The sequence below is a fragment of the Ahaetulla prasina genome, chromosome 4 (assembly GCF_028640845.1).
Source record: "Ahaetulla prasina isolate Xishuangbanna chromosome 4, ASM2864084v1, whole genome shotgun sequence".
Classification (NCBI taxonomy): domain Eukaryota; kingdom Metazoa; phylum Chordata; class Lepidosauria; order Squamata; family Colubridae; genus Ahaetulla; species Ahaetulla prasina.
Window position 1 is genome coordinate 40,528,828 of NC_080542.1, and position 72,089 is coordinate 40,600,916.

Here is a 72,089-nt window from a genome sequence, read left to right on the forward strand (position 1 = left end):
ATGTATCTTGAATTTAAATTAGAATCATAACTTGGCCCTTCAACTTCTAGTAGAAAATCTCAACTCGGGCAGCACTTCCTTCTGTCATTTCTACTACAGGGGATCAGTGAGATTATGAGCTCATCCATAAATAGCTCTGTTAAATGATGGAAGAGACCCGCTTGTTTACATGCCCGCTTGCTTGCCATAAAAAAGGGAAAGGAAGACAATCCCTTTTTCTTTTGTTTTCATTCTGTTGTTGAATCAAACTTTTACTCCTGAAAAACTTCAGAAATGCTTATGGAAAAGTCTTCATTTTTGTGACGTTATTTGTGAACCAGCTCTTGTGGCTTGTTAAAAAAACCAGTTAAATTAAACATGGCTCAGGACAATGTGTAATTTCGTACCTTTTTTTTTCTGATCCCATCCTCTGAAGTAAAAGAACGAGACAGTCTAATCATATATTTAAAAAATCGTATTGTGTCATCTGTAACCTACCCTTCCCAAACTAGACATAATTGGTTCTTTCAATATTTCTGGATAGGACTGGATTTCCCATCTTCTCGTACTCTAGTTACCAATTCTACACATATTCCAGTTTGTCAGTATGTGGTCCTCAAAAAGTGGTACTTCAAATAAGACATATTTAAATGTGGCTTTACTTCATCCTGGTAAGTGTACACAGCGTAACATCCAAAAGTGATTATGAGTTTGGTTCCAATAGAAAAAAAATATTTATTCTTGGCTGTCATTTGATTATATAAAGTTCCTTCTCTTCTCTAGGCCAATTTCATTATTGTGCATACCAATCATTTGATTTTCTTTGGGTCATAAGCCATTTATCGATGGACAAAATATTGACTCCAACAGAGAAATAAAGTGGCAGAATTTATTTATGAGAAAGCTGAAGCTTGTAGAACCAACAATAAAATATACAAAGAAATTAAAATGGCTATGTTCTTCAAGTGCTACAGCAAAAACAAAACAAAACAAATGGTGCAAAAACAACTTGATTAGGAAAGACGACAGCAGCTTAGCACTGGAACAAATCTAGTTCAGCATGAGTGGAGATCATTATTCTCTTCCTAAAAGACTGCTGTGGCTGCGAAGTGGAGAAGAAGCCTAGGCAGGATTACAACTGTCTTTATCCAGACTGTGGTTATAACACACTGCAGCTTGCCTAACCAGCTGCAGGGGAAAAAGTATAGTTTGGACTAGAAAATCTTCTGTCTCTTTATCTAGCAAGTGGCTGAATTCAAACAATACACTAATTATGTTTGGATTTGGCTTTCACAGTCATAGCAGCTTATTCAGCAGACCACAAAGCAATCAATGATTCAATTTTCTGTATGACTGTTGCAAATCAATGCCTCTGAATCAGTCTTCCTTAAATTAATGCTTTCCAGATCAGTTGAACTTTACCACCTTGAACCAGAAAGTTGAAGTCCAGCACATCTGGAAAACATCAGTTTTCAAGTGGTTATTCGAATGACTGGAAACAAACTTCTTTCATCATCTTCTTATATCACCACTTTTCAACTCCACTGAACCACAGTGAGATTAGAGTGGGGTCTTCAGCATTAGAAGCCTCCAATTTCTATAATGGAGAATCTATAATAGCCAAGCAGCAACAAAGTAACATTGGCTCCAGCAGGGGCTAAATTTTAAAAAAAGCTAGATGAGAAGGGGGCCACAAGGAGAGGACCAATAATGCTGACAGAAATGAATGAGCAATAAACAGTTCAAATGTTAAAATATTGCCTTTTAAAAGGATAGTTTTAAACAATATAGCTTATGGAAGGAGAGAAAAAATACCAATAACCATTTCTTTTAACTACTTTAAATACCTGTTGTTGGTTACTAATATAGTATTTGAAATAGGGCACAGAGGCTAAAACACTCGACATCTGTCCTGTAGACCAGATTTAAATTCTACTCAAAGTTGGATGATTATGGGACAGTCACTATTCAACAGCAGGATTCACCTCTTAATTTTGCTCGAGGGAAAACCCATCCTTTCTTTTTAAGAACGAATGCTGTCCTAGGTCCTTTTAGGGCAAAGTAAATAAAAGCGCAATAAATAATAATAAAAATAACGAACTACATGCTGACAACAAATTTGTGATGGAACCTAATACTGAACTATCAGTTCACCTTTGTTCCATTATCTCAATCCAATGCCTTAAATCTATAGACAGTAAATTTTTTTCCTATGATTAAAAGTTTTGGGTGAAAGGAAGTGGAGGGAGAACTGACTTTTCAGTTGAATGACTGGGGTTCAAATACTGTTTCCACTGGGGTTTATGCTGCAATCTTGAGTATTAGCAGTCTATGTAGTTGGAATGTTCTAGTCTTTAATAGGAGCATCAAAGCTCAAGATGCCCAAGTAACCATACTATTGGATATTTTTCTAGCCCTTACCTTGTAGGACTGTTGATGATCAAGTATATTGATCATCACAAAAGGGTTCAAAAGCAAGGAACAGAAAATTCATTGTTTTGGAAAAGAAAAAAAACATACTCATTTCTAAGAAGTGTTCTTTCCTATATCCTTTTCTCTCCCTGGGTTACTTGAACAGACTCCTGCCTGTCAATTTCAACTGCTTTATTTCTGGATAGAACACTTAAGAAGGTAGCATTACAGAAATAGCTTTTTGTGCCATGCAATAAAAATGCGCAGAAGACCAAAAAGCACTGTTATGGAGGAACACTTGGTCTAGTTAAACAATGGAACAAAATCTTCACTCCTTACATTAATAACCAGTATACAAAATGGAAAATATTGCAGTGGGGAAAAAACAGCTAAAGTTAAACAGAATTTCTTCCCTCCAACTGTCTTGAGATCAGGCAAGAAGCTCGAGCAATGGTGCACTTAAAGGAGGACCTTCAATCAAATGTCTCCTGTTGAGGCAGAGCTGAGATGTCTGAGCTTTATGATGCTGTAAGGGGAATAAATGTTTGATGCCAGGAAGCCAAAAATGGTCAGCTGTTTACAAAAGGTGATCACATGGGTGAATTGGCACATTCAGCAGTCATCTCCATGTCGAACACCTGCAAGGACTCTGCAAGAGATACAGGAGAGAAATTCAATCCAATTTCACATTGCAACTATATAGACGCTCGGCAGATTTGGCATTTAAAAGCCAGATGAAATCTACTCTGCCAGATGTTGCATTCAAGAGCTGTTTCCACTGCCTTGTTAAATGAAGTTGCTCTTTGCATTTTATTAATTTTATTCTGGCCAGCCTGCCACTATTTTTTATTCTTGCAAAATGTTCTGCCAGCACCCATATCTATCTTCTTTCTTTGTAGTTTCTCATCTTTCAATATTAAATATCTGTGAGGGCTATGGGCTGCTGTTCTTTCATTATTTCATTAAAATTTCATTGATGTTTCTGTTCCACACATTTCATTTTATCTTCTTTCGCTCATTCATTCTAGAATATGGAAACGTAAGACTCTAGAACAGGGGTCACCAACCGGTGGTCCGTGAGAAAATTTTTGTGGTCCATGGAGAAATCTTCGCAAGGACCGTTTGCTGAAGCAGTGTGGGAAATTTTGGCTGGGCTCCTTGAGAGACAAGAGCTTGCAGGGGCCCGATCTGGTGTCCGCAATAGAGAGCAAAATCCGGCTGTTCCCCTGACCAGTTGCCATTTACAGCTCCGAGTCCCAAGCGGCAGGAGACAAGGGCTGCTTTGCTCCACCGGCTGGCACAAATATACCGAGGCAGAATGCTGATGCCATGCAAAATGAAATAGAGAAAGAGACAGAATGGAAGAGAGAGAATGAGAAAGAGAAAGAGAGAGAGAAAGACTCAGAGAGAGCATGAGAGAGAGAATCAGAGAGTGAGAGAGAGAGAATCAGAATGAGAGAATGAGAGAGAAAGTGAATAAGAGAGAATCAGAGAGAATTAGAGATAGAATGAGAGAGAGACAGAATGAAAGAATCAGAGAGAGAGAATCAGAATCAGAGAATGAGGGAGGGAGAGAGAATGAGAGAGAAAGATAATAAGAGAATCAGAGAAAATTAGAGATAGAATGAGAGAGAGACAGAATGGAAGAGAATGAGAGAGAGACAATGAGAGAATCAGAATGAGAGAGAGAGAGTGAGAGAGAGAGAATGAGAGAGAAACAGTTGGAGAGAGAGAGAAAATCAGAGAGAATCAGAATGAGAGAGAATGAGACAGAGAAAGAGAATAAGAGAGAATCAGAATGTGAGAGAGAGAATCAGAGAGAATTAGAATGAGAGCGAATGAAAATGAGAGAGTGAGAGAGAGCGAATGAGAGAGTGAGGGAGAAAGAGAATGAGAGAGAGGAGAGAGAGGGAGAGAGAAAGAGATGAGAGAGAAAATGAGAGGAGATGGGAGAGAAAGAAAGAATGAGAAAGAGTGGGAGAGAGAAGGAGAGAGAAAGAAAGAGAGAAGAGGTGGAGAGAGAGTGGGAGAGAGAAAGAGATGAGAGAGAGAAAATGAGAGGGAGATGGGGAGAGAGAAAGAAAGAATGAGAAAGAGTGGGAGAGAGAAGGGGAGAGAGAAAGAAAGAGAGAAGAGTGGGAGAGAGAGAGAAAGAAGTGGGAAAGAGAAAGAGATATGACAGAATGTGTGGGAGAGAGACGAAGAGAGAGAATGAGAAAGAGTGGGTGAGAGAGAGAGAGAAAGAGAGTGGGGGAGAGAGAAAGAGAGATGAGAGAGAATGAGAGAGAATCAAAATGACAGAGAGAGGGAGGGAGAGGGAGAAAGAAAGGGGGGGGAAGAGAAAGATGAGAGAATGAGAGAGAATGTGTGGGAGAGAGGGGAGAGAGAGAGAATGAGAGAGAAAGAGTGGGATAAGATAGAAAGAGAGGGGAAGAGAGAAAGAAATGAGAGCGAGAATGACAGGGAGAGAGAGAGAGAGAAAGAGGGGGAGAGAGAGAAAGAATGAGAGAAAAAGAGGGGGAGAGAAAGAAAGACAGATGAGAGAATGAGAGAGAATGAGTGGGAGAGAGAGACAAAGAGAGGGGAGAGAGAGAGAGAATGAGAGAATGAGAGAGAAAGAGTGGGAGAGAGAGACAAAGAGAGGGGAGAAAGAGAGAGAGAAAGAAAGAGAGAGGAGAAAGAGTGCCTGAAGGACCCCATCTCATTAATGGGAGTCCAGGCGCTTCAGCAAGCGGCGCGCTGGATTCGTATTAGTGGTTCGCAAGATTTAAAATTATGAACTTGGTGGTTCTTGAGGTCCAAAAGGTTCAGGACCCCTGCTCTAGAACACATCTATTCCTGACATTTTTTCATGTAATATTTTGTTCTTGCTTTACTTTTAGTCTGTCCTTCCTGCTTCTTCATTAACAGGGTATTTCACTTTGTCACTTGATCCAAACTTTTGATCAAAATTAAGCAAGAGTCCTTTTAATCAATTGAGGGACTTCCATTTAACCCCACCTCAAGCAATATATCGCTTTCCTATCGTTTGAAAAATGATAAACAAGTGTTATGTTTATGTTTGGGCAACTGGAGATAGTTTATTTTATATGTTTATTTACTCATTTCTGTGAATGGACAAACTACATTTAAACAGTCCTTTGAGATTAAACTGAGATTAAATTCTGGTTTGCAAAACTAGCTGGAACATCCTGTTAACAATAATGATTTGTTGAGTGAAATGCAGTAGCAACTAAGTACATAATAAAAGATGTGCAGTATTTAAACTGAAGTTCAAAAATCTGGAAGACACAATGCTGCCTCCTTCTGGTTTAAATGATAGTTGGATAATTAAGAACACCCCAGCCTGCTTCGCATAACTGCCTAACTACAAAAGCAGCAGGAACAAAGTGATCCTACAGACAGTTGAACTCACCAAACTGCCCACTGGCATTTCCATCAGCTCCTTCACCATTACTGCCAAAGTGGATCAGGGATTCAAGTGTGCGAGGAGACATGGGTAGTTCAATAGTGCTACTGCAGGTTGTTCTGAAAAGGTGGGAGGTGGAGAAGAGGAATTAGCAAGAAGACACAAAAGTTTAAGCACTTGTTGGGAGACTTCCCAGGGCTTTGGGAAGCTGAAAAATATACTGGAAGAATGCAGCAGTAATCTGTTTTCGTGTTATATTCCGGAGGTGTCTATGAACACACCAGGAATCAAACTAGACTCAAAGGAAGCTTATTACTTAGCATTCATTACAACAGAGGCAAGAAGAAAATTTTGGAGTCAGCACTAATTGTATCATACACACACAAATGTTTTCCCTTCTCTGTTGCAATTTATTTTATTTGGTGTTTACCAAAAATTTTAAAATACCTATTTTAAAATGGATTGCTGTAGTCTAGCTGAGTGCCACTGGATTTGGCAGCACAATTAGGGGGAAGGGCTACAAAAATGGCTTTATATAGAGACAAGTCGCATACAGCTTAATTAAGAAATTTCTGTGCAATTACATCTCTACACCAGAAGCAAGGAATGTTGCTAGGAGAAGAGGCAATTAACACCAACCCTTCCTTCTGCTATAAGCAGTTCTCAAGTTACCATTTGTTTAGTGGCAGTTTGAGGTTACAAGGGCACTGAAAAAGGTGATTTATGTTTTTCACACTTACGACTGTTGCAGTATCTCTATGGTCATATGATCAAAATTTGGATGTTGGGCAACTGAATTCATAGTTATGATGATTGCAATCTCCTGGGGTCATATGGCTACCTTTTGCAACCTTCTGACACGGAAATCAATGGGGGAGCCAGATTCACTTAACAACTGTGTTACTAACTTAATAATTGCAATAATTCACTTAACAACTGTGGTAAGAAAGGCTGTAAAATGGGGAAAAAATCTCTTAACAACTATCTTGCTTAACAATGGAACTTTTGGGCTCAATTGTAGTCATACGTTATCTATTTAGATAATTATCTAAATAGATAATATATCTATATATTATCTATTTTGGGATAAAAACCATTGATAACTGAAGCACAAATACCAATAAAGGAGAATATTTGCAGCTCAGACTTGAAATGAGGGGTCCTTGGTGCTCTCTCTAGCTTACTTGTTTTCTTGAAGACGTTTCATTACCCTAACTAGGTAACATCATCAGTGCTAGCAAGGAGTGCTGTTTTCTCTCAGTGTCTTGTCTGGCTTTGTGGGTGAGGGTGGTCTTAGAGATTCTTTGATTGGGCTGAAGCACAAATAACTGGGAAGAATGATATAAACAGTTATTATGTAATTGCTTGATAGAATCCATGGGTCCTAGTGAAGAAACCAGACTTACGGGGTTACACAGATGAACTTAGTCTTCAGATACGGAGCAGCGCCTGTTTGTGGAAAAGAGAAAAATATCTGTTAGTTTGTGTATCATAAGATGCAAAAAGGGTCTCCTATTCAGATTGCTTTGTTTGTTTGTTTGTTTCAATAAAAAGATTTGGAGATAGGTATATGAGAAGAAAGCAAATAGAGAATTACCCCAAAATTTAGGTATTGTCAGTTATGTTGTCTTAATTGGCACTCCTTTATTTACCTGTAGGTACTTTTAAACTTTGTTTAATGGAAATGCTAAATTTAGACATTCTTACCTTCACATATAATTGGACTTGCAAAGTAACTTTGGGTGTAACAAAAACAGGCAAAAAGTCTAAAGGTTTATTTTTAAATTGCTTTTTCATCCCCCCATCCCCCAGCTTGTTTTTAACCAATAAACAAGAGCCAATAACAGCACCAGATTAAATTAGAAAAGACTCTGTAGGAAAATTTGCTGGTTTGTATAAGTGGTTGGCAGGGCATTCACTTCTAAATATAGCATGAAGATTTTGCTGAGATATCCTAAATTAAATCAGCTTTTTTTTTTTCAGAGAGAAAAACAAATGTAGTGAGTAGAAAGTCTCCTAGATGGCTTCACGGTAACATATATGGCTGATTTGTTTGAAATGGAAACCAAAGAAAGTCAAGGCCTGTTTAATACTTGTATGAGAGACCATCTGAAAATGCAATGATAAACCTCTTTATCATTTCCTTATGTATCTATAAGAAAATCAGGAGTTAAGTTCATTTTGAAGATTTACTGTAGTGAGTAAAGTGTGACTTGCTTCATAGGTTAAAGAGTCTATCTTCAGGTGTGTGTGTGTATGTGTTGTGTGTGACTACATTCCATTAAAGTTTGTATTGACCATACTGCATGTAAGATTGCATATAGTTCCCCATGAAGATATCCTTCCACCCAAAGCCAAAAAATGCCATTATCACTTAAGAATCTTTCTCCAAGATCCAATTTCCATAATGCCTTTTTGCAAATGTAAGCATCCTTTCAGCAGCTAAGCAGGTACCTATTTAATGCTTTTGGCCACCTGATGGAAGGATAATACAAAGTAGGTAAGGCCATAAGGCACATATAGGGAAGCTCAAAAGTTTTTCTTTTCCCATTGGGTTTTAGGAGGCACTTTTGGAGGCATTCTTCCTCTTTCCCTCTAGACATACTGTATTTTTTGGAGTATAAGACACACTTTTTCCCCCTTAAAAGAGGCTGAAAATTTGGATGCATCTTATACTCTGAATGTAGCTTTTTCAAAGCTTTTTTCCAGTCCTAATGAGGTGCTAATGAGTGAAGCCGATCTCTGCTTTTCTAATTGCTGTTCCCTTTCAGCTGGTGCTTTAGAAGCGTTTTTTTATCCCCAAGCAGGGGATAAAAAGCACTCAAAACCAGCAAACTAATATGCTGAAGCTAATCAGACTAAGGATGCTAACCAGATGAATACCTGGTAAGCAGATTCTGCCCCCCCCATTTTCATCCCCCAAAACTAAACTGTGTCTTATACTCCGAAAAACATGGTAATTTATACATTATTTATGGTGCGCACCAACAATATTTATGTATGACAGGGAAGCTGGAAACTACACCTCCAGTGTTCTACAGCTATGGTTGAAGAGGAATTCAAGAGCCTGCAAAAGAGTTTAGGCCTGCAGCATACCTATGGTAATCTTGGGGGGGGGAGGGGAAACAGCATAGAAAGTCAACAACTACCTGGGTCAGTGGCTTCAGGATGCTCCTGGCTCTCAGGACGGCAGTATTTTCCAAAGGCCTCTTCCTTAGGAATATCAGGATACAAATAAACAAGTGGGGAAACGAGGATGTTGGTGGCATCCATGATCTTGTAACCCATAATAATCTCAGCAAATGACATGTTATTGAGTTGTTGCTTGGTGTATGGCTCCACTGACTGAATTTGTGTTTTTCCTGTAGAAAGAGGATTAAAAAGGACCAATAAACCTCTTGCCCAAGACGGAGGGAAAAGAGGAAGAATCAAACTCACAGCAATAAAAAAAAGTAACCTGAAAAACATCACAAAATTCAAAATAAATCTTGTGCACTGATTAGAAACAAGTCATCACTGACTATGCCCTTAGTAAAAGATGAATTCTTCTGACATTATAGAACATTCATTAAAATATTACACATGGTAACCTCTGTGAGAAATAAAATATCAGCATGCCTTGACGTAGGAGAAATATGTTCGTTGGTTCAATCCTTGCCACTTCCATTTAAAGGATCTTAGCAAGGATGGGAACAGACTTTCCATAGAAACCTATAAAGCCTAAAGAGACAGAAGTTGATGAAATTAAAAAGTTATTTGCAAAATTTAGGAATAAGCAAATTGAATGTCTTATCCTGATCAACCAATGAAATATTGTTTTAAATACAATTTCCCATGATTTTGCAATTTCCCATGATTTTAAAATTTAATATACAGTAACAAAAATGCTATGTCTGCAATGGATTGCTTAATAATGTTGTATTGTAATTACCTTCCTGCTGGAGACTTAGAGTATTAACTCGAATTGTTTATACTAGTCTTATTATTGCTGTATTTTGGATTGAAACAAGATTGTTAATGTGTAGATCAATTGTTAAGTATTAAATATGCATATATTATTTCTGATTATATTCATAGCATCTAAAATTATGACAAGAACTGTGGATTTTTCACAGTTGGGTGGATGGCTAAAAGAACAAGTACACAACATTGGAAAGATATGGATTATTGGGATGTATTGTTTCTCAAGATTTGAAGCAGGAGTTGGCAGAGTTCTAAGAAACAATTGGGTGTAACTTTTAAGCAATAGAATACCATCTGGAGTAACTTGGTTGAATTGGGTGGCTATAGAACTGGGCAATCAAATGAATTGGGGAATTTTGTGTTCCGTTTATATTTTTTCCCCTTTCCTTTTGCATTATAAATATGAATTCTGAGATCACACTATGCTGTTAATACTATTATATGTGGCGTCATTCAATTTGATGTAATTAATATAAATATTAAAAAAAGCAAGGGTAAGGGACAATTTATCTATTTTTAAACAATGGTCTAATTCAGTGATGGTTAACCTTTTTGGTGTCGAGTGCCCAAAGTGCGCCCGAATGCAAGCACATGTACCCAAACTCCCACGCATGCACCCCACATGCATGTGCACGTATCCTCCATGCATGTGAGTACGATCCCCATCCATGCACCCTGGCCTCCATGCGCATGCGCCCCAGCCCCCTCCACTCCCCATTTTGGCTTCCAGATTGGTGCAGGAGGCTTTCCAGGCCCAAAACGGGGCATGGGGGGCATTGCGTGCCCCCATGCCCTGTTTTGGGCCTGGAAACCCTCCTGGACCAACCTGCATCCCCCCCATGCATGCACCCTGCTTCTCCGCGTGCATGCGTTCCGCATGTGCCCCTCTCCCTGCATGTGCAGCAGAGACCCGAAGACCAGCTGGCCGATGGGAGGTACGCATGCATACGCAGTGGATCTGGGCTGGGGCGACAGCTGGTGTGCCATATGTTCGCCATCACGGGTCTAGTTTATACTTCCTGAAGTAACAGGCAGATTGGAACAAAATTTTTTGTTGGATTTCACTCTTACTCATTTGTGGCATTGATTCCAAAATGAGATAAGATGTATATATTAGGGACAGTTGCATATAAATTGCAATAATTGCATCTATTACAGAAAATTGCATGCAAAATATGTATTTTTACACATTTTATGTTCAAACACACAGAAAGCTGACAAGGACCCATAACTTTTATAAAAATGACAGATGCTGAACATTCTCTTCCAGAGGCATTTTCTCTTCTTTCTTACAAGTAACAGGAAAAGCCTCTTCTTAGATGATGCTTGCTAGGGCATAAGTGTATTGAAAAATAAAATATACTTTACAGGTTCTGAAATAAATATATTCTGGCCTTATTCCCATTTAATAGATTAAATCAGTAAATCAACTGAAATTCTGGAATTGATATTAAATGCTTATTTTTATGTTTCATTGCTTTCAAAGGTGAACTGAGAAAAGATGGAAGAAAAGACAAGGATGCCCAGCAGCCAGCTGGATGGACTCTATGTCAGTGGTGATAAGATACACCATCGGAAGACCTGAAGAACTGGGCTAGATACAGATTATCATGTGGTCACTAAGAGTTGATTAAAACTTCATGGCCCATAACCCAACCTAGCGCAGGGCACTTTTATCATTTCAAGACTGCATTCCTTACCACTAATATCCTTCTCCACCCATGTAAAAGTGATTCCACCTTCCTTACTGCTTTCACTGAAACGCAACAGAAAGGTTCCTGGAGGCTTTGTGCTCAGGATGGCTCTTTCCCTCTCTTTGCTGATGAAGCCCATGATATATCTGGAAAAAGAAAAAAAATATAGTTTCAATATGGCATATTTTACTTATTTTTAAAATAATTTTTTTTAAAAATCACAGAGTTGGTTGTAATTATGCCGGACAGTGATTCCCCGAACCTTTTGCTCATTTGAAATGCATCTGAAGGATGCTGTAGTCAACATGGCTGGTTTATTTCATGGATCCATTTATTGTATTGTTAAAGCAGTGCTTTTAAAATTGATTTAAGATTCTATATGCCAGTGTCCTCAAATTTGGGGAGGGGGAGGGGGACAGGGAGCACCAAACTGGGGAAAGAACTTTCTCACCTTTGAGGACCGATAAGTGACAAGAATAGCTATTTACAGACAGAGATGCTGTGAACAATTATGACTTTTCTGGGCACACTTACCCTTCATTCCAAAGTGCCAAGATGTATTTCTTCACCAGGTCAATTATATTGTCCAGCCAGACCCAGAATGAAAAACCTTTTCCTGCCATGTTCTCCTGTGGAGGGTAAATCAAGAAGGCCATTAAGCAAACTGGCTCACAGTTTGACTCACAATCTTAGGTCTCACTCTCTCCTTCGTCTGGACTTTCTGACCGCCATTCACCACCGCAGGGAGACGGAGCCGATACGTTGGTTCCGTCCCAGGCGCCTGATGGACCCGGAGGGGTTCCGGACGGAGCTTGGGCCATTTCCTGAGGGTCTGGCTCACGGCTCGGCTGAGGGACTTGTTGCGGCCTGGGAGCGGGCGGCGGGGCCTTAGACCGTGCCGTGCCTTTGCGGCCCCTGACCCGGCGCAGGTCCCAACCGGCTCCTTGGTTCTCCGAGGAGCTGAGAGGGATGAAGCGCCGGAGAAGACGCCTAGAGAGTTCCTGGAGGTCCAGCCGTTCAGAAGCTGATCGGACACTAGTGAAGTCCTATACTAGGGCTTACCTAGTGGCATTGAGGGAAGCGAGGCGTAGCTACGCCTCCTCCCTCATTGCATCGGCAGATAACCGCCCAGCCGCCCTGTTTCGGGTGACCCCCTCCCTCCTACACCAGGGGGGGCGGGGTGGCCCACTGCAGGGACGTGGTGGGGGGGTTAACGGTTATCTATACGATAAAATCGTTCAGCTTCGGGATGGTTTGGACCAAGATTGCGGTGATACGGGTGAGACGACCGAGGGCGGTCTTGGTGACATTTTATGGGATGAGTTTGACCCTGTCGCTCCCGAGGACATGGACAGGCTGTTGGGGAGGCTGAATGCCACCACGTGTTTACTGGACCCGTGCCCCTCCTGGTTGGTGCTGGCCACGCAGGAGGTGACACGAGGCTGGCTCCAGGCGATTACGAGCGCTTCCTTGGTGGAGGGTGTCTTTCCGGCCGCCTTGAAAGAGGCTGTCGTGTCCCACTCCTCCGCTGACGGCTGGGTCCGGGAAATCCGAATCAGGCTTGCCTCTGCAGCTCTGTCCAAAGTCCTAGCAAAGTCCTCAGAGCAGGCAGGAGACCAGTAAGTGACTTCAGCAAGATAAGTTTGACTTTTGCCTGACTCAGAGACTGCCAGAAAGTAGATCCTTTATATAGGCCATGGGGTGTGGCTCCATGACTCAGCACTCATTAAGGCCTGCCTCCCTTCCTCTGTAGCCTCCGCCTCTCCAATCTTCTGATGCGAGGTCACACCAATCAGCTGTTAGTAATAAACCCTCCTCAGGCTCACCTGCTGTGGAGGAGGGGAGGGGACAGGAGCACCAAACTGGGGAAAGAACTTTCTCACCTTTGAGGACCGATAAGTGACAAGAATAGCTATTTACAGACAGAGATGCTGTGAACAATTATGACTTTTCTGGGCACACTTACCCTTCATTCCAAAGTGCCAAGATGTATTTCTTCACCAGGTCAATTATATTGTCCAGCCAGACCCAGAATGAAAAACCTTTTCCTGCCATGTTCTCCTGTGGAGGGTAAATCAAGAAGGCCATTAAGCAAGCTGGCTCACAGTTTGACTCACAATCTTAGGTCTCACTTTCCAAACCCTTACCTTGCAGAATTTGGCCCATGTTATTTGGCATCCGGAGTAATTGACACCAGGTCCTAGGACAAATAATGGGAATGGATGAAAAAACATTTATTTGTTTGTATCCTTCCCTTATTATTTTTACAAATAACATGAGGTGGCGAACATATCCAACACACCTTCATCCTCCCGTTTTACCAACGAAAACCATATAAAGTGAGTTGGGCTGAGAGTGACTGGAGAGACACCCAGCCAGCTTTCATGGCTAAGGAAAGATTTGAACTCACAGGCTTTTATTTTTTTAGCCTGGTGCCTTAACCATTAGACCAAAAATATTAAAATCAAATCAAATTAAATTAAAATTAAAGGTAGCCATTATGGTATAGTTACAATATTAAACTTTCAGCAATGATAAAGGAGAGTCAGATTCTAATCCCCTTGTCTGCCATTAAGGGGCACTAGAAAGCTCCTTGGCAGCTGTTCACTGGATTCATGTATTCAAGTAACATGAAATACAACTTATTGTATTTTTTGGAGTATAAGATACTCTGGAGTATAAGACGCATCTTAGTTTTGGGGGAGGAAAGTTAAGAAAAAAAAATCTGCCTCTGCCTACCAGCATCCATCTGTATTCAACCAGCTAGCGTCCTCTCAGTGTGTGAGACTGTTTGGAAACTGAAACAGTATTTGCTGTGTGAGTAACAGGGAAGGAGACAGCAAGGAGCCTGGGGGTGGCTTAGGCCAATTGTTCTAAAGCTGCATGCTGTGCTGATCTCTGAAACTAAAACTGAAACTCCTCTCCTCTGCTTGTGTTTTGCTTGCTGTTGCAAGCTCTGACAGTCCTTGCAGCAAATAGCAAACAGCCAGGTCAGCTTCAGCACATTATTGCAGCCTGATTCAGCACAAGCTGATTAGCAGGTGGATCAGCTTCCTGGAATACCCCCAATCAGCTGTTCCAGGCTGCAGGGATTGCCATAGACCATCGCCTCCTCCGTGCCTCGCGTTTTTGGCTACATTCATTGTATAAGACACACTTTTAGGGGAGGAAAAAACAGTAGTTTGCTCTGGCTTAATGTACATGGATATTGCAGGGGGTGGGATAGGCATCATGTGCATCATATCACACAAATAATGTCATCATGCTTGCATCAGACACCCATCTAAGGACACTGGATTAACTGGATAACTGGATAAATTAATTTTGTGATTTGTAAACCAGAGGTTATAGTTTAGCATGTTATGTGATCTCAGCTAACTGTGATCGATTCAAGAATCCAAATAAGCCACTATGATCAAATGTTTAAATTGGACAACTATAACTACTCACTTAAGATGTTAGCAATGGGAGAGAAATCCCTCCATGCCATCTTGATGTCCTTGGAGGAAAGGCACTTTTAAAAGTAAGGTAATAAGCTTTTTTACATGTTTTTCAGGAATTTGGGGGTGGGGTGGGTGGGGACTGCCAGCACTGAAGCATTCTGTCCATAGTCTGGGCCTGGGTTTTAATCCTCATCCAATTATTCTCCAAGTCTATATTCGAAAATTCTTCTATGATCTTTGGGCTTTAACAAACCCCTAGTCAAGCTGGAAAGATGGCAGTCCCTTAGAATCAATAAATGTTAAATGGGGGGTAGGGATTTATTACCAAGTAGCTTTTCAGCAAGAGTCGTCAACTGTTCTATGCTGAGTCCCCGTTTGGTGGTTGAGGAGAACTGCCAGCTGAGCACCTCAGCAACTTGATCCCATGTGCCAATGGGTGGCTTTGTGAAAAAGTTCACATTCTGCCAAGAGAGGAATTATTCATGATTCATGAAATCAGGAGACATAGCCTCTTCCCTCCCCATTCCTCTGCACTGGTGCATTTATAGCATAGCATACCTTGGGATTGTTTGTCAGCATGTTGTACCACAAAATTGATGCCCATGCATTTGGCATCTGGCAAATGTTGGAGATCACCACTACTGGAAGTGAATGGGTCTAGGGGAACAAAATACAAGTTACCTGAGCACAAACCTATCTTTTTCAGAGTCTTAGGATCTTCTTCTGCTTATTCTTTACAAGAAAATTAAATATTTTTTAGTTCTCCCATCTGATTAATCAGGACATTTAGGAGATCATTTTGCAGCTCTGCAATGAATCAAGCTGAGGTATCAACATTAAAAGGCTAATATGCTAAGAGCAATTAAACAAGTGTTTCTGCTTTAATGGACGGTAGCAAATTCTAAGATTGAATTTTCTAGACTCCCTTTTCATACAGGTCCTTAGTCTGAATTTTTAAGATTGGGGACTCATATTTCAGAGAAAGGATTATAGCATAAACTAACCATTGGAACTATATTCATTTAAGGAAGTAGATGCTCCATTCATTTCAGAGGAATAGTGCCCTACATAAAGGCAAAATTAGCTGTCCTTTAGATTCATTTAATTTAATTATTCTATTTATTTATCAACTTTAGCACCCCCTATTTCACTTTCCATTTTCTTGGTTTTGTTTTTGAATCTTCCTTTGTAAAGCGAAGTTACAATGGTTAGTTTATAAATAATTTTTATCCATAAGAATCTCTTTCAGATTTGCTCCTTTTTCAAGTTTGTTCTTTATTTTTTCCAAGAAAATATGGCCATTATACACTATTAGTGAAATTGTCATATGGGCATCATTATCTCCTTTATGTGTCTTCTTGGAAACTGTTACCTGAACGTTACCATAATTCAAATAAAGCTTCTTGCTTCCTGTATTAAATTTGATTTTGTTCCTGGAAAAATTTCCGAGGTGTTATTTAAACTATTACTACAATACAGAAGCTTCCATTCCAGCCATAAATAAGCCTTCTCATAAAGAAGTAAAGCTACAGTTAAGTTAGTAGAATGACAGATTCTTACCTCCAGGTCAATTTTCAAACCTTGGTGGTAAACTTCTGTCTCAAATGTAATAAGATGGAGTTCTTCTGTGACAATGAGAGAAGCCTGAGGCGAAAATGATGAGAGAGAAAAGTTAACTTTTGCATGAATTATGTATATACTTAGCTATCACTCACTTTTCAGCATAATCTTAAGAGTGCAAAAAAAAGTTAAAAATAGTAAGCTGAAGAAATTAAAGAAATTGAATAAGAAAAAGAAACATCTGACCCTAATTTACACCAATAGAGGTTCATAATCCCTTCTGTCTTGACCAACCATCCCTGATTGCACCACAAACAAATAATGCTTCATACATTGTTGTTGTTGTTGTTTTCTTATCTCAAGATCTCACTGACTCAATTCAACCATAATTTTCCCAGTCATCCACCTTAATGTCCTATTCAAGCCTTAGATTGATGGCAAAGGAAAAGCAAGGCAGTTATAAATTTGTGAACTTTTATCGATCTGTCAAGAAGCATTCAACAGAAATTTAGGTAGAAACAAAAGGTGCTATTAAACAAAGAGCAAAGGCTTGGGAAAACCGAAGATATGAGTTCTTCCTGGGTAAATATGTCAGTGTTGTAAATCTATGTGTGTGAAGAAACTAAAGACAGGAAAGCTAGATTTTCCAAGAACAGACCATGAGTCAAGATCTAGAGAATTTCAGACAAAAAACTGGTCCAGAAAATCAAGCCAAATGATGGGAATTCACAGTAACAACATTCAAGAAGTATGAGAGCTTTTTTCCCTCAACAAGGGCAGAGAATCTGTAAGTTCCTACTATACAGCGAGAATTTCTGTAATTAGAGCAGTTGATAGTTCCTTCTGTGAAGTCATGCTGATCTCTACTGGTCATTAGATGGAAGTATAATTCAGAGCTTAGTATCTCATAAAGCCATGTTTGCTATCTTAATCAGCAGTCTCTTGGACTGAGTCTGAATCCTCCTCAGAAATATCTGAGAACCCGCAGTCATCAAAATTACATGCTGTCTGTGCTAGTCAATAAAATTCTAGTATCTCCCATAAAGCTTCTATGGGTCCAACATGCTGGAGACTTCATATTCTGCCTGATAATTGGATAATGATAATGACAGTTGGACAAGGAAGAGGTGGAAATTGGTAGATGGGTTTACCAGGATTCACTGAATCCAGTATTGATAAGTATCTGTGGAAAACTAGGTAGATTTTAATGAAAGAGCCCCCACCCCCAAAAAATAACTGGCTTGCTGATGGACACAATTAAAAAATTAATGAACTAATTGTCCTCATTCTTTAGCTTACTTAAGTCCACCACACTGAAACTCATAAATGAATTGCCAACTGATAGACCACGTTGCCAGTGACGGTCAGTTAAGTTTTTGTTTGTCTCTTCGACTTGTTTGAATTGGCCTGATAGAATCTGATGAAATGCTTGCAGTTCTTGCAACATTTGATCTGTTGCTATGGCCCATAAGTTCAAAATGCTTACAAGGAAAAAAACCTGAGAGTGGTATCCAGTGTTATTTGGGTATTTATATCCTTTGAATAAACACAAATTTTTTATAATTCTATCCAGCTGTCTGGTTGGAAATGGATTTCTCATCTGGTAGACATTGGACTGGATATGGCAGGTTGATAAAAAGAGATATCTTGATCTTTGTCAGAAATGTGCAGAGTAATGCTTGCCAGAAATGTCCACTGAACTAGACTTCTTGTTCCAGGTCATATACTTTTAAATATCAAATCTAATGTGCAATCACCAAAAATCTAACAACCAGAAGGAAGATCTTGAAAAACTTAACATGTCTTACAGGGAACTGTCACTGTTCTATTTCAAGAATTTCTCCCATAACAAACTGGGACGTATGTAACAGTAGTTTTAGGACTGCATGAGCCCAGAGGCATGATGTGGGCTGAGAAATGGCTGTATTCCGATTCCTTGCTTTTGCCCAGGAATTATTTTCCAGCAGTTGCCTGATTTGCTTTATCAAAAAACCAAGAAGTATCACAGATGCAAAGTTTCTGGAGGTATTACAGATGAAGGAGGAGGCAAATCATGCAGTATTCTAGTTTCAAGAAAGGAATCTGATCCTATATTATGGCACTGGAGATTATGTCGAAATTAAACTGCAAGAAGAATAGTGACCATCAAACCAACCTTTGATTCAGTTTAGGTGCATTCTGGAAATATTTCAAGTTACAGTGATCTGTCATAATCTGTGGTCTGCTGGGCCCCTTCCTATGAATTCCTCTGAATTTTAAATGACACTCTAATAGCAGACAACTCTTTGTGATAGATAGTATATATTGAAACAGTACATGGGAAGAAATAAAGGCTGGGGTTCCCAGGAATTTGTAATTATATGGCCTCTTCTGCTACTTCTAATATACTTGTATCTACCACAAAGAGCTGTATGGAATGTTGCACAATGGTGGTGAAAGCCCTCTTTATTTTTTCAAAAGCTATTTGTCCCTAAGTATCCCAGGCAAATGATCTTTACATAACAGCACCTATGAATTATGTAGATGCAAAAATGGATATATAATACTGGTTGGCAAAGGCCATTCACATCTGGAAGTTTTTGCTTTCTTGACAAGGCTACCCAAAATAAAATGGCTTCCATCCTTGCCAAGTCTTTGGGAACTGCTTCAGATTAAATTTTATGTTGCAGGAAATCAGTGGGGATTACTTGAAATTCATACTTCTAAAATTTGGCATACAGGCAGTTCCTTAATGACAACCGCCACCCCCAACCCCTACCTTGGGCCCTCGGTTGATGAAATGCTCGGAAACCCGGAGGGCACAGCTCAACAAGGGGAACCCCCCGCTCTGGACCCAACCAGGTCTCCGTAATGCCCATAAGGTCTGTGGACTCCCCCTGAATAAGATCACAAATCAGGGGAGCTTTGTTGACCACGGACCGGGCATTACATAACATCAACCGAAGATCCAAGCTCTGAGGATCATGACCGCCCGAGGAACGGGTAGGGACTGAGGGGCAGGAGCATGTGATCGCTTTCAAACAGCGAGCACGTGCTCCCAACACTCGATATGGCCCCCCCTCCGCCATATCTGCCTCTCCCACTTACTGTACAGATTGAATGACCCTCTAATCCTGGAACAGAACCCTCCCTCCCTGCCTTCAGACCAGATGCCATAATGCCGCGAACAAGCACAGGGGCTGGATCCCTCCCCGACGGGTTCTTTCCCCCACCCGTCATATCCTTTCCCCCCCTTAAAAAACCCTTATTTAAAAATCCCCACAAATTCTTCTTGGCCGCATGCCACCTCTCTGGGTCCCAAGACCCTTCGTTAAGGTAAGCCCTCGATAACTTGGAGGACCATTCCTGCGAGGCTGGGAAACCTCGCAGTCGTAATAGTTCGGCAGACGAGTATCTCATGGAAGGATAATCGATAAAACAGCAGAAGAGAGTCCATCCCTAACCGGCGAAGATGTTCCAGTCGTTCCAATAGTTCACCAAGACCCGACATTAAATAGTCAACCATATGGGCCATAGTCCATAGAAATCCGTGGGACCAGAAGAAACAACCCAAAATCCTAAGGGTCCAGAACAACCAAGGGATCCGGAGGTCCGGCCCAAATCCAATGACCTCCCTCTCAGAAGTTGGTATGACAATATTCCCTCGGTTGTTCCCTCGGCTGCTAAGATGAAAAAGTCGGCAGTCAGAATAAAAAGGTCTCCCTCAGATTCCCGGCATAGCACCGTCACGGGACAAAGACCCGTGCAGTACGGTGGTTGGAGCAACATTTATACCGCCGGTGCCGTCCATGCCGCCACCACTAAGCCGCCAATTTATACCGCTGGGCCCAATATGGCACCAGCGTGCCGCTGTTGGAAATATCCAGGCCAGGCCGCCTATCAGTCGCTGATGGAAAAAGCAACCAAAAAAGGATGCCGCTGGTGATAATTGCGGCAAGGCAGGCCATAGCCAAAAGTCAGCTGCGGGGGAGGGGCGATGTTCAGGCCCATGAGGGGGGGCGATGTTCAGGCCCATGAGGGTACCGTCCCAATGGCCTAACACCCCGCCGCCGGTTACCTGCGGCCCAACACACAGCACACAGCCGTCAATGTTCAGCACACACAGCCTTTGATGTTCTCCACGGCCGAAAGCGGCCGAAAAACAGCTGAGTAAGGCCGGGGTGTCTCCTCGCACCCCCAAACATGGCCGCCGCCATCCGCTGCTCGTTCGAGAACTCCGGCTCTGTACTCAGCAGCCGAGAGCCCAATGAGGTCCAAAGACCTCGCTCTCGGCAGCCGGGAAGATCACAAGACAGGAGCCGGAGGCCAAGCAGAACGGCGGTTGGCAGAACGGCATCGCGGCCGAGGACACCCAGCAGCCATCTCCACTAAGATCAGGACGCTGCCGCCATAACGCGCATGCGCAGAAGAAAAAAAACAATATACTGTTGGGCCCTGGAATAGAAACTGTAACATGCTCTTTAAATCATGAGGGCTTGAAACTTACTGTTCTATTTGACCAAGCACTTTGAACTCATGAATCTGAAACCATGCTAAATCCAACAGTGGAAGGAAGTAGGAAAATAAAGAATTCCAATTATTCAGAGTGTTCAGCCAGGTTCATTCTCACCCAGCCTGTAATCCCTAAAATTGCACTAGTCAATAGTAGTCTTCTATTGATGGTTTTAATAATGATGGGTTTCATAATTATGGAGTATCAAGGCATATCATGTTCACTGTCAAACTTCAGGTCCATGAAGCGGATACTTGGTCACTAGCCAATCAATTTATATGCCAGATTACCTGTGACATACAGTAATAGTATGTAAGCATTACTGGTGCTATTTGAGCTAACTGAACATCAATGTTTCCCTGATCCAAAAGCCAATCTAAGTCACACAAAGTTCATATCTTGAAGGAATGGGACACAGTTATTTTGGCCGAATATTTAAAGCAAAATGATGCTGGCTCTTATTTTTGGCTTGAGTTTGTCCTTATTTTGGTGGTGGTGGGTATAACTGGGACCTTGATTGTTATTGTTCCAATTATCCATCCATAGACAAAAAATGAATCAAGTTGTCCTTGAATGTGTTCATCAATGTGATTTCATTCCTATCCAAATTGTGGCTCAGATGCTGAAAATTCACATACAGTGTTCTGCAAGTGACCAGTGCCCTTGGAATAACCTTCTCATATGTCAGTTGGCATATGATTCAAGCTAACTTGCTTGAATCTTCCAATATTATTTTGAACTTATGAACTTGTCAAAATTGATTAACATAATGCTTTCTTGCAGCACTAATACAGCAGCCCATTTTGCACTTCGCCCAGAAGAGCAGGCCAAAATCTTCCTATATGGATAAAGGAACCATATAAAGATTATAGTATGTCAGGCGTGCAAGAACCTGGTCAAAGGATCCATCACATTTTTCAGGAGTAGCCACTGGACATATCTGATGTAGTAAAAAGTAGCTGGCTAGTTTTGCTGAAATTGTAAGTCATCAAGCCTTATCTGCTGAAACCATATATTCTCAATCACAAATTCTGAATTTTCCAGTTTCTCCAATTTGGCCATTGAGGCTGAAAGAGGAGATTTTAATTTTTGAGGTTAGAAACAATCTCTCTTATGTATTTCAAGCATACAGTATCCATTCACTGTTGGTTATATTTCTTCCAATTTTACTACCTAGATCGGGTGTTTGCAACTCAAAGCCGCATGTGGCTCTTTTGTCCCTCTGCTGTAGCTCCTTGTTGGGTGATCCCACCACTGGTTGGCCCCACCTCTTGCCCTCCCTTCCCAGTCACTCCTTGCCTGGCCTGAGAAGGTAAATGGTGGAAGCAGATCATGCGTCTCCCTGAGCAACCGTGGTACGAAGAGCACCAACAAGGCAGAAGAAGTGCCCACAAGACCCACCAAGAGATGAGATGCCAGAGAATCAGAATCAGAGAGTGGGGGGGAGAGAGAGAGAGAGAGGAAGAAGAAGAGGAGGAGGAGGAGGAGGAGGAGGAGGGAGGGAGGGATGGAAAGAGGGAGAGAGAGCGAGAGAGAGTGAGAGAGCGAGCGCAAGCGCAGGATCAAATTTTGGGATGCAAAGGAGACTTTGAAGGTTGAACACCAAGAAGCACAAATTTCCTCCGCCTTCTGCATTCCCACCCTGCACTGAAGTGAACCAAACAGGCCAAGATCAGCAGAGCTGGCTGGAGAATTCTGGGAGTTGAAATTCGTTAGGCTTAAAGTTGCCAAGGTTGGAGACCACTGTTCTAACACGTCTTCATACAGAACTTGTACTTTTCTGCAATCTTTGTACCTTTCACTAATTTGCCTAATATTATAGGTGATCAAATCAGTAATGCTTTTAGATTTTTTATTCATTCCTTTGCCATGTGTACATATGAATAAAGTTATGTTTTAACAACCAACATCCTTTTTTCCAAGCAAATACTTATCAAAAACTCACACTGCCACTCATTCTTGAGTCTTCAAAAGGCACCATTATTTTTTCTGTACTCTCACCTTGTTCTTGCCCATATTATCTGACAAAATACTTTTCTCCTGGTTTGCATTCATTTAGAACATTATACAGTTTTCCCTATTTTCATATCTGGTTCTTCGTTTATCACCATTCACTGGAGCACAACATAGAGCACTAGCTTGTAGATTCCTACTTAGAAATACACTCAAAACAAACTAGTTAAAAATTACAGTTTTTTTTTTTTGTTCTCTCAGAAACATGGCAATTCTTATTTTGTTTAAGATCTCTTCAGATTAAACAAGGAAGTGCCAAAAGAATGGGGATTGGGACTAAAAATACCCTATTCAAGTTATTTCTAAGAGTGACAATTTCCCTTCCTCGATATTACTCTATTTTGGTTCATGAAAAATACTTTGGGTGTAATTCAAAGACTGAAAAGCTCTAGAAACTCAATTGTGAAAGGGAGCAGACCAAGCAAGAGCAAAGCAAGGAGAAGGGATAGAACTATTGTTATTTAACTCATCACCATCAAACTCCATCACTACCTATTCCAACTTAAAACAATTAATTTAAAACCAGCCACATGATGGGATACTCACATCACAATTGGCTCTTCCACCATTGCCACATCTCTGCTCTCTCAGTGTCTGTGAATGAGAGAAAAAAGAGATTACATTGGGTAGGTTGGTTTGGACTTACCTAAGACCTTCCCTAAATAAGAAAACAAACCTAAAAAAATATTTCCTTTTCTCCTTTGCTACAATTCCAAAAATGTTCAAAGCTTATGTTTCCATTTTATGAACTTCAGCTTGTTATTGTGCCTGAACTCGTGAAAAATGTGGCACATCATTAGCAATAAGAATGTAATGATTTTATACTTTATACAAGTCATTTGTTTCTATTATCTAGTGATGATTAATCACACTTAATGGCTAAGGACCTATCTTTAAATAACAGCCAATAAAATGGAAAGTGGATTATTTCATGATCAAATAAAAGAATAGAGGAGGAGGAGGTGGTAGTGGAGGAGGAAGAGGAAAGCATTATCTAAGACAAGAATGCTTTCATTTATTCTTGTCGCCTCCATTCTGGGCCCACATTTATAAAAAAAATGCTCACCAAATGCTTGAATTCTGCGGAAAGGCTTCCATTGTTGGACTCCTCCATGTTCATCACCTTAGTATTTGTTCCCAAGATATTAAACTTCCGGGATCTTGATAAGCCAAAGATAGATACATCTTTAGACTGCCTAAGCAATGATTAAAATAGCAACACCCTAAACAAAGAACAAGCTAGCCCCTCCCAAGAGGGCTTTGGGACTCACATATCTGAGATCCATCAGTAACTTTCCAAAGGTAGTATTTAAAGTGTGACATCTTAAACTTACCCCCGGAGGGCAGCCACTTCACCAGAATCCCTGCAAGAAGGGAATAAATGTGCATCATAAAATCAGGAGAAAATGGATATACAGTAGAACCTCTTGTCATAATTCATTCCATAACTTTGGTTGCAAACAGATTTGGTCATGACCCGAACCTAATTTTAGAAATTTGGCACTTACCAAAAAAAAAAAAAAAAAAGGCACAGAAGGGGAAATCGGCAGTGGGAAAAAAAGGTGATTTTTTTTTTTGGTTGGAACCCGATGTGGTTTTGTCAGAAGCTTTTGTGACCAGAGGTTCTACTGTACTGATAATACTACATAAAAGTAAAAACAAAAGAAAGGCTGAAGTTTTCAATTTAATATAAAATAAACATTTGAACATACTTGTCAATGCAAACTTTGATTTTCAGTTGATAATTCAGCTCAGGAAACTTAACCAGTAACCTACAGAAGAGAAAATAAACATTAGCTTCTGAAAACATGTCTCTCCCTACCCCTGCTCATCAGTAACACACACAAACACATAATGAATCTGTAATCTATCTGATCCATACTAGGCTAAACTTATGATGGGGGGGGGGGACCAGCAGCTGCTCACTGACATTAGCATAAACCCCAGTAGGAAAATGACACTTATCCTAATAAGGCAAAATAGGATCCATTAAACCAACCACTATTAATTTGACAGTTTCTTAACTGCAATTTGCAAGTGTAGAGATAGGTAACAATGTAGATCCCTTTTCTTTCATTATCTAAAACAATTATAATAGTACTTACAGAATAACAGGGTTGGAAGGGACCTTGTAGGTCTTCTAGTCCAACCCCCTGCTCAAACAGGAGGCCCTATGCCATTTCTGACAAATGGCTGTCCAGTCTCTTCTTGAAAGCCTCCAGTGATGAAGCACCCACAAGTACTGAAAACAAGCTGTTCCATTAGTTGATTGTTTTCAATGTCAGAAAATTTCTTCTTATTTCTAGGTTGAACCTCTCCTTGATCAGTTTCCAATCACTGTCTGGCCTTCGGAAGCTTTGGAAAATAGATTGTGCCCCTCCTCTCTGTGACAGCCCATCAAGTGACGTCTCGCCTGGATTACTGCAACGCTCTCTACATGGGGCTTCCCTTGAAGGGCATCCGGAGGCTACAGTTAGTCCAGAATGCGGCTGCGCGGGTGATAGATGGAGCCCCTCGTGGCTCCCGCATAACACCCATCCTGCGCAGACTGCACTGGCTACCTGTGGCCTTCCGGGTGCGCTTCAAGGTTTTGGTGACCACCTTCAAAGCGCTCCATGGCATAGGGCCGGGTTATTTACGGGACCGCCTACTGCTACCAGATACCTCTCACCGACCCGTCCACTCTCACAGAGAGGGACTCCTCAGGGTGCCGTCAGCTAGGCAATGTCGTCTGGCGACGCCCAGGGGAAAGGCCTTCTCTGTGGGGGCTCCCGCCCTCTGGAACGAACTCCCCCCAGGACTCCGTCAACTTCCGGACCTCCGAACCTTCCGTCGCGAGCTCAAGACACATTTATTTACCTGTGCAGGACTGGCTTAGATTTTAAATTTATAGGGGTTTTAAATTGGTTTTAATATTTATATTTCCATTTTTAATAATTGGGCATTAGAATAAGTTTTTTAATGATTATTTTAATTTGTATATAGATGTTTTATATGCCTGTGAACCGCCCTGAGTCCTTTGGGAGATAGGGCGGTATACAAATTTGAATAATAAATAAATTGAATAATAAATAAAAGTATTGAAACACTGCTTTTATATCACTCCCTGGTCCTTCTCTTCACTTAGATTAGCCATGCCCAGTTCTTGCAACTTGGAAAAGCCCACATAACTCCTCTTTGCCCTTTGCAAAATACATTTTGCAAATTATAAAATAGTTTATGAAGGTTGCAGAATTCAGTTTTTCTGATGAAGAATTTAGGTTATTTTAAATAAGTATGCTTACTTTAGAATGTATATGGCCTTGCTTTTAGCACCCTCCTTCTTATTTCAAATGGCTATGAGCAGAAAACTCACCGTACTTTTGTTGTAAATTGTACTCCAGTTTTGATAACAAGTGGACGGTCTGGATGCATTGGCATACAGGGCTGCCGCTCTACCACAAAAGCACTGTTAAAAGCAAAAGGAAGGTCAGTGGTGATTAGTGGAGAAAATTATGAGAAAAGAAGTATTAGTTAAAATTTACAAGTTCACTGAAAAGTTACAAGAATGTTTGACAATTATACTTGACTGTATTTTTAAGCAAAACAGTCAGACATATTTGAGATTCATACTGCTCCCAAAATTTATGATATACTTCTCAAATGAAAAATGAAATGCATCATCAGTAGCAAAAATATAGGTTTCAAGATAAAATGCACAGTGGACATTTTTTTAAATTGCAGATTAATGCAGTAATCTCTTTCTCTTCTAATTTTCCACATTGGTCAAGACTGTCCTATCTGAGCCTCACTGAAGTGTGTATTGTATGTGTTTATTTGGTTTTAATAATAAGCTTTGTGCTATTTATTTACTATATACATAAATAGACAAACTTATGGTTGATTGTTAAGTAATCAGTTTCTATGTGCAATATTTCAGCACTCCAACTGCAGAGAACTTGATCTTTTCCATATACCCAAGAAAAAACAGGCAGTACCTCTTCATGAGATTCCTGAATAATTCCACAATGCGCTCTTCCAGCAATGGCCGGTGTTGAACAATTGGGTCCCCCTTGTAGGAGACCTTCTGCTGCAGCTCCTCAAGTTTCTTAATCTGCTGACGTGTTTGAAGTTGTGACTCAGCCAAGGATGTTATCCTGGTTGAAAGGTAGGAATGGACCAATAACAAGAGAAAAACTGCTATACCTTATGTCAACATCACAGTTGAGTAACTATACTTTCTACCTGCCACTGTAACTATTTTCTCCTAGTTTCTAGATAAATTTATACAATTTATACAATCACCCAGCTATGAATGGATATCCTGCAGTTCTAGCATACCCATTAGTCAGGTAAGATGGGACTATAGTTTAATAGCATGCGGATCATACAAGGAACCTGAGTGAGCAAAAATTCCTGATCTAAATCTATTAGTAATGTCAACTCTACAATAACTTTTAACTTTTTAGGTGGAGAGACTGTCCTCCATATTTTCCATTCATGAATATTTTCTATGTATTTCAATGACCTTTTCTTTTGGAAGGTGGATTAGAAAGATCCTACATTGACAATATATTCTCATTTGTAACTTTATTGAACGATAACTGACAACAAGTTCTCCAAACAAAAAGCCAGCCAAAATCCATTCTTACCAGTTCTCCAGACGATCTAGGCAGATGTTGGGTGGTCCACCAATACATGCAATCTGCTGTCTCCTCTTCCAGTCAGCCAGTTCCTCATCCACTAATGTTTTCTGCACATATTCCATGGCAGATAAGAGCCCAGCCAGTTCACTCACAATCCCCTTTGAGAGGAAGGAACAGGAATGTTGACAATTCTTTTCTGGTCTTATTTATCATCTATATTATCATTCAAATACAGTAGTCCTTGCTTAATGTATGTTGTTCAGTGACTTTGTGAAATTACAACACCACCAAATAGCCTTATGACTGGTCCTCAAAGTTCCAAACGTTACAGTGCCTTGATGGTCGGTGAACAAAATTCAGGTCCACTCAGGCCCACCTGCATGTTCAACTACTTTTTGGCTGCCTTCCACCTACTGTGGCCAACTATTGCCAGTGTGCCACCTTTTTTCATGCTGGTGCCACCAGAGCATCTTTTGCACTTCATCCAGGGCCTCCCTGGCCAGGGCCTTTTTTTGTGTCAAAGAAGGACCTTGCTAGAAGGACTTCTTTTGTATTGTTATAGCTAGGGCCCTCTTTCATGTGCTTGCCTTTTAAAACTTTGCAGGAAAGCCACTCGTGATTTGGACAAGGCCTTATGAAATTTGGAGAAGGGCAGGGGTAGCTAGCAGCTGCCTTGAAAGTGCCAGGACACCTAGTTTATCAGCAGAGCCAGGAAGAAAACAACAAAGGGCAGTAAGAGGCAACAAGGACAGCAAGCATTGGGTGGCAAGGTTGGCAGAGGTGGCTGAGTGAATGGCAGTCTAAAGAGCAGAGGTGGAGAAGAAATAGGTGGGTAGAGGAAAATAAAGAGAAGCCAGTCAAAGCTTGGAGCTGGGAGGGACCAAGTCAGGAGCTATTTGGATTGAGATGGATTCCCAGCTAACAACCAATGGAATTTGGTTACACTGAAGCAATCGTGACTGTCAGGATTGTGATTGCAAAGTAATGTGGTCATTACTTAGCAATGGAAATTCTGTGACATTGCTTAGCAATGGAAATTCCAATCCCGGATGCCACTGTAACTCAAGGATATCTGCATATTTTTATCAATTAAATATGATATTTAAATATGAGTTATATCCAGACTTATACTTAGAACAGAAAGAAAAACTGGTTAGTCACAAATGATGTCCTTTGATTTTAGTGAGTATAAAAATGACTAAGTCCAGATTTATCATAATAATTATAAATGGTACTTCCTCCCATGTTTGAGCCACTCGAAATGAAATATTAGGCAAATTTAATCATAATAAGCTAATATTATTTACAATTCTACTTTAATATTATGATAAAGTAATTTTTTATGAATTTAATGTAAATATGATAACCAGGATCTCTGATTTGAAGAATCAGAAGTCAAACGAATTCTGATTTAGATTTCTAGTTTGTTAAGAGAGAAACAAACTATGATTCACATAGTAGACAAACCCATAAACAGAACTTCCTGATTAGTCTCTCATACTAACACAACAGTAGAACAGCATTTGCCACAAATAAACTTTTACCTTAATGTATAGCTATGTAACTTAACTCTATTAGAGAAAGCTGTAGGCTTGCTTAAATTTTTTGTTGTTGCAAGATTAGACATTTGAAAGCTTGGAGATTACAACTGTCAGCCACACAATTGTCCAGATACTCTATAGCAGGGGTCTCCAACCTTGGTCTCTTTAAGACTTGTGGACTTCAACTCCCAGAGTCCCTCAGCCAGCAGAGCTGGCTGAGGAACTCTGGAAGCTAAAGTCCACAAGTCTTAAAGGGACCAATGTTGGAGACCCCTGCTCTATAGGAGCTATTTTGTGTCATCAATATGAGAGATTGCTTTTTGTGACTTTTAAGTGAGTGTTAATTGGAAACGGGGATCACTGTGATACAGTTCCCTACTTTAATAGATAATAGGAATCACATATTGCACCTTTCCCAGCAAGGCATTCAGAGTTGTATACTTCAGTTTTCAGAGCTTTGTAACCAATACAGCTATTCCTAAGAATTTGAGTCCTTGAAGTCCATTCACTGGAGATACCAATAATGGTAGAGGCTGCATGTAGCCAAAATGATAGTCCACAAAGTATTATAGTTGGACTCACTTGTATAGTTTGCTTAGATTTAGTATAATATATGAATCTAACCAGTACCCAAAGAGGATCTCTCGTTTAGCTTTCTGCAACCATCCAGGGTGAACAAAGAACAAGTTTTTCCCCCCACACAAACCCTGACATCTGCTGTACAACCTGCCCAATGTGCTTTGTAGGTAAGGATTTTTGTTTTGGAAGAAGTGAATAAAAGATGTGGACAGCAAGAGAATTTTCTCACAATAGCCCTCACCCTTCGCATTTGATCCAGTGCAGTTAGCATTTGCTCCAGCTGTTGCATCTTCTGGCGTGTCACTGACTGGTTGTTTCCATTGAGATCCTGCATATCTAAGAGGGGACACAACAGAGGGGCGAACATTATTTAAGCCCAAATATCAGAGGGATGTCCAATTCCTTTTCTTGCACATGTGTGATTCTCAGCTCATTTCTTCCTAGTAAACAAGCAGCTTGCTCCTATTTTAGGATTTCCTTACCATTCTTTGTCATTTTGTACATAAAAGTGAATTGTTCCCTTTTCTCAACCTTGGGTTTTTTTTCATTAGTTTTCTTTTGATTTAGATTGTAACTGGTTTTTTTTTCTTGTGCTAATCAAGCTATGCTGAAAACGAAAATGGAAGTAAAACGGCTATTTGCTATAAGGAGGCAAAATTGCTGGAAGGCAGAGGCAGATTTCTTTTTCTTATTTTCCTCACCAAAAAAAAGGAGGTGCGTTGATCTTTCTGTAGTTTGCACTGATCGTTGTTATTGTTCTGAGCAACAGATTAGCACACTGTGCATAATTTATTCAAGTTGCAAAACTGAACCTATTCTTTGAAGCAGGAATCTTACACAAACTGCTATATATTTAGAAACTGTTGATCATAAATTTCTTGTCCCTAATAGAACTTCATGCACAAATCCTGCAGTGATCTATCTCTGTCTCTGTCTGTCTGTCTGTCTGTCTGTCTGTCTGTCTGTCTGTCTGTCTGTCTGTCTGTCTGTCTGTCTGTCTGTCTATCTATCTATCTATCTATCTATCTATCTATCTATCTATCTATCTATCTATCATCTATCTCCCTTCCCAAAGTCCTGGGATCAGCAGCTGATTGCCACAATAAACTTTGCAACTTGTCGCTCTGCGACTGAAAAAAGCCACCAGCCTGTTCTGCTTCTTAGTAAAACCTCATCGTACCCACAATGAATTCAGGAATTTAGTGTGCTTCACTTGTATCAAATTAGAGGAAATTAGATGAAATATATATTTTTTAACCAAGAAATTAATTGGTTGCATAAAATTTATTACATACCACCTTGACTCTTCAAAGTCTTATAATTAAAATCAAAATCATCCTGCAGGTTCTCCACCACTTTCATCTTCTGCTCCAAATCCTATAAAAGCCATGAAAATTGTATAGGATCATCATATTGGAAGAACTAGAAATATTCAACCAAGAATTTTGAACTATTCTTGATCCGGACATTCTGAGTTCCCTACCTGGACGCGCTTTCTAACATCTTGCAAGTGTTGTTCCAGCATCTGCTGTTTCTCTGTCACTACAGCAGCTGTAGGGTGGTTTGCCTGCCCACCTTGCTATAATAAAGTGGGAAGATACGGTAAAAATAATAATTAATATCTTGCAAATAATGAAGCTACTGTAATGATGTACTTGTGCTCGAAAATCCAACTTGGGACTGCTGCTAACGAAATGCTTGTGAAAACAACAGTCTGGGTTTTGTTTTTGTGTTAGTAGTGATATTATTTAAGACTTAGAAAAGGGGATAATTGGGCCAAACAATTTCAGAATCATTAAAAACAGCCACCTTATTCCTTGCCTTAGGATAGGGTGGCTGTGGAGTTCCCACACATTTGGTTTTTACTCCTAGCTTGTTGATTTGTTGATCAGCAATGATTTGTTCTACATATTTTTCTTTATTTTTCTTTCTTTCTTTCTTTCTTTCTTTCTTTCTTTCTTTCTTTCTTTCTTTCTTTCTTTCTTTCTTTCTTTCTTTCTTTCTTTCCTTCCTTCCTTCCTTCCTTCCTCTCTCTCTCCTTCCTTCCTTTCTCTTTCTCTCTTCCCCTCCCTCCCTCCCACCCTCCCTCCCTCCCTCCCTCTTTCGTTCCCAGAATTATCAAGGAATTAGGTGTCCTTAAAACTTAAACAGCCTTATGTAAACAAACGATGACAGCCAGAATAAGTTAAAACAGCCTTTCCTCACCTGCGCTGCTGTTGCTGCTGTCTGCAGTAGTCGATTCTCCTCCCAGAGACAACGGGCCACAATGCGGGCAATCTCCATGGGTCTCTCCAGATATCTGCTCTATAAAAGAAACAAGAGAACCAAATTAATGCCCAGGGATTGTTGCTACTGGATAAATATCTTAGGAGAGCCAGCATGTTATTAACTCCTAAGAACTGAATTGCTGAATCCTGACCAGTTTCCATTCAAAACTCTACCTTCATAAATAACCTCTACCTTCTAACAAGGCATTCAAAAGATACGCTTTACAAAGCGTGCTGCTCAGAGTACCCTTATTCAAAGTATCAGAACAACTGTGATTACCATAAGGCTTATAGCTGCTTCACAGGTTATCCAAGATATAAATGCATAGCCATTACATTTTGTAGCAGTCCCAACAAAAGTACTGTCTGTGTATACATGCATACAACTGGGGAAACACTTCAAGGAAGCTGCACCAAGTCTTCTGGATTGTGGTGCTGTAATGCTTTAAGGAAAACTGTTAATAAGGCTCCTCTGATTTGCGACCTTATTCAGGGGGAGTCCGCGGACCTTATGGGCATTACGGAAACCTGGTTGGGCCCAGAGGGAGGGGTCCCCCTGGTTGAGATGTGCCCTCCAGGTTTCCGAGCATTTCATCAGCCGAGGGTCCAAGGTAGGGGTGGGGGGGTGGCGGTTGTTATTAAGGAAGATCTAGAGCCGAGGGAGGCCACTATTCCTCAGATTGCCGGTTGTGAATCCCTTTATGTGCGGTGGGGTTATAGGAATCAGTTGGGCTTGGTGATCGCGTACCTGGCTCCTTGCTGCGTGACCACAGCCCTGCCTGAGCTGTTGGAGGTACTTGCTGCTGTGGCGGTCGAGTCCCCAGACTTATTGTCATGGGGATTTCAACCTGCCATCAGCTGGCTCGCCATCGACGGCAGCTCGGGAGTTCTTGGCTTCCATGACGGCCTTGGACCTGATTCGAGTAAATGATGGCCCCACGCACACGGGGAGGCACACTGGATCTGCTTTATATCTCTGGACAGTGGTTAAATGATCTGGTGTTAGATGATTTAGTAACGGAACCAATGTCATGGTCAGATCATTTTCTCCTTCGCCTAGACTTCCGAACCGCCATTCACCATCGCAGGGAGACGGAACCTATACGGTGGTTCCGTCCCAGGTGCCTGATGGACCCTGAGAGGTTCCTGACGGAGCTTGGGCCATTCCCTGAGGATCTGGCCCACGGCACGACTGAGGAACTGGTCGTGGCCTGGGAACAGGCGCGGCCGGGCCTTGGACCGTGTCGCGCCTTTGCGCCTCTGACCCGGCGAGATCTCGACCGGCCCGTGGTTCTCCGAGGGGCTGAGGGAAATGAAACACGGGAGAAGACGCCTGGAGAGCACCTGGAGGTCCAGTCGCTCCGAAGCTGATCGGACACTAGTTAGGTCCTACCTAGTGGCAATGAGGGAAGCGAGGCGTTCTCGCCTCCACCCTCATTGCGCCGGCAGATAACCGCCCGGCCGCCCTGTTTGGTCACCCGCCTCTCCTACATCAGGAGGTGCGGGATGACCCTTGCAGGACGAGCCGAGGAGTTTAGCGTTATCTATACGATAAAATCGCTCAGCTGAGGGACGGTCTGGATCGAATTTGGGATGATCCAAGCGAGGGAGAGGAGGCACGTCTTGTTGAGTCCATTTGGGATGAGTTCGACCCTGTGGCTCCGAGGGCGTGGACAGGTTGTTGGGGAGGCTTCACGGCACGACATGTTTACTGGACCCGTGCCCTTCCTGGCTGGTACTGGCCACTCAGGAGGTGACACGAGGCTGGCTCCAGAGGATTATCAACGCTTCTTTGTTGGAAGGGGTTTTCCCTGCCGCCTTGAAAGAGGCGGTGGTGAGACCCCTCCTTAAGAAGCCTTCCCTGGACCCAGCTGTTTTGGGTAATTATCGTCCAGTCTCCAACCTTCCCTTTGTTGCGTAGGTTGGAGAGAGGGCCGTGGCGCGGCAGCTTCCCCAACACCTGGATGGAGGCGTCTATCTAGACCTGCTCCAGTCGGGCTTCCGACCCGGATACAGCACGGAGACAGCTTTGGTCGCATTGGTGGATGATCTCTGGAGGGCTCGGGACAGGGGTTATTCCTCTGCCCTGGTCCTATTAGACCTCTCAGCGGCGTTCGATACCATCGACCATGGTATCTTGCTGCGCCGGTTGGGGGGATTGGGAGTGGGAGGCACCGTATATCGGTGGTTCTCCTCCTATCTCTCTGACCGGTCGCAGACGGTGTTGACAGGGGCAGAGGTCGACCGCGAGGGCCTCACTTGTGGGGTCCTCAGGGGTCGATTCTCTCGCCCCTTCTGTTCAACATCTACATGAAACCGTTGGGTGAGATCATCAGTGGTTTCGGGGTGAGATACCAGCAGTACGCTGATGACACTCAGCTGTACTTTTCCACCCCTGACCACCCCAATGAAGTTGTTGAAGTGCTGTCCCGGTGTTTGGAGGCCGTACGGGTCTGGATGGGGAGAAACAGGCTCAAGCTTAATCCTCCAAGACGGAGTGGCTGTGGATGCCGGCACCCGATTCAGTCAGCTGCAGCCGCGCTGGCTGTTGGTGGCGAGTTATTGGCCCCAAAGGATAGGGTGCGCAACTTAGGTGTCCTCCTGGACGATCGGCTGTCGCTTGAAGATCATTTGACAGCCGTCTCCAGGGGCCTTCCACCAGGTTCGCCTGGTTCGCAGTTGCGCCTTCCTTGATCGGGATGCCTTATGCACGGTCACTCATGCGCTCGTTACCTCTCGCTTGGATTACTGTAATGCTCTCCACATGGGGCTCCCCTTGAAGTGCGCTCGGAGGCTTCAGTTAGTCCAGAATGCAGCTGCGCGGGTTATAGAGGGAGCTACACGTAGCTCCCATGTAACACCGATCCTGCGCAGGCTGCACTGGCTGCCTGTGGCTTTCCGAGTGCACTTTAAGGTGTTGGTTATGACCTTTAAAGCGCTCCATGGCTTAGGACCTGGGTACTTACGGGACCGCCTGCTGCTACCACATGCCTCCCACCGACCCGTACGCTCCCATAGAGAGGGACTTCTCAGGGTGCCGTCCGCCAAACAATGCCGGCTGGCGGCCCCCAGGGGAAGGGCCTTCTCTGTGGGGGCACCCACACTCTGGAATGAGCTTCCCCCGGGTTTACGTCAAATACCCGACCTCCGGACATTTCGTCACGAACTAAAAACACATCTTTTTATCCGCGCGGGGCTGGCTTAAATTAGTTTTAAGGGAAATTTTATTAATTTTAAATGGGGTTTTTAGTATGGAAAATTTTAATTTCAGGCTAATTTAATAAGTTTTTAAATGGTATTTTAATTTGTATATTGTGTTGTTCTTACTTTTGCCTGTACACCGCCCTGAGTCCTTCGGGAGAAGGGCGGTATAAAAATTAAATAAAATAAATAAATAAAATAAATAAATAATAAATATTGGTTTGTGAATTGCTCCTTACAAATCCTTTGCACGAGCCACTTGCCAAACGTTTCTGGGAAGGCCAGACAAATTTTGCACACTACTTGTCTTTTTCCCCAATAGCTGAATTTTACTGATATGCTCTCATTGCATATCAAAATTCCTCAATCAGCCTTTCCCAACCTGATTGTGAAAGACTAGAAGGAAGAAGCTGAAGGAGAAACAGCCTCAGATCAGACAACTGTTTTATAAGTAACAATATACCACTGGCAATCATTCTTCCTACTGAGAAATGAGCAACTCAGGCAGGAAAGAGAGATAAGATTTGAACCTGAAGATTGAGATGGCAGATAGACAGAGCTTGAAGTTGATCGTTCTCTACTCCAGTTATTAGTTTTTTTCTTGGCATTTATAATAAAGGCAGCTTATCAAAAACCGGTATCCTCCAATCTCTACCTGCTGTACCTCTACCTGCTAGCCTTCAAGTTCAAGTTATGTTTTGAAAGTTGCCTAGTATCCTTCAGACACCTTGGATCGCAATTCCCATTATCTCCAGTTATCATGCCCAATGCTCCTGAATACTGTTCTTCTTGAAAAATGTAAAGCTTGGTTTAGACTTTTGCGTCACTACACATCAGGGAATGTATGCATCTGCTACTGTTGCATTTATACTTCTGCAAATTTTAATATTGGGGCTAGGGAATGCTCAAATGTCTTCTGCCTGCCTCCCAACAGGAAGTCAGATCAAATAATCAGCCTGCAGGATGTGTACCTCCACACAACATGTAGTTGGGATTAAGGAGGTGTGCGTGTCAGCTTGTCTGTAACCATCTGCAACCTATACTTACCCATCAATCTCTTTGCGCATACGGTAGGAATGCATCAATGCCTACCAGTCTAAATCAAGCTTAAGGTGAAATGTTGTTACTCTATGAATTGATTTTTCAGGATAAAAATGGAATTATCTCTACATTCAAGCATAAACACTGATGCAGAAATTTGGAGAAGGCTAACCTTGAAATGAGAAATGATGCAATATTTGGGCTCTGAGTTTACTTCAATGATAGGTAAAAAGATGCAACTGAAAAGAATAGCATTACATAAGACCAGGTAATTTTTGTCCAGTAAGGAGCAGGTAAGATGTGATGGACCTCATTCAAACTACTATTCTCTTTTGTGTCACCTTCTCTCCTCCATCTTACGTCCACTTTAGTCATCCTCTTATCTACAATATGTGGAGTATAAGGACTATCTTCAGAGTTACTAAAATAAATATTTGCATGGGAAGCTTCTTTACAGTATCAGACTTCCTTATGTAGAGAATTTTGTTTATGAATGATAAGAAGCCACTGCAATTAATCTATATATTGAGAATGGGTACAAATAAAATAGAGACAATATTGGTGGGAAATAACCACAGCCATATCTTAATTGCTTTTCAAAATGCCAACCAGGTTAGGGGCAACTATACAATGATGCATCAAAGAACAGTGCACATTATCACCTTGGGGTATTTTGCTAACTATAGACTTTCTTGACCTGGGATAGATTGGCCAGAATGATTTATACTTTAATAACATCGTACCTAGATTATCATCATGTGTCTTAGATGGGATTTCCCTTAAAAATGTCCCAGCACTTTCTGCCAGTACAAAAATTCTTTAGCTTGCTGTCATGTGATCTGCCTGATCATTTTATACTTACTCTTGGTAATTTAAACTAGCTGCCTGTTTCGATATACTTCTGCTGACTTGTAAAATCTTGAACAATTCAATAGATACAATCGGTTAGAATGGTTCTTGTGGTATGTACTTGTCTACCTTCACTTGAGGATCTTAAATGTGCTGCTGCAAAAAGTGTTGCCTTCCTGTTGTGGGCATCCTCTCTAAAGAACTTTCCACTTTGGGTATATCAAGTTTCTTCTATGGTTTGGTGTCAAAAGCTACTTAAGATGTTCACCTAGTCTTTTAGATCCCCCAATGATTTTGCTTCTGACTCCATTAAAGGGTTCAATTTTATGAGTTTACCGGTCTGCTTTTGTGTTACTGATATAACTGTTCTTATTTTTTAGTTTAAAGTGAGATACTAATATAATAAATAATAATTTTTGTAAGGTTTCCCTGGGAGGCATAGTTAACTAGCAGGCTTGCAGCTGGAGATTCAAGGACACTAATAAAATACTTTTTATTGCAGTTACTAGAAAAACCCATAATCATAAGAAAACAACTACTGCGGATGCTAGGATTCGCATCACATTGACGGCAATCATAAGACTCTTTCTTCCACTCTTATGCCAGAATGGACTGAAGGCCTGAAATTACTGTTCAAACAGAGCAGTAATTAGCACCTATGTATTGTTATTGCTACCAGCAATAACAATACCATGTATTGTTACCAGAGGATGGTAGAGGATAGGAAGACATGGAGGAACGTTGTCCATGGGGTCGTGATGGGTTAGATACGACTTCACAACTAACAACAACAACATTGTTATTGCTATGGAACAATCTGGTCTCAGGCTTTGCTTCTGACCTTTTTAACTCTTGCTCTCACAATTATAAGGCAATGACAATGATAGCAATAAATAATGATAATATATTCAGGAAGGGAATCACTTTTTTCTTTTGCATTTCAAGATATCAGTTTTATGACTACAGGACAGCACATTTCTTGCATTTCAGACTGTTAAGTCTGTCATCTTACGGTATTGAGATAGGTATTGAGGAGTCCACATATAGGCGAGTTCCCAAATCAACATTTGTCAGTTATTTCTACCTGTAGGAACTGTTTGATTCGGCGTAGATTATGCTGATAGAGAACATTGGATTCTTGTAGGAAGCGACTATACTGCTGGTCAATTTCACCCAGAAGATTGTGAAATACCAAAGTAGCATGGGACTCTTTGCTGGCAGCATAAGCCCTAAAGAGGATAGGAAAAGAAAGATAGGAAAGATAAGTTTATAAGTTATCTTAGTCTAATTCTGTGAAAGTTCCTATCTGTTAAAAGCAGGACCTATAATAATTAATGCCAAAAAAGTTTCTGAAGTTTCTAAAATGCAAAAAAGTTAATGTGAATTTCTAGTGAATTTTGCAAGCATAATTCAGGAAATTTAAGAACATAACAAAGGAATTTCAACGTTCCAACTACCAGGGTGCCAATTAAAAGAAAAGAACTAGATGCCAGTCTATGGAAAACTGTGGTGGGCAAAACAGTTAGTTACCCCTCATTTTGGGAGGTGAAGGTAGAAACTTGAAAACGCTGCTTTCTATGATGGGCTGGCCCTGTGAAATAGCCTCCTGTGGGAAGTTTGACAGATTCCAACTTTATCTGTCTCCCACAAAAAAAGACAGACAGAGATGTTCTAGTGGGCATTTGGACATGGTTATCAGGTACAGTGTTGAATTGAATATAGGATGTTATTACCCGATACTATGTTGGACTGTATACAGTATATGTGTGGTTGTTTTTGCCTTTTCATTTGTGATGGTGGCAGGACATGCATTTGATTAATAAACAAACAACAGGGGTCAGCATCTCTGGAATGCATGAGATTTAATAAGGCTGATCTACAGTATTATGTAATACAGGTAATCCTCCACTTACAACAATTTATTTAGTGACCTTTCAAAGTTACAACATCATTGAAAAAAGTGATTTTAGACAATTTTTCACACTTATAACTGTTGCAGCATCCCCATGATCATGTGATCAAAATTTGGATGCTTGGAAACTGGTTCATATTTATGACAGTGTCAGTGTCCCAAGGTCATGTGATCCCCTTTTGGAACCTTCTGAAGGATAAAGTCAATGGGGAAGCCAGATTCACTTAACAACTGTGTTACTAAATTAATAGCTGCAGTGATTCACTTGACAATTGTGGCAAGAAAAATCTAAAAAGGGGCAAAATTCACTTAACAACTGTGTCACCTAGAAATAGAAATGTTGGGCTCAATTGTGGTTGTAAATCGAGGACTTCCTGTAATCCGTATACCAGATGTACCCCAGATTATATTCATGACAGCTCTAACGATTTCAGCAAAAAAGAATATAAAAGAGAAAGAATCTCACAAATTAATGTTGCATATCCCTCTGTGTCTAACAGCAGGGAGTTCCGTGATCCCCAATTGCAAAGCTTCTAAATCATTGCTCAGGCAGAAGTCAGCACTTCTTGCCCTAATTTCAAAGAGCAATCGATCAGTTCAGACTTTTGGCAAGAATGATCTGTTTCTTTTCCAGAAATAGAAGGGAGGAATAGGAAAACAAGAAAGGCACTGCATGTGTAGATGGGGTAAGATTGACAAAGGAAATCAGGATCTGGCTTCCTGGCAGATTACCTTCCAAGATAACCAACTTTTGAAGAAATATGTAAAGGAGTAGCAAATTAGTTTGCTTAGTCTACAATTCTCATTCTCTCAATCTGCACTGATATGACAGTTTGGTCAAATGGTCAAGACACTAGGCTATAAAGTGGAACACTATGAGTTCTAGTCCTGCCTTAGCCATGAAAGCTAGCTGGGTGATCTTGGCCCAGTCACTCTCTCTCTCATTCAAACTCATCTCACAGGGTTGTTGTGGAGGAAGCAGGAGGAATGTGTGTTGGATATTTGTAAAAATAATAAGAGACTTATGTATATATATCTTGTCTCCATTATATGTGTGTGTGTGTGTGTGTGTGTGTGTGTGTGTGTGTGTATACACAGTTCTTCATTCCTTCCCCAAAGATGTTTCTTCACCTTATTCTTTTGAAGCAATAATATAAGTCAGTTGAGCATCTGTATTTTGCTCATTGATTTGAAGAGCTCTAGGACAGCGGTCCCCAACCTTTTGGGCACCAAGAACCAGTTCAGTTCTGTGGAGAGAGGTTTCTTTGCAGGCTGGAGGGGGTGTGGCTTTGTGTACTGCCTGCATCAAGTGGATGGGGCTTCGGTTGTTTGCACAACCAGTTTCTAGCATGTCGCAGACTGGTCCATGGACCAGGGCTCTAGAACAGAGATGTTTTTGCTGAAATGTAGCCAGGAAGCTAAAAAACAAAATTCCTCACCAATCCTGGCTCTCTATCCAAGGTGCAAGGAACTGGCGAAGTTCCATTGGAAAGCTGTCACTGTAAAGCTGGTGGAGCTGCTCCAAGTATCTTGTGTCCAATTGCTGCAATTGGTTCCACTGTGCCATCTTGGCAGCTGACTCTGGAAAGTAGAAAACATATAGGGCATTTTAATGTAAGCTCTCTAGAGGTGTCAGGCTGATGCTATTCAAAAATATCCAATAATCAAATCAATAACAACAATTCCCGATTCACAATCACAAGTAAAACCTAACAATGTAAATCTATAACAAAAAGGAAAAAAAAGTTCAAGAAAGAAACATTCCTACTGACAATTTATGGATTTTAAGTCATTTACAATTTATGGATTAAAAGTCATTTTAAGTGACTTATATCCAATCATTTTGCTTCTGATTTTTAGTCATAATTATTGTTGATGCATGCTAGATAATGGAGAAAGTCAAAGAATTCCAAAAATACTAAACTGTGCTTCACTGATTACAGAAAGGCTTTCAATTTGTCAATGCCAACTGTGGAATATGCTCAGAAAAATAGGAATCCTAGAATATCTTACTGTCCACATGAGAAATATATATATACAGATCAGGAAGTCAAAATATACAAAGAACATGGCAAAACATTGACACCAGATAACCAAACTAATGACAACAGGAAGAATCACCAGTTTTAGAATTGCCAGTGAAGGTATAAAAATGGTAGATAGTTTTGGCTGTCTAGCATCAACCATCAACAATAATGGAATAAGCAGTGAAGAAATACACTGCCGGCTAATGCTTGGCAGAGCAGCTATGAAAGCCTTGGAAAAATATTCAAATGCCACATGATGTGTCTTCACTGACAAAGATCAGAATCATGCAAGTCATGGTATCTACTGCAATATTCTCTGAAAATGAAAGTTGGACTTTGAAGAGGAAGAGTACTGATACTATTGAACTTTGGTGTTGAAGAAGACTCCTTACCATATCACGGACACCAGAAACTGACTAATGGATCATTTAAAAATATCAACCCAGAATTCTGATTAGGGGAACAAAATTAGGCTCAAAATTATCCTGCTTTGGATAGATTATGTGAAGATTTAACTCTCTAAGGCTCTAATGGTAGGAAATGTAGAAGAAAGAAGAGGATCTCAAGCAGCGAGATGGGTAGACTCAGGTACAGTGGTGATAAGTGCACCATTGGAAAAGCTGAAAGTTTAGGTTAGGAACAGATTGTCAAGGAAAATGTATATCTAGGCATGGACAGCGATTTGATGGCACACAATCAATCAATCTACCAACTAATCTAGTCATAAAATATTTATTCAATATTTCTAAACAACTAAATCTTGCTTAACCTCTGGGATACAGAGTTAATGTTTACTCCTAGCTACTGCCTAAAAAGTCCCTATTTTTTTCCTGACAAGATTTAAGAAATGGTTTGCCATGGCCTGCTTTTGGAAAGAAGAAAACATTTAGGGCAGGGGTAGTCAACCTTTTTATACCTACCGCCCACTTTTGTATCTCTGTTAGTAGTAAAATTTTCTAACCACCCACCGGTTCTACAGTGATGTGCCGTGTACCGTCGTCTGTGCATGCTTCTTGCGCATCGTGGATTGGGTTTGGGGAGGCACCAGCTACCAGCTCTGCTTGCCTATTACAGCTGGGTGGTGTGGGGGGAGATGCGCGAGCTATTCTGGGATGAGGCTCTTTTGTTTGCAGTCGCACTATAGTGCCATTTAGTTTCACTTAGGTAACGTGAACTAAATTTATGCATGGGCGATACAAATAGTATATTTTCAGAAATTTAAATTGTCACGGGGAATTTTATGAAAACCTAATGAAAATGTTTTTAAATAATGCTATGAATTTTTTTTAAAAAAGTCAATTAAATTAAAAAAAAGGAAAGTGCTTCAGTATCCGACAAAACCCCTACCGCCCACCATGAAAGCTGGAACGCCCACTAGTGGGTGGTAGGGACCAGGTTGACTATCACTGATTTAGGGAATTTTAACATGAGCTCTCTGTGAGAGTAATGTTACATGGCATCCAGAGTGTCAAACCAAAATCTGTTTTCTAGTGACTAATCTTGCTCTAGAATACAAGAAGAATCCCAAATAGCTTTAAATGGCACTTCAATCCCAGCTATTTTGATCCACAATTCATAATATGTTAAATTCTGTTTTCCTTAATAGGTCACTAGCCAAGGTGAATTCTACCTAAAGGAAAATCTTTAATAAAAAAAATTAGCTCTAGGTCTAATAGAACCTACTTAGGACCATTATGCATTAAAACTAGAAGGTAATTCCTCCCCCATTTAGCATCTTTCAAATATTTTTCTCTAATATGGCTATTTATTTGTTTACATATCACAGCAGCAGAGGAGACCTAGAAATTAATGAGGGAGTGGTCTGAGATTGCTGTCTCATCTTCCTCTTTTATAGGTAGGAGTGAAATTTTCTTTAAAGCTTCTACTGATTATTTCCTTTCCCGTCAGAGCAGCTTTTTATCCTTAATTTTCTCTCCACTTTCAATCTTCTGTCTCATTATTTTTCTTGATGATTTCTTTGTAACTGCACCACCCCCTTGTTCAATCTCTCAGTAAAATCCCTTTCCACCTCTCCATGTTTTCTCATAAATCTGTTAGCTTTCACTACATTTACACATGCTCTTCTGCCATTCTGCACTCTTTGTTGCTGGTTGCTCCACAAATTCCTATTCCTCCCCCTTTCTTCCAATTTATATTTTATTACTTCCACTACCACCCATATTCTTTATTTTTTCCCCTCTTTAATGCTTCCCTGTCCTGCAGATGTTTCTTAAATAACTGAATATGGGTAAACTATATTCACCTGTCTAGTCCAGCTCACTGGGATGCTACTGCCCATCAAGTACTCATTTTAAATACTGACTGTTGTAAGGCCTTGCATGATGTCACCTGTATTTTGTCCCTCCTATTATTAGTAATAATAGGAATGGCACTGAACTGATACTATAAATAGCCATAGCAAAATTCTAAAAGATTCTCTTTCCGCTAATCCCTAATGGCTGTAACCTGTAATTGGGCGCCGGTCATTAAGTCCTGGACCATATTTTGGGGCCCATCTAAGACACTGAGGTAGTTACTGGGATTGGAGGAATTAGGATGTCACGGATACATTTTTCCATTTAGTGCAGACTTCGGAATATGTAAATATAACCTACTCAATCTCTTTGTCAGACAAACTGTACTGGAAATTAAATTGATGTAGCCTCCAAATTCAGTTGAGAGGATCAGGACCTAGACCTGTAACAATCTATTTCAGGTAAGAGTATGGGTGACTACTTGTTTCCACTTTTCCTTTTGCTGATTTTGAGTATGAGTATTTTTGTGCTGTTTGTGCTTGGATTTCTACTAGCACTATTCAAGCTGGGGGAGGTTATTGCTTAATTCCCCAAAAGACTTCTTTCAATCAAAGAGAAACTCTGGGATATCAGCAAGGTGTGAGCCTGTTTAACAAGCAATTTGGTATGATTGTTACCTTATTTGTCTGCTACATTTCACATTTGATCCTCATTTTGCTACATTCTTGGCAGGCTCTGTACATATTCCTAGCAGAAGTGAGTGCAAAATCCTTTAACATTTCAATTTTTAATTTTGCCAGAACGCTTCTGCTGCCCCTTTTCCTTTCCTGCATAATTCTTGAGTTAAGCCAAGGTCTTAAATCTACAATCTGGTTTATTTGCAGTTTGTAATCAGCCTGCAAAACATGGTGGCGATTTCTAAGTTGTTCCAAAGTTGATTCGTTGTTGACTGATCCGTTTCAAAGAAAAGTTCTTTAACTGCAGTTGTATGAGGATCTGATCTATATGGATCAAGCCAACTCACAAAGCTACTGTCCTCATTCCAAGTAAATCTTTCTGTTCTCCTCTTAATTTGTTCAGCTTCCAAAATTCTGTCTTAACATCTCTTCTGAATACATGGCCTTCATTTTCTCTTGCAAATCACTAATACGCAATTCCAACCTCTGAACAAATTTTTTTATAACCTTGCAATGTACGAAACCCATTTCCCCCTCCCCACAATTCTCCAGTGGAGGTATATTACCTGAAGGCAGGTGGTGGAGTAAGCATCCTTTTGCCGAGCATCTTCAGATTTCCAGAATTCATGATCTCCTGGTTCCTAGTCTGGTGTCTTAACCACTACAACAAACTGACTCTCTTAATTTTTAGACAAAACTAAAATTGGGGGCAGGGGGTAGGTGGGTTTGCATTTATGCAACCCTAATTTATATACAAATATGCCACAATCTTATTTTTTCTTCTACTGAGAGCACATTACCATAGCTTCTAGTACCCCACTTACCAATATTTGTGAAATAGTTAAAATAATTCAACCATCTCCAGAGTCACCACCTGATGTACAAATTGGTTCTCCATTCTCTATCCCCTTTCAAGGAATACTGCCTCCATCTTCAGATATGCAGCTTCCTCTATAAAGTTGACAATTCGCTTTGCGGCGAAGGTTGTAGAGAGTATGGTGGCATATCAGTTTCCCTTACACCTGGATGAAACTGTCTATCTAGACCCGTTCCAGTCCGGTTTCCGGCCCGGTTACAGCACTGAGACGGCTTTGGTCGCGTTGGTGGATGATCTCTGGAGGGCCAGGGATAGGGGTTGTTCCTCTGCCCTGGTCCTATTAGACCTCTCAGCGGCTTTCGATACCATTGACCATGGTATCCTGCTGCGCCGGTTGGAGGGATTGGGAGTGGGAGGCACCGTTTATCGGTGGTTCTCCTCCTATCTCTCCGATCGGTCGCAGACGGTGTTGACAGGGGGGCAGAGGTCGGCCCCGAGGCGCCTCACTTGTGGGGTGCCACAGGGCCGATTCTCTCGCCTTCTGTTCAACATCTATATGAAGCCGCTGGGTGAGATCATCAGTGGCTTCGTGTGAGGTACCAGCTGTACGCTGATGACACCCAGCTGTACTTTTCCACACCGGGCCACCCCAACGAAGCTATCGAAGTGCTGTCCCGGTGTTTGGAAGCCGTACGGGTCTGGATGGGGAGAAACAGGCTCAAGCTCAATCCCTCCAAGACAGAGTGGCTGTGGATGCCGGCATCCCGGTACAGTCAGCTGGGTCCACGGCTGACTGTTGGGGGGGAGGCATTGGCCCCGATGGAGAGGGTGCGCAACTTGGGCGCCCTCCTGGATGAACGGCTGTCTTTTGAAGATCATTTGACGGCCGTCTCCAGGAGAGCTTTCTACCAGGTTCGCCTGGTGCGCCAGTTGCGCCCCTTTCTAGACCGGGATGCCCTATGCACGGTCACTCACGCCCTCGTGACGTCTCGTCTGGATTACTGCAATGCTCTCTACATGGGGCTCCCCTTGAAGGGCATCCGGAGGCTGCAGTTAGTCCAGAATGCGGCTGCGCGGGTGATAGAGGGGGCCCCTCGTGGCTCCCGTGTGACACCTATCCTGCGCAGACTGCACTGGCTACCTGTGGCCTTCCGGGTGCGCTTCAAGGTTTTGGTAACCACCTTTAAAGCGCTCCATGGCATAGGGCCGGGTTACTTACGGGACCGCCTACTGCTACCGAATACCTCTCACCGACCCGTGCGCTCTCACAGAGAGGGACTCCTCAGGGTGCCGTCAGCTAGGCAGTGTCGTCTGGCGACACCCAGGGGAAGGGCCTTCTCTGTGGGGGCTCCCACCCTCTGGAACGAACTCCCCCCAGGACTCCGTCAACTTCCGGACCTCCGAACCTTCCGTCGCGAGCTTAAAACACATTTATTCATCCGCGCAGGACTGGATTAGATTTTAAATTTATATTGGTTTTTAATGGGTTTTATTATTTATACTGCTTTTTAATAATTCGGCCTTTTAGAATAAGTTTTTTAATTGTTATTTTAATTTGTATTTATATGTTTTTACTTGCCTGTGAACCGCCCTGAGTCCTTCGGGAGATAGGGCGGTATATAAATGTGATTAATAAATAAATAAAAATAAATAAATTTTGGGTTTTCTTCTTTACAAAACAATGCCATTCTGGAAACTTTTTGATTGGATTTCAGAGATTTTAACCATGAAGCTAGTTCACAATATAACTCATTCAAGGAAGACACTTGTGGTAGAGCTTATAAGGTGAGATTGGCTAACAATTACTTTTTATAGTAGAGGCAGTAAGAATGCTGTTGGGTTTGGTATCTATCCCCGGTCTTCCCAGGGATATTTCATCGTACTAGATAAATCTTAATCTAATCTGCTCATCTATGGAGGCTCATCTTGTACAAATAGTCCTTGGCTTACATTTAGTTGTAAGTCATTTAGTTACAACAGCACTGAAAAAACAATTTATAATTGAGCCTCACATTTACAACTCACAGTCACATGATCAAATTTTTGGCGCTTGCCAACTGGCATGTATTTACAATGGTTGTAGCATCCTGGGATCATATGATTGCCATTTGCCTCCTTCCCAACAGGCTTCCAACAAGCAAAGTGCAATAATCTAATAATCTCTTAGATCATGGCGCTATACTTTCAGTAATGAGTTTCCTTCCCTGAAGGCAAGTGGGATTCGTTCTCTATGGAAAGAAGCACGCTGACAGTGTAAAGGAAATCCTGTTGTCTCCCCCACCCCACCCCCTAAAAATAAGAAACAATGAAGAGGAACAGGACGAGAAAGAACTTGGATTTGTGGCTACAATGAATAATCACAAAATCTTCAAAAGCAGAACTTATGTAAATAAATGTATGACTGTGTGGTAAATTTATTTTCTAACAGACATTCAGCAAAACTAAATGACAGAAATTCGGTTTTGTTAAGTGATTCTTGAAAAATTCCAAATCTCTGATTAGTGTACCTAATGGGCTAAGCGAACCCTTGCTGACAGCTGAAGTTTCTGTGAAAGTGTAACACTGTCGGCCTGGTGATTCAGGAAATTTTGTCTACACGTTAGGAAAAATAATATGCTTGGAAACGCATAGCAATTTGCCCAGTCACATTTATAGTTAATTAAAGCAAAGTCTCTTTCACAGATTTAAAATTCTTCTTTCCAAATTTTTCTCCGCCTGGACTAAACAACAATTTATGAGAAAAGCTGTCAAAATTCTTGCCTATGATCTCTTGATTGTTTCTTTCATTTGACTCTTTCATTTCTTTCCAGCTTCCAGACAATTTGTCACTATGATACTGCTTTATCCATTCCCCAAACATTAAGATGTGCCGACTCCCATTCCCAGAATTCCCTAGCTAGCACTGACTTGGGAGCTGGAGTCTACACAGGTTAAAGTTGCCAATGTTCAGAAACACCGGTGTAGACTCTGGAACAATAAAAACAACAAAAAACGTTTTGAAAAGTACAAACAATAGTTCTGTTTGCTTGGCCAAACACTGAGGTTTGCAGAAGAATGCTCACTCACTTCTACAAACATAGTTTAACAAAATATTTGGAAGTTCTGTGTTTTCTTAAATGAGGACTGCATATGCTCAAAAACATTGGAATGTTTTCTGTCTTTGGAAAAATAAGCAGAATCACTGGTTTGGGGTGGGGGTGGGGGGATGGAAGAAGAAATACAGCTTCTTGGACCTGATCAATTCCTGAAAAAGAGCTTGGTTTTTGAAGGATGATGATCTGTAACTCTTAATACTTCTCAAGTATGCATTTATCTTGTTTTTCTCTCTGCATCTCAACTTTCTCCTGTTTTTCTCTCTGTATCTCCACCTTCTAGTAACTTAATTATATAATTGTTACATCAAAGGTGGATGAAAGGGAGTAGTTTCCTGACGCTGACTTCATCTCAGGAATGAGATTTGGGCTGAGTATTTCTCAGACATACAGCTCACATGTTTTGGTAGTACCTTCTCTCTTCAATTAGGATGAAATGATCCAAGCAACTGAGAAACCATAAGATCAGCTAAATTTGAAAAAAATGTATGTTGCTTTCTTAAACAGTGAATACGTTTCTAAATACTAACAGTTGAATCTGTAATTATTTGTCTCTTTTAAATTTTCCCAATATGAATTTATTTCCTCTCCCTCAGAGCAATCTAGTCAGCAGGTATTTTGGATTATTTTCTGACACCTCATTTCTTATTAACTTCAGTTAAAGCAAAATATTGACAATACTGTCTACTTCAGATTATGTTCCTGTAAAGCTCATAGTTCTTTTCTGTCAATAATTTAAATGTTTATTATATATGGTTACTAGACATCCCTTTGTTCAAGGGTGTCAAACTCAAGGCCCTGGGGCCAGATCCAGCCTATAGGGTGCTTAGGTCTGGCCCATGGGGCTGCCCTGGAAACAGCAAAGAACTGGCCCGTGATGCCTCTGCCAGTGAAAACGGAGCTTGGGAGAGTCACACATGGCCCTCCCAAACTGTTTTCACTGGCAGAGGGTTGCAGGGGGCCGTTATAGCTGAAAACGGAACTTGGGAGTCCGTTTTCGCTTGGGAGCACTCGGGCCACCACAGGACCCCCAACACGAGCTCGCCACATCCACCCTGGCTACACCCACCTGGCCCCTCAAGGTCAAACACAACCCAGATGTGGCCCTCAATGAAATCAAGTTTGACACTCCTGCCTTTGTTGAATGACAAATATTTTTAAGTAGATGGAACAGGAGATGAGACACTGTTTAATTAATAAGTATTTGATTTCATCATGGGCATGGGGCATTGGCTCTTACACAAATTAAGCAATGTAGCCTCAGTTTAGAATATATTTGAGAATATATTAAGTAAGTTAATTAAGACAAAATAAGTCCAAATGTTCTAGATTCGTGCTAGTGAACCTGTGGCACAGAGCCCTCTGTACGGACATGCGAGCCGTCGCCCCAGCTCAACTCATCGCACATGCGCACATGCCTCCCACCGGCCAGCTGGTTTTTGGGTCTCTGGTGTGCATGCGCGGGGTACATTATGGGTGTGTGTGCATGCTTTTGGCACTCGGCGCCGAAAAGGTTAGCCATCAATATTGTAGATCTATTAAAGTATCAGCCCTTCAAGGTGGATCTATTCGGTGGGGGGAAACCAATGCCATGTAAGTCGGTACTACTTTTATTGTAATAGCTATAGTAGCAGAATCTTGTTAAGTGTAAATGCATTTGCTCCTTCTTCCTTTTACCTTCATGTTAGTCTGAGATGTTTACTTTCTCAAACTGGCTTGAGGGCATGTTTTATCTGACTGTTACCTAGATAGTGGCTCTTCCTCCTATGCTCTAAAGCCATTCCCTCTTCCCTCTATAGAAAACAGGTTTTTTTAAAAAATTGTATATATTTTACCAGCAGATGATGACACAATTGTCACTTGACCACTCCTAATCGTTTTAAGACATGTTGACTACAAATTAATTGTATACATTTATGGAAGTCTCTTGCTTGATGGTTTCCCAGATGACTACCACATAGTGTTTTTTAATTGCCTATTTTAGTGAAATATATTTTGAAGTCTTTTCAAATAGATTTTTACCTCCCAAGTTTCAACTAGGCTCATAATATTGTTCTTCCTAAGGATCTATTTCACTGCTTATGGTACATGCTAAGATTACAAGACTCTTTGGTTTTCAGATCACAGCTAGTTACAGTATTCCAATAAATACGAAGCAACCCACTTCAGGTTGTTGATTAATGTAACTGCTTTAACCTAAAATTGACAGAATCTAGCAGCTCTTTCTTCAGATCTGAAAAAGCTTTTGATATGGTTTCGTGGTGGTTTTTGAAATAGCTTTTGACTCATTTTGGGTTTCCCCTGAGTTTTATATTGTGGGTCATTTTTTTATTACTATATCACTAAATTTGATAATGTGAAAAGTATATTGTGCTTTAGAAATTAATCATACATTTCAATTCTTAATCTAGTTTCATTAAAGTAGAAGTTTAGTGCCATGATTAATAATAGAAATTGGAGAAAATCTAATGTGATGCCACTAGATCAGGGGTCTGCAAACTTGGCTCTTTTAAAACTTGTAGACTTCAACTCCCAGAGTTCCTCAGCCAGTTCCAAAGCTGGCTGAGGAACTCTGGAAGTTGAAGTCCACAAGTCTTAAAAGAGCCAAGTTTGCAGACCCCCGCATTAGGCAAACTTTTAGGGGCTTGCTATTTGGACAGCAATTTGCTGTGATATTCCAAAAAAAGACCTGTAAATTTGTTACCAGACCTACAGTGTTGAAAAGTATAGTTAGACAACATCTTTATATTTTTATTTAAAAGAAGAATCTAAAGTTATAGCCTTTATTTACAACAATAATTTGTCTTTAAAAAAAACCAAACACCACCCTGATAAATGCAGTCTGTGTGTGACTGTGGCCTTTTGCTCTTTAAAAAAAGAACCTGGGGATTATTTCCAAAAATACACTAAATACATACATGCATATACAAGAACTTTCAGTTGCTATTAAGAACACATCATAGTGCTATCAATTATTGGCTTTTGAAACTAGGTTCATGCCACAAATTATTTTTAAAGGTGCTATATATTAAAAAAAGTTATACAAAGATATGTAAGTTGCTATAGGACAACACCCAAAAGCATAGCTGGGAAATCCCTGGTTCAAGTTTCATCTTCACCAAATGACCGTAGACTCAGCCTCTCACTTACAAAATGATGATTATAAAAATAATGGTTTACTACCTAAAGCATTTACAGATATTAGAGAAGTAAGTAATATGAATTATTCTGAATTCTAAGTACAAGCAAAATGAACAGCAATGATAGTAGTAGTTGGAAAGTATACCCATAACCAGCTTTCCTGAAAGGATATCTTTTGGGAATTTTGCTTCTAACTGATATAGAGATATAGTCAGATTTTAAACCTTGGATTGTTGATAACTGGACATTGGAAAAAGGATTTTTAAATAAATATACTTTTATTGTATTTCTACTTTGCCAAGCAACAAGTTTTCTAATGGTTGTATTTATCGTTTCTAAGTAAACATGCATGTAATTCCATTGTACAGCTAGCTCAATTATAACATACAAAATGTATGTATTTTCTCCAATAAAATCATATCGTCATGTAAATATATATATCAAAATCCTAAAATAACTCAGTTCTTATCTGAGTAAAACAAGGACCACTTCAGTTACAAAATACCCCCAAGAAAATTATACAGAAATTTTCTTCAGGTTATTTTATAAATGAACTGGTCTGTTTTACCCAGATAATAATTTATGAATTATTTTAGGATTTGTATAGATATATTTACATAGAGATATGAATTTATTGCAGAAGATCCATTTAGAAATTAGAAAGATTTTTCAAATAATGCTTTTATTATTATGATGCAATAACAGAAATTTATTTCAATATATGGAAACCTTTAAAAACTGTAATTTCCTTACTCTAATATTTAGTCCACTTCACTGAAAATTTAGAAGATTAATAAAGGCAATCATTAAACTGCATTTACTTTTTCAATGCCATTATTAGATTCTCACAAATATATTTGATCAATTATAGAACAATGAAAGAGTTGGATGGCAAAATTATATTATAATAATATAGCATAATAAAAATCTATTTAAAGGAATATGTAAAATTCTAATGACATAGCATGTAACAGTAACATTTTTTGTAGCTATGTTTCCTCACAAAATGAAAGATTGAAAGTCCTCTACAATGAGATAATCCTCCCATAACAAAAAAAAAAATCTTGACGCACCTCAATCCCTAAATTTTGTGCGCTGCATCCAAGTGAAGCATGGAAGAGATTTTTACCTCAGCTGTTATTCTCCACAAAAGCCCATCCTCTTGCATTCCCCTTGAAAAGCAGGAAAGGGTTTTACAGTAAATGCAGGAGGTAGCACTTTCTGGGAAATATTTGAAAGACAAGGAAATAACTGCTTTCAGATTTGTTCCATGCATACTCTATGTCATTTGAAAACGAAGTATAAAGCCAAGAACCAGAGCCAAATATAATCAGCTGCCAAGAGTCTGCATACAATTGCCATAGGATATTGGGAGAGGGGGGTGTCTCAGGTACACACAACTTTGTAAAATACATTATTAGTGTAAAGGCCCATTTCAAACAGAAAGAAGGATGGATTGGAGAAGAAGGAGAAAGAGGAAGCAAGAAAGCATCAGGAAATGATTTTAGTTCCCCATAACAAAGAATGTGAATAGACACTCTGTGTGTGTGTGTGTGTGTGTGTGTGTAGCAAAACTATTAGAAAACATTAGCAGAAATAATAGGAGAAAAAGGAGAAATAGGAGAAAAAGGTGAAGAGACACGTAGAGGCATTAGAGGTAGGAATTTAAAAGAAAAGGTGAACAGTGAGAAGTCCTAAAATGTGTCATAAGCGAGAATGCAGTCATGCTAAGATATGGAAGCTTACCACTCACGAATGGGCTTTTTTCACTAAAAGCATTTCAGTTAAAGGCTCTCTCTTTCGTTATCTTTCCTGGCTAGGCAAATACTTTTTATTCTTGCAGGACTTTTAACCTGTTCATCCTACCTCATACTTTTTAAATGGGTTGATTCTCTAAGAAAATAAGCAATCATGCATAATGAACAGAACTGTTTTAATAGGTCAGCAAAACAGGAATTGTTTTGAAAAGCCTTTTTACCTTAATTTGTCTAATCTAGATGTAAGCAAAATACTTTTTGTTCAAAATGGGGTACTTCGACAATTTTAGACTTATTTCAAATTCAAAATAAGTAATTTCAAATTTAAGAATTATTTTGGGTTCAAAATAGCTTTCAAAATTATCAAAACAGCAAATGCAAAATCACTGCTTCAAAGTCAAAATGGGCCATTTCTAATTATTATACTGTTCAAATTTGAAATCTCTTGTTCACCATGCTCTAATCATTTGCAGAAAGTTAAGTTTACTTTATTGTCATTGCACCTAGTACAACAGAATTAAATGCCATCTTCAATGTACATTATAACTATAAAAATAAATCACAAACACACATCCTTCACATTCTATACAATTGAATTGAAAACCCGATATTGCAATAGTATTGCACTATACCAGGGGTAGTCAACCTTTTTATACCTACCGCCCACTTTTGTATCTCTATTAGTAGTAAAATTTTCTAACCGCCCACCGGTTCCACAGTAATGATGATTTATAAAGTGTATTGTTGTCTGTGCATTCCTCTCGCGCATTGTGGATTGGGTTTGGGAGGGCTTCGGCTACCAGCTCTGCTTGTCTGTTACAGCTGGGTGGTGTGGGAGAGATGTGCGAGCTATTCTGGGATGAGGCTCTTTTGTTTGTGGTCGCACTATAGCGCCATTTAGTTTCACTTACGTAACGTGAACTAAACTTATACGCGGGCGATACAAATAGTATATTTACAGAAATTTAAATTGTCACAGGGAATTTTATGAAAACCTAATGAAATTGTTTTTAAATAATGCTATGAATTTTTTTTAAAGTCAATTAAATTTAAAAAAAGGAAAGTGCTTCAGTATCGGACAAAACCCCTATCGCCCACCATGAAAGCTGGAATGCCCACTAGTGGGCAGTAGGGACCAGGTTGACTACCACTGCACTATACAGTAGAATTCAATATAGTTACTGCAATATAACTACAAAAATAGTTATATTTGTCCTTGTTTTTATTATCCTGTACCGTCTGCCAGATGGTAATAGTTCAAAAAAAGGGTGCCCAGGGTGAGATGGATCTTTAAGAATGTTTTGAACTTTCTTAAAGCAGCAGGAGCTATAAAGCTCTTCCAAAGGGGGGAGAGGACAACCAATGATTTTCTGGCCAATGACGTTAATTCTCTGGAGCTCTGTCCTATCTGCCACTGTGCAATTGGGAAACCATACACAGATGCGGTAAGTTAAAATACCCTCTATGGTGCAGCAGTAGAAGGTCACCAGCAGTTTTTCATTCAGTGGTTATTTCCTGAGAAGTCTCAGGTAGTCTGCTGGGCCCTTTTGACCAGTGCTGCAATGTGAGTGCCCCAGGTCAGGTTCTCTTTTATGATGACACCCAGAAACTTAAAACTGGCCACTTGCTCCACTCTGTCTCCATTGATAAGCAAGGGTTGGATGTCTGATCTATTCCTTCTATAGTCACTATAAGCTCCTTGATTTACTGGTGTTAAGGACCAAGTTATTGTCTCAACACCACATCACACCACACCACACCAGAAAAGGGTAAAATGGAGGATGGGCCCCATGATAAAAATTATCAACCAACAAACTGAAACAGAAAGATAAAATGGAACAAAATAACAAGTGTTGTGCTTTTTAAGCAAAGCAAAGGTGTGAATTTTGTTTTTAACCACAACTACACAACATTTGGCCTACAGGTACACATGCTATTATTTCTTTCTTTCCACAAATACAATTACTGCATTCTATCTGTGAGCTCCTTCCCAAAAGATTCTCCAATCAAACCGCTATCACAGATTCATTTCTGCTTTGATTCTTCTGGTATTTGTGTTTTTCTCAATGTTTCATACACACACATGCCCTAAAAGAATTCATTTGAATTTTTTTTCAGTATTGACTGAAAAAAAGCACTTGATAGCAGAAACACATGAGGAATGGTATTTTGCCAGGGTTTGAAAACTGGATTATATACCCAGGCCTGGCGCTTAGAATGAGTTAGGATCCCTTTTGGCTTTACTATTGGTTAATTATGTTGGCTGTATATATTTATTTAAATAATAAATATAAATTTATAAATTTATAAATAAATATATATATTTATTTCCTGGAGTTTTTTTACTGTTTTATTGTTTTTAATAGTTTTATAGTTTTAGAATTGTAAACCACTTGGTTGAGTTGGGCAGTTATAGAAGTTTAGTAAATGAATAAATAAATAAATAAATAATACATATTTCTCTTCTTACTCCTGGAAATCTTTTCTGTATGTGTTGTCAAGCAGGGTTCATTTCAGCTCTTCTTGGAAAACATTTTTTTAAATTCTTTTGCAAACTTTAATATAGAGTAGGGTAGAAACCAAAATAGCCTTGTTCCCCAACAAAGCAAATCTTGTCAGAGCTACAGCAAAGAAATGGAAACAGAAACTTTTGCCTCTCATTATTCTTCAACAAAAATGACACCTATTTCACTAATATGACTTTTGGTTCTCATCCTGAGCTTTGGAAGACACTACATCTCAATCTCATCTATGAGAAAAATAACATGCTACTCTAACGTCCAACCAAAAAGCAAACAACAAAGGGACAAGTAATTTTAAAAATCTTTTTAAGAGAGAGGCTACTGCAAATGTGTCCAGTAGACCTTAATTAGAGGCTGAAAAACAAAATGGCAAAACCAGACACCTATTAATCAGTCTTTTCCAACCTAATTGCTCCTGTCTCCAATCTTGCAATTCTTGCTCTTTTTCAGGCAGAAGTTCACCTGAGGCTGAATCTCTTTTATTGTTAAAATACTGCAATGTCCTATTTTCTTTAATGAAACTAAATTCACAAAGGGTCTTTCTGATAAAATTTTAATACAAAACTTGGTAACAAAAAAACAACCAGCCAATTACAGTGTCACAAGAACAACATTACACAGCAGCAACAAAATAATAAATTTTACATCAGAAATACATTAACAGAAAACCAGCTGCCAGAGACCATTCTGGAAAGTCACCTGGTACTTAAAGGGGTGAATGACCCGTTTTTTTAAAAGGTCCTCCTCTTGGAGAATTCTGGCAAAACTTTATTCACTAAGGACACTTAAAACAGGACTTCAGATATCAGGCAACATCCACAGGAGATACATGGTCAAATCCCAAGCACTTATGAACTTTTGTATTTTAAACAGCAACACTTTCACTGATCAATTCACACATCATACCTATCCCTAATTCAGTTTGGTTAGCCTGGCCAACAATGGTTTGTTGAAAATTTCTTAAAATGAATGAAAGTGTTTGCAAAATAATAAATTATCCATTCATCTGGGAGGTTGGTTACTGTACATCATGATCTGTGTGAGAAAATTCTGTCACATTTAATTGGATTATTTGATTCCATTCCTCGTAATGCAAAGCTGTAGCAGATTTATTCATTCTCAGAACATATTGCCTGTTGTATCCGTTTGCAAATGCCCATAGAATGCCTCTTTCTAAGTTTGATCTTGTGGTTAAGGCACCAACTAGAAACTGGGAGATCATGAATCTGCCTTAGCCAGCTGGGTGATCTTGGGCCAGTCATTCTCTTTCAGCCCAGCCCACCCCCTCACAGGGTTGTTTTTGTGGGGAAAATAGGAGGAGGAAGGTGCTAGTTATGCATTATTTATTATGATTTTGATGCTGACAGAGGTGCTTGTCATGCAAGATTCTGTTATTTAAGATAATGAAAGATGCAAGGAGTATGAAATATAATTATATAAGCATTTGAAAAACTATTTCACAGCTTTACAGGACACTCAGTTTTCAAAAGGTATTTATCATCTTCACATTTACTCTTGCAATTTATGTAAGGCAAGAGTTTCAGGAACTTGATCTTCTGACAATGAGAAATTAACTTACCCTAGAGATGCAGTTTTTCTTCAAGATAAGAATTTTATACAGTATCTGCTACTCTCTTACTTTCATTTAGCAACATTTTAAAAACAAAACTAATTCTAATTTTTTTCTTCAAATCAAATAGTTCAGATCAAATACAAGAAAAATAGTTCCTAATTATGAAAATTTACATTAAATTATGGAATTCAGCAGTCATATTTCTTCTCTCCCAATTAAATTTTAATTATTATTATTTGCTTTCCCAATAATGGAGGCAACTAGTTCTGTCAGAACTGACACTTTTGACAGGATGAAATTCTATTTTTCAGGATGATGCTTACCTTAATATATTTTCTTCCTTCAGTGTTCCTGCTTCATTTATATGCAAACATGGGAACATTAAATAGACAAGCATCCCGATGAGGCCTCATGGGAATTATTTCTAATTAAATGTACCAGGTATTTTTACTTTATTTGGACAATAGCCAAAATCTGTCACCATAAGCACTTTCTGAACTTTTTCTATAATTTTGATTTTGTTTCTACATATTTATCCCCACACCATTTACTATTTTGCCATTTCCTATAGGCATCTCTCTTCTCAATATTAGCCAGCTGCATATATATAAGCTTTTTTTTAAGAAAACCACACACACAAACCCACAGAAAGCAATGCATCATTACAGATACCAAAAATATAATTTTAAGTCAGCTGTTGTATGTGTCATCAAGTAGCTCTACAGAATGATCCAATAGCTAGGAATTGTATGTACCTTAGGAAAAGTATGTTGGATCTGCCACAAGAAAACAGTAAAAAGGGGGAACAAGAGTAGAATCTGGCATATAAAAATGTAATACCTGTATTTTGTAAATGCCAAGGGAAGTTTGTGGAAATATTCGCAACTAAACCAGTAAAGTCACAAGAGTTTAATCCATATTTAGCCAATTAAATAAGTAAATGTAATTTTTTTACTTATTTTTATAAGTAAAAGTCAAAGCTAATGGGCCTTCCTTGTTGCTAAGCTTGTGATATTAAGAACCTGGAAGCACAAGATCTGACCACACTTTTAGATATATAGAGGGGGTCTCAGAGCAGTCCAGTCAGCAGATATAAAGCAAAATAGTTTGCAAATGTTTGGACTATATTCCTAAAGCGTCTTTGAGGTACAACTTAGAGTGTGTCAGAAGGCATATCAATATTGTGAATCTGATCTGTAAGTGAATGAATGTTTTATACCTATACACACAAATATATTTGATTTCCTTTTTTATCCATCTTTCTTTCTTTTTATATTTTATTTTTTCTAAATTATATACATATAAATTGCATGCTTATTGTGAACTCCTGGGACTCTTGAATAGATTATGTCCGGATACAGTTTTACTTAACTAAATACTTGTTTGTGAATTTAGGAGGGGGTGGAATGTAAATGGATGATAAGGGAAGGAAAACACAAATTAATTTTGCGTAGATAAAATAATGTAGTACCATATAAAATTAACCCTTCCCATCAGTTTTTAGTAAAGGTACAAAAACAGACCCAGTTCAACCGAAGTCGTCCAAGAAACCTATGAATATGACATAAGGGTCATTCTCTCATATTACTAACAATATTAACCATACTCACCAGTTAATATTGAAGATACACTATTTGCAAATTAGGAAATAATCATCACAACAAGTAGCCATTTAATAACCCATCATCCATAATTTATTTAGTCCACTTTTAAATCACTGAAATTGCTTTGCCATCTTCACATATAAGAGAATTTAGTTCCATATTTCTATTATGCTTTCTGGAAAAAGTACAGATAATCTTCGATTTATGACCACAATTGAGCCCCAAATTTTACTTGCTAAATGAGACATTTGGTAAGTGAGTTTTGCTTCATTTTATGATCTTTCTTGCTACATTTGTTAAGTAAATCACTGTGATTCTTAAGTTAGTAACATGGATTTTAAGTGAATCTGGCTTCCCCATTGACTTTGCCTGTCAGAAGTTCATAAAAGGAGATCACATGACTCTTGGAAACTGCAACCATCATAAATATGAGTCAGTTGCCAAGCATCTGAATGTGACCTTGGAGATGCTGCAATGCACTGAAGTGTGAAAGCTGGTCATATAAGTCACTTTTTCATTGCCGTTGTAACTTTTAACAGTCATTAAATGAACTGTTGTAAATTGAGGGCTGTATTTCCCTCTCATTCTTGAAACATTAGCATTTAGTTTCAATATATGATTTTAAATTATGATATTGTGGAAGAGAAGAAAACCTTCCCTCCATCTCCCTTATAGCTCTGTTTTATAACAAACAAACAACCCAAGCTATAATTTTTCTTTGTAGGGTAATCTATGAACAAAAAAGCTGCTTTTCTTATCCTTTTAAACATCTGCTAACTAGAATGTACATTGTATTCAAGATGCTGTCACCTAGAAGTTTTATCAGGGCATCTTTTTTCCTAACGGTTCTTAGCATAGAATTTGCCTCTTTTACAGCTGGTGACCTGTCCACTTTAAGCTTCCTTTCCAAGGTCAGTCACTGCCAGCTCAAATCTCATTAACCTGTATGGTGCATGTGCCAATATGCATCACTTTGTTCTTGTTGACACTGAATGCCATTTGTTATTTTAAAGGAGGAGTATCTAACAATTTTTCCTGCCTGATCTTGGAGGACGTTTCCTTAAATTCCACACAGCTGGTTGCAAGTTGGCATTAGTTTCGTCATCATTCAAAATTACAATGGCACTGGAAAAAGTGACTCACAATTGGTCCTCACAGTTACGACCACCACAGCATCCCCATGGTCACATGTTTAAAATTCAGGTGCTTTACAACCAGCATACATTTGCAATGGCATATTCACTTAATGACAGTGTGTTTCACTTAATTGCATTGGTTTGCTTAACAACTATGGCAAAAAAATATATTGTAAAATCAGGTATGACTCACTTAACAACCTTAGCAACAGAAATTCTGGTCCTAATTGTGGTCGTAAGTTGAGGACTAACTGTGCTCTAGGGCAGTGGTGAAATGAAAAATTTGTTACCACCAGTTCTGTGGGCGTGGCTTGGAGGAGGAAGTAATGTGATTGGGTGGGCGAGGCCACCTTTTTTTTAACTTTTAAAAGCATTTTTTTACAACTTCTTTGGCCGAAGAGGTTGTAGAAAAAATGCTTTTAAAAGGCTCCTCTGATGATCCCAACTGATTGCCTGATCGTCAGAGGCTTTTCTTTTCTTTTAAAAGCTTTTTTTTTACTTTAAAAGAAAAGAAAAGCCTCCGATGGTCAGGCAACTCAGCAGAAGAAAAAATGCTTTTAAAAGTAAAAAACCACTCTCTGATGATCACGCAGCTCAGCTGGGTATGGAGGGGCAGGGATTTTGCTATTGGTTCTCCGAACTACCCATCGGGCGATCTGGTCTGAACCGGGAGCATTTCACCCCTGCTCTAGGGACAGTCTCTTGGACAGTAGGATCACAGCCATAGAGACTTAAATTGCACAAAGAAAAAATAATGCTATCACACAAATGTCTCTTAAAAAGAGAAAAGTGGGAGAAACCCAGGCAAGAATCAGCACAATGTCTCCTAGGAGCAATCAAAATGATCTTCTGTCATGTCCCAACCAAAAATTCATTAAAAGCTGATGGAAAATTCAAGCAAGTGCACAAGCAATTTACAAGCAATTGTTCTACAAGTAGATTGACTGTCATATAGAAATTACTGTCAAATGATGCTTTGATATCTGATGCTTTTCAAACTGGTGAGTATAGAAACTGAAAGGCAGAATCATGTTTTGAACACAATTCAACTATCTCATTGTTCAGCAGAACTATATTGCAGATAGGCAGCCAGATTAACCTTTAATTGAATCTGGTGATTTCATACAATTCAGCCAATCAGTATTTGGCACTAGAGATAACATGAGAAACTTTTGTATCTCATATCCCATATTGCGGAAGTATAATTCCCAGGAACTGAAATGTATAACTAATTGTGAAAGCACATGGAAACTAGTCTAGTAATCACCTCTCCACACTTGCATTAAAGATATCATTTTGATAAAGAGCTTCTTGTCAGACGACTTGAATTGAACGTGGCTCCAGATTTTCATAGTTGGTAGGCCTTCTGAAATTTCAAAATCTATTCATAGCAGAGTCAAATGTAATATATCTAATATTCTTTGTCTCAGCCAAATAATTCACTACCTCTTTACTCTGGGTAAAAGATGGAAACAAATTTGTTCTGCATTCATGACCTTTAACAAGTTTAACTTGTTCCAGACAGTCAGGCTTTCATGTCAGATTATGATGGATTATGCCTAGATAATATATTACTATTCTTTATAAACAAGATCCCAACAAGGATTGTTGCCTTACCTTGGCTTTAAATTTTGTCTTAAGACAATGTTCAGATAGTTGACACTGCAAATGTCATGTGATAGAATAGCCAAACAAATATGATAAAACTGAGTTATTTGTGCACAGTTGAAGTGTCTCTATTATCAATAAGCAGCCTAGGAAGTCTATACTGAGTATTTCAGGCTAAGCAATAGTTATTATAAAAGTTATGGTAGTGGATCAATAATATTACCTCCCCTTAGAAGTATCAAATTAACAAATAAACATTTCTATTTCTTTGAAAAGTCTCTCCCCTTCTTTCTTGTTCTCAGTTTTCTTATAGCTGGGATAAGGAATGGTAATCCTACAAAATAGTGGTACAATATTGTAACAATATTATAATAACAATAATTATATTAACAATATTGTTAACAGATAACAATATCCTGTTGTTAGTCTCTTTAATCCCCATACCTTTTACCGTAAACTGTCTACAGTGGGCCTTTCATGTTTCTTAAGAGGTCCCTAAGGGGGAATGCATAAGCGCACCAGCATGCCTACAGCCCCTGTCCTACTGTTCCCAACTATATGTAATCATTCTATGTGTTTATGGCTATGTTTTGCCAATTTATATCCTTTTTTTGTGCCAATTTTTTTCATGTGTCCATGTCTATGTCTATTTTGTTACTTGTTTTCTTGTACTTGTTGACAAATAAGATAAATAAATAAATATAATCCTTATCAGATCTACCCTGCACAGTACTCAGCTCATCAATACCTGCAGACTTTAGAATATTTTTTATAACTGAGCAGCAAAGAAATTGAAATAATAAAGAAATGAACCTGGACTTCTGAAATTTAAATTCAGGCGCTTTAACAGTATTGTTTTCAGCCTTAGGGAAAGAAAGGAGCTTAAAAATGGGAATATTTCTAACACTTCATTTGAAATTGTTATATATAAAGGTAATTTAATAACAGATTAAACCAAAAGCCTATTCACAAACAAAGAACAAAGGGCTCATTCCCCCCCCCCCACAATGATCTTAACTAAGCTGTTCAAACATACTTGAACTAATTCTTAACTATTACTCCATGGTTTTCAAAACCTTGAGTCTTTGAAAATTCATTAAACAAGCTTAGAAACAACTAGGCATTTCCATTTCCCCCATCACCACCCAAGTATACTAATCCAACGAAGGCTGTGAATATCAGTAGAATACTAAGAACTATATTAGCAAGCAAAGGCCTATTTTTGAAACAGAAAGTAAACATTCCTTAAGATTTCTAAAAGTCATTAGATTATTCAGTATTGCATTGGAATTTTCTGTACAGTAACCTTCTACCCAGTCTTAATCTATTGAAGGACTTGTGAAAACAGAAACTTCCTGTCATTACGCTGGCTGCACACCAGAACTCAAATTTAGCCAGCAGTGTCACAAATCACAATGAATGGTCAGTCTTCTTTGTGAGGTTACTATAATATGGGATAATGATGAAATCTTCAAAACTCATGAATAGATAAATCACAATTAATGCAAAATCCTAATCTTCTGATCAAATTTTCCCCATTGTTTGGGAAGAAGAGACTTCAACTTCTCTATATCAGCTAGTTTGCAAAACTGTATATTGTTTGTTTTCCTGTTTCCTCATTATCTCTATAAGATATAGAATTTTTATATGCTGGTACATATAGTGATTTTTTTTTTCAGAATAACCACACTCAATTCCTATTCAGACAGATTTTGGAGCACAACTCCCACTATTCCTATGGAACTATGGGAATTGTAGGCCAAAAACAGCAAACTATACAAAAGCCACCCATCCTTCCAACCATACATATTTACTGGCTCCCTAAGAAGGTAATGGCTGTCAAGGTCCCCTAAATTGCATCACGTGATTCATCCCAATGACCAGAGCTTTTCCTATTTGGTGGAACCAAATCAATCAAGAAACCACCAAGCACCCCCAACTTTCCTCCAAGTCCAGGCACAGATGGCAGAGTGACTGAAGGCTCTGTTAATTTATTTTCCTTTAAGTTCCCACCTTCCACTGCTCTTTCCCAACTACTTACCCTTTTTTCCTATTAAAGCTCCAGAAGTGAGTTGAAAGACTCACTGCCAATCCACGTTATCTCTAATTTATATAAAGGAAGCCTTCGATTCGAAAATAATAGTTTGGGATAAAAGCATCCTTTTCATGCATCAGAGATGTTCTCTAATCGGGGGAAGGTGGGCACTCTGCACATGTTTAGAGGCAAGATCTCTTAGCAGAAGTTGAGATTTGACAGCCTCAAAAAGTTCAGTTCTACTCTTGGTGGCCCCGTCCCGTCCCACCTCGCCCGTATTCCTTCCACTACCATCTCATCTTTAGCCTACCTTCGACCTCCCCTGTATCACTTAGCCACTACTGGAGCCGTTCGACCCTCGACGTCTTGTCCCCACAGCTTCCCGTCGTGAGCTTGGTCCTGCCCCCCTCACCCGCAGCATCAAAGCTACCCTCCGTTAGCGAACCAATCGCTTGCAGTTCCAGCGGACCTTTCGCCGGAGGCGCACGAGGCAGCCAATCAGAGTGCGCCGCTACTTTTATTATTCATCGGGCTGTTCCGGGCTCTACTTCCTCCTCCCGCCGCTTTGCTGGAAACCCAGCTGAGTTCCGGGCAGTGTGTGACGTAGACGCCTCCGCTGTTGACTTGTTTAAAGAAGGGGGAGGAGAGGAAGGAGGATTAAATTGCTTCGAGGCTTTTAACGGGTGTGCGTGAAGATCTTAGGGGCGGGGCCGGGCGTGGGCGAATAGAGGGTTGGAGCTCCATCTTTCTCCGGGTGGGGGCGCAGCGTCTACCGGCCGCGGCTCAGCCGAAGGAGTCTGATCCGTGGGGATTCAGTGAGAGTTCGGCAAAAGCGTGCAAAAAGGGAGCAGAACAAAAACCGTTGCTGATTAAGGCCTACTCACTGTGGAAACGTTGCACAAAGGAGCCTGACCCCAGAGCTCGTCTTCCTTCTTCAGTTGCAGGAACGGGGCATGGCTAGTCTAGTGAAGAGAAGGGGAGACATGATAGCAGTCTTCCAATATTTGAGGGGCTGTCACACAGAGGAAGGGATCAACCTATTTTCCAAAGCACCTGAAAGCCAAACAAGGAATAGTGGATGGAAACTGATCAAGGACACATTCTTTTCTTTTATGTACACTGAGAGCACCAAGACAAATTCCTTGTGTGTCCAATCACACTTGGCCAATAAAACATTCTATTCTATTCTGTTCTGTTCTGTTCTGTTCTGTTCTGTTCTATTCTATTCTATTCAACCTAGAAATAAGGAGAAATTTTCTGGCAGTGAGAACAATCAACCAATAGAACAGCTGGTTTTCAGCAATTGTGGGAGTTCCCATCTCTGGAAGCTTTCAAAAGGAGACTGGATAGCTCATCTGTCACAAATGATGTAGGGTTTCCTGCTTCAGCAGGGGGTTGGACTATTTTTTTTTATTTTTTTATTTTTTATATTTGCATTTATATCCCGCCCTTCTCCGAAGACTCAGGGCGGCTTACACTATGTTAGCAATAGTCTTCATCCTATTTGTATATTTATATACAAAGTCAACTTATTGCCCCCAACAATCTGGGTCCTAGACTAGATGACCTTCAAGGTCCCTTACAACTCTGTTATTCTATTCTATTTCTATTCTATTCTATTCTATTCTATATTCTGTCTCGGAAGATTTATCCAATTTCTTGCCCTTCGGATGCTGTGGGGAGGTTGAAAAACCTCCGACATACCTATCTCTCTCTCTCTCACTCCCACCTTTATTTTCTGAGGGGAAATAAAGGGAAATGACACATTTTTGATGGTTAGGATATTCTAATATTTTTTATTAAAGATTATAATTACAGTAGTAAAATTTACTACAAACTAAAAGAAAAATAGGAGTAAAAGGTGCAAAGGGAAATAAAAAGGTAAGACATAAAGAATAAAAGGAAAGGGAAAATATGAATATAGTGAAGGAAAAGAAATACAGATAGTCCTTGGTTTAGGACCACAACTGAGCCCAAAATTTCTGTTGTTAATCAAGGCAGTTGCTGAGTGAGTTATTACCTTTTTCACCACAGTCGTTAAACAAATCGTTACAGTTATTAAGTGAATCCAGCTTCTTCCACTGACTACTTGGCAGAAGCTGGTTGGGAAGGTTACAGATAGGGATCACATGACTCTGGGACAGTACAATTTTCATAAATGCATGCCACTTAAGTGCCTGTATTTTTATGATGTTGCCATGTGGATATTACAACAGTCATAAGTTTGAAAAATAGTTGTAACTTAAGTCACTTTTTTTCAGTGCTGTTTGAAAGTTCACTAAATGAATTGTTATAAGCCAAGCACTAACTGTATATAAAGTGACTCCCTTCTTCAACTGCAATGATTAGTAATTTTAGTAACTTTTCATCTTTTAAGTTATAACAAATTATCTCCTCCTGCATCCCATTTGTCATTTATAAACAAATCCGTAAAGCATCTTCATTTCAGTCTTGGTGTTTGCAGAAGTCCATTAAAGGTTATCAGAAATAATAACCATTTTAACCTTGATCAGCCAACCTTTATATTCCTTCCTTTTCTAAATGAATTCTAGAATTTGATTTTTTTTTCATTTATTCTTTGTCCCTTCTTAAGAGATCCTTCAAAACTTTAAAAAAGACTGTTCCAATATGGAAAATAATTCATGTCACTCGTTTGTTGTATTTACCTATCATGTCAGATCAAACTTGTTCCTCTTTCATAAGGACATAGTCTGATATAAAGTCAGATATTACTGTTAACATTATTAATATTAATTTCTGATTCCATTTTTTGAAAATACTTTTCAATATTTCCAGTATAAGAAGTTTCTTCCATTCTGTAACAGTTGAGTTTATTCTCCTCTAACAGAAATCTTCTTCTAGTGTCCCTATTTTTTATTATTATTTTTTAATTAAAAACAAAAATATTTTCCCATGAGAAGGATTTTTGTAATTAATACTATTTCAAATATATCATGGCACCTAGTCGATTTGTAGCTTTTTAAAACCAAGGTTTTAATTAATCTTTTACTGATTATTTAAATATTTTTATTTTATTTTTAAGCTTGTAGCTAAATTTGTCTTTTATTGGTTAAAGACAGCCCTAGAAGTTTTTAGATTTGTCACTTCAAAGCTTTTTAATAGTTGAAAATAAGTTTATAAACAATTTTCAGATGTAATTATAAAAGAAAGTACATGAATTTAGTGCCCTTTTAAAGGTACCAAACACAATATGAGCAAGATGGCTGTTCCCTTGCCTCTGTCTTGCAGTCTCCTTATGAAGAGCAACTGTGTGGAACACTTGTAGGTGGTTTCTGGTCGTCTTTTTTATTTGGAGAGGTTTGGAGAGCAGTTTACTTGCCAAATTTTCATTTTTTTGCATGGTTGCAGCTGTCTTCAGTCCATGATTTTTTCCTCCAGGTTGGGAGGATTGAAAGAAAATGGCCTAATAGTCTCCTTCTCCTGTGCTGTAGGCATAGTTGACAGCAGAAGTTTCATATGAGTAACTAAGCCCTTTTAGTTTCAGTATACTGTGGGAACTATGAATCTGGCAGATTTAGTCAAAGCAATTATCTTGACTAACTGTATTATGCAAACCCAGAAACCCTGTTTTGGAGCTCATAGTTTTGTACTTTCATTCCTCCAAGTAAGCAGGATGAAAATGCAAGAAGTTGCACTATGAAACTCAATGCAAATATCTAATAGTCACAAAACAAAACTCCCAAATGTTGATTGCCTGCAGCACCAAATTTTGCCTCCCTGGTCAATGGAAAATTGGCTTTTGATGTAATGGAAGAACTATATCTCCTCAAATCTATATATATAAAAGCCAGATACCCCTCACTCATCACAAAATCTCCAGAATGGTAAAGCCTACAAACTTGAAATTTGGCATGTATGTTCCACTTGGCTTCTAGGTGCTCACTAAGAAAGGATTTTTTGAAATGACCATCAGATCATTAGTATTTCACATAACAGTATTATATTCACATGCTCTGATTTTTTTCTTTGTAATTTTTTTGTATTTATTTATTTTGTCGAGTACATATTAGATAATATATATAAGTATAAGCATGAATTGAATACATAAAATGAATACAATTTATTTATTTATTTATTATTTACATTTCTATACCGCCCTTCTCCGAAGACTCAGGGCGGTTTACAGCCAAGTTAAAAAGACATATACAAAAATTAAAACACAATATTTTTAATTTAAAAATCTGAAACCATAAGGCCGAGTATTAAAATAACAAGTAATAAAACCACTCAATTATATTCTTAGGCCAACCCTGCTCGTTGAAACAAAAAAGTCTTGAGCTCATGCTTAAAGGCCCGGAGGTCGGGAAGAAGGCAGAGGCAGTTCATTCCATAGGGTAGGGAAAATTAAAGGGAACATTAGAACAGGGATGGTAGGCACACTGGTGCCCTTATGCACGCCCCTTACAGACCTCTTAGGAATGGGGTGAGGTCAACAATAGATAGTCTTAGGTTAAAGTTTTGGGGGTTTTGGGATGAGACCACAGAGTCTGGTAGTGCATTCCAGGCATTAACAATTCTGTTACTGAAGTCATATTTTCTCCAATCGAGTTTGGAGCGGTTCACTTTATGTTTGTATCTATTGTGTGCTCGTGTATTGTTGTGGTTGAAGCTGAAGTAGTTATTGACAGGTAGGACATTGTAGCAGATGATTTTATGAGCTATGCTTATGTCATACTGAAGGCAGCATAGTTCTAAATTTTTTAAACCCAGAATTTCAAGTCTGGTGGCATAAGGTAAGGAGTTAGACGTTCTACTCCCCCTCCCCACCTAAAAGGAACTCTGCTCCAACTGCCAGGTGCCTTATATTAACATGCTCTGATGCTACCCCTTCGCTAAACCGGGAGTGGCCGTGGCCAGCACATGACTCATCCAGCCTGCGGGCTGGGACATTCTACTCCCCCTCCCTCTCTGTTCCAACTGCCAGTTATATTAACACACTCTGATGCTACAGAGTTACACATTCTACATTAAGTTTCAGGCTTTAAGTATCAATTTATCGTGCCCAATCACATAGTTTCATAGCGAAGCACGGGTGTCCAGCTGGTAGTTAATATGGAACTGATAAGATTCAACCAGAAGAAGTTGCAATTGATTCAGTGAATATCTGGAATGAGCTGTGCAGCGCTTTCACCTTCAAAGATATTTTGTAACATAACAGGAAAATGCTGGGCAGTAGGCCAGGGGCAACAGTGGGCTGAATCGTATCAAGCCATATAGTGGTGACAAGCAGTCAAATAGCAGTGGCGGGCTATTTGTTAGCAGCGGCCAATCAGAGGAAACAGTCCTAGCCACACACAAGAGCCGTACATGGGCCATGCTCTTTGGTTGGTCAGTAATAACTTTAACAACGATTGATCATATCTGAACCCATCACCAAAAGAGTTGAGGGGTTTAAAGGAAGCTGTTTGGGGGAAGGTTTGTGGGGCCGGTGCCTGCAAGTTTGGTCCTAGGGTGAGAGCCTAGGAGCTACAAGTAGGTTTGAGTGAATGTTAGTGACCCACCACCCAGAGTGAGAATCAAGTGGTGGACCCAGCATGAGAAAGCCTCCTTCCTGGTTGGTGAGAGAGACCAGCCTAGGCTGAAGAAAAGTGTGATATCTGGGGTTAATGGAATGTGGGGGAAGCCCTTGTTACAGAGAGTTTGAGCTTTCGTATCCTAATGTCTCTAGAATGAAGAGATGGATGCATGTGAATGACTGAGTTGGAATGGCAGAGCATTCAGCTCTAGAGAGAGGTAGGCTGAGAGAGAGGAGTATAGATTGCCCTGGGGAACATAGGGCAGGACATTACATCAGTATAGTGATGTAATACTATATGGGATGCAACAGAAACCAAGGGGCAGGCTGTTACAGGGGAAGATGTGTCCAATGTTTAATATCGCCATATTCTGACTGCTTGAATTCACACTCAGTCCCTTGACAGCATTCCCTCAGAGGCCCAGAGCTTTGACTGCTGTTGTTGAATGCCAGGTCAGTCAACAACAAGGCTCCCTCATTCAAAACTATATTGAGGAGGGGTATGTCAACATTACATCATGAGACCTGGCAGGTAATGGTTTGGGGTTTGGCACCAGCTGAGACTCCAGGGCAGGGTAAGTGGGATGGCTATGATTATCAGAGAGTCTCAGACTTCAAGGCCCTTGCTCCCCAAGTCTCTGGATATGAGACCATGTTTCTGAGATGGGCACCCAAGATCATCTGGAATTATTGTTACTGATTTAGTTACCAGACCAATAACATCTTCAGCAGAATTAAGGGGATGTTGGTGACAGTGTTTCTCTGTATATAAGGACTTCATGTGATCAGTAGGTTTTGTTATGGGGAGGTCACATCAGGTGAGGGTCTTGTGATGGATCAGGTCAGGGTCATGTCAGATGAGAGTCTTGTGGTCAAATCAACCACACAGCCAACTGACCCTCAACCAACTCACACACACACACAAACCCATCCCAATCAGCACTTCACTTCCCAAAGACCCATCACAAGACCCTCACCTGACCTATCACAAGACCCTCATCGGATGTGACCTCCCCATCACAAGATCTACTGACCACATAAAGCCCTTATAAATGGAGAAACACTGATACTGACACCTCCTAAACTCCATTGAAGACGTTACTTAGCTAGGTAATGAAATGTTTGGAAACCAACCCACAAGTTCAGAGAACTTACCTCCACTCTCATTGTTGCTACTATACAGACACCTCTGCCTGGATTGCTAGAAGCTGTTGTAGGATTGTCAGTGGAGTTCTGAATGATTTCAATCTGCCTTTCCTGTATTTAGCTTCAGAAGCAGCTGGAGTTCATGTCCTGCATGATGGCCGTGGGCCTATCCCAGATTGTTACATGCTCAACTCAGAACAGTAATCACACACCAAATCAAATATTCTATCAGAGCAATGTCAACATGTGTTGTGGTCTGTCAACAGCCTACGGAGCTGGCAACAGAGTCGGATAGCAATTAGGCTGAGGTGAGGCCAGGGCCATCGGGAAGTGACGTGCGGACTCCAGAACTTCCAGAGACTGATAGCAGTGAGGCAGAGGAACAGGAGGAGCCTGTTCCTAATGCATGCATGAGAAGAGCTGCCAGAAGGCAAGAGCAGGTCAAGCAGAGAGGACAACTCGGGAGTAAAGTCAAGAGATGATTGGCCCCTCCCATAAGGCTTAAAACAGACCAGCACCGGTGTTTCAGCTTTGCCGGAAAACAACATTGTAGCTGCGTCCTCTGCTTTGTATATGTCTTTGTTTTTATGGCTTCTGGACATTTGCCAAGAAGGGCCTTTAGCAGTTTGCCTAATTGGACTAAGGTTTGTGAGATAACCGAGGAATTTGTGTTGGGAGGCATTTGTTTTACTTTGAGTTGAACAACACTGGGAATGAAGTAATTCCCAGCTGTTCGAATAAAGTTTGTTTTTTCACGGAATAAGTTTATTACTACCTACTTGGGCCTGGGTCACAATAACATGATCTAGTGGGGAGTTCAGCGTTACCCCCCGTTAGATCACAGCCTGATATCCCTGAGATTCTCTTACATCACCCTCCCCAATAGGGAGACTGGACTCATTATAATGGTCCACCCCCAGAGACTGAGGATCCAAATGGATGACTCTGAGTAGATATGACTTAGAGCAGGGGTGAAATGCTCCCGGATCGGACCGGCTTGTGCGATCCGGTAGTGATGGCGGCTGCTGGTTCGGAGGACTGGTAGCAAAAATCCCTGGCCCCGCCCCCCTGCCTCTGCTGAGCTGCACCATCTGCAGAAGTTTTTTTTTTTTACTTTTAAAAGCCGGTTTTGCTTCAGCCGAAACAGGCCTTTAAAAGTAAAAAAAAGCCTTTGAGGATCCCGCCCCTCAGCTGAGATCAGCAGAGACTTTAAACTTAAAAAAAAAAAATTAAAGTCTCCTCTGGCGATCTCACCTGAGTTCCTCATCAGCAGAACCTTACTTGTACTCTTACTTGTAGAAAACATGTTTTCTACAAGTAAGAGTAGAGATTCTAAGGCACTTACCTGATTACTGATGAACGCATGGCTCTTTTTCCAGCCTAAAAGCAGTTTCACTTTCAGCCAGACAGAATAAATCGCTTAGCTAATCTATTTCCTCGGTGATTAACTGGCTGGCTTTGCTGGTTGAGGAACTCTGGGATTTGAAGTCCACAATAAAATAAAATAAAATAAAATAATAAAATAAAATATTTGTGCAGCTTTCTGAGATTTGGTGTGTTTCTGTAGTGTTTCACTCTAACTACACAAACACACAAAATCTCAGAAAGCTGTATGTGGCATTTTGTGTGTGTGTGTGTGTGTGTGTGTGTGTGTGTGAGGTGTGTATGTGTAAAGTGTGAAAGTTGGTTTTTGAGCTTTTTGTGGCTGTGTGAAGTGTGAAGTGCAGCTGCTTTTACATTGTGTGTGAGTCAGTTGTGTTGTGTTGTGTGTGTGTAAAGTGTGAAAGTTGGTTTTTGGTACCTCTTACTGTTTTTTATACTTTGTTAATTATTTTTATTATTTATTATTATTGGCCACGCCCACCCAGTCATCTGACCACCAACCCACCCATCAATTAAGCCACGTCCACAGAACCGGTAGGGAAAATTTTTAGATTTCACCCCTGACTTAGAGCCACTATTAAGGCTTTTCTTGTGATAGAAGTAGCAAAACAAAATATTTCTCTGCTCTTTTTTTATCCTCAAGAGTTTTATCCTGCAGATCACCCGATCCCTCCTAGCCTGGGGAAATTTGGACGATCATCTTCAGGGCTGAGCAGAAGAATTTGTTCATCATCTGTCACTCGGATTCGTTCCCAGTTAGAACTCCTACATGATTCTAGTCTTTATGAAATGGCTAGTGA

At 39.9% G+C, this 72,089-nt stretch overlaps 1 protein-coding gene across 2 annotated transcripts; it reads right to left on the bottom strand.

The window, feature by feature from the left end:
* Nucleotides 1-854: 854 nt before the first annotated feature.
* On the bottom strand, nucleotides 855-45,238 carry STAT3 (signal transducer and activator of transcription 3). 2 transcript variants are annotated; one of them, XM_058182869.1, is made up of 24 exons: nucleotides 44,506-45,238; nucleotides 40,420-40,561; nucleotides 38,153-38,297; nucleotides 31,916-32,014; nucleotides 31,194-31,289; nucleotides 31,006-31,087; nucleotides 29,952-30,046; nucleotides 27,597-27,748; nucleotides 26,943-27,101; nucleotides 26,321-26,413; nucleotides 24,678-24,737; nucleotides 24,300-24,329; nucleotides 24,032-24,125; nucleotides 23,512-23,559; nucleotides 16,461-16,544; nucleotides 15,459-15,557; nucleotides 15,226-15,361; nucleotides 13,605-13,657; nucleotides 13,424-13,518; nucleotides 11,464-11,603; nucleotides 8,950-9,162; nucleotides 7,207-7,249; nucleotides 5,807-5,919; nucleotides 855-3,040 (listed from the first exon to the last, which is right to left on the bottom strand). In XM_058182869.1, the coding sequence occupies exons 2-24, from the start codon at nucleotides 40,545-40,547 to the stop codon at nucleotides 2,982-2,984; spliced, it is 2,316 nt and encodes a 771-aa protein (XP_058038852.1). In that variant the 5' UTR covers nucleotides 40,548-40,561; nucleotides 44,506-45,238; the 3' UTR covers nucleotides 855-2,981. The 2 variants fall into 2 exon arrangements, with proteins under 2 accessions (XP_058038852.1, XP_058038853.1); XM_058182870.1 differs by lacking the exons at nucleotides 40,420-40,561; nucleotides 44,506-45,238 and having other exon boundaries at nucleotides 8,947-9,162; nucleotides 31,916-31,957; nucleotides 38,176-38,292.
* Nucleotides 45,239-72,089: the final 26,851 nt, after the last annotated feature.

Excerpts from the sequence above, each read along its gene's own strand:
- STAT3 (XM_058182869.1), bottom strand. The coding sequence starts at position 40,547 with ATGGCACAGTGGAACCAATTGCAGCAATTGGACACAAGATACTTGGAG. Across the intron at positions 15,362-15,458 it reads TGCTGACAAACAATCCCAAG|AATGTGAACTTTTTCACAAA; the intron begins GTATGCTATGCT and ends CTCTCTTGGCAG. Across the intron at positions 5,920-7,206 it reads AAGTTCATCTGTGTAACCCC|AACAACCTGCAGTAGCACTA; the intron begins GTAAGTCTGGTT and ends CCACCTTTTCAG.